The sequence below is a fragment of the Schistocerca piceifrons genome, chromosome 9 (assembly GCF_021461385.2).
Source record: "Schistocerca piceifrons isolate TAMUIC-IGC-003096 chromosome 9, iqSchPice1.1, whole genome shotgun sequence".
Lineage (NCBI taxonomy): Eukaryota > Metazoa > Arthropoda > Insecta > Orthoptera > Acrididae > Schistocerca > Schistocerca piceifrons.
The window spans coordinates 201,562,586-201,634,674 of record NC_060146.1 but is presented as its reverse complement, the minus strand read 5'-3'; the positions used below and the strand labels follow the sequence as shown (position 1 = coordinate 201,634,674).

Genomic DNA, 72,089 nt, shown 5'->3' with positions numbered 1-72,089 from the left:
CTAAGCCCTTACTGGCACAGAAATCCAAGAGTTGTTTCCCGTCCCTGTTGGCATCCATATCCTCTCCAAATTTACCCATAACCTTTTCATACCTTTCTGTTCGATTTCCAATCCTGGCATTAAAATCACCCATGAGCAGAACACTGTCCTTGTCCTTTACTCTAACAACTACATCACTGAGTGCCTCATAAAAGCTATCCATCTTATCTTGATTTGTCCCTTCACAATGCGAATATACTGACACAATCCTAATTTTCTTGCTAGACACTGTCAAATCTATCCACATCAGTCGTTCGTTTACATACCTTATTGCAACTACGCTGGGTTCCATTTCTTTCCTGATGTAAAGCCCGACACCCCATTGTGCTATTCCTGCTTTGACTCCTGACAGGTAGACCTTGTATTCTCCCACTTCCTCTTCTTTCTCACCCCTTACCCAAATGTCACTAACAGCTAAAACGTCCAGCCCCATCTTACTTGCAGCCTCTGCCAGCTCTGCCTTCTTCCCAGAGTAGCCCCCATTGATATTAATAGCGCCCCATCTCATTACCATTTGTTTGCCAAGTCGTCTCTTAGGAGTACCTGGTTTGTCAGTTAGAGGTGGGACTCCGTCACCTCCAAAGGTCCGAGGCATTTTGCTCTGATTGTGGCCAGCATCATATTTAAAGTACCAGGGAAGCAGGTTGCTAGCCTTACTTGCCCCGAGTCCCATTGTGTTTTACCCCTAACGGCTGAGGGACTAACCGGTGGATTTGGTAGTCTTTGCTGTATGAGCACAAAGGTCATCACGACTCAGAATATGTCAGAGATGCCCAGCCTTATTCCAAAGTAACTGGTATCCCGACTGTCGGGACCACTTACTTGGCCGCTCATACGTTGCCCGTGGTTCATGAACTAGGACATGACTACAGGAACCCACACCATATGAGTATGTTTATGAAAAAAAGTTTGTTCCTCAGAAGCTGGTTCATGCATAGGGCACTTGTATTTGTAACATGTAAACTCTGTTGGGAAGCCCTCCGCAACGAAAGTGGCGTGGCGCGATGTAAAATGTGGGCTTGGCGGTCGAACTGAGCGGCTCCTTTGTGTGAACGGCACGCAGTGTGTGGCTAGCCTTAGCACAGTACACCTCGATGGTGCTAAGAGAGGCAATTGGAAGCTGTATTAGAAGGGATTTGCCTCGGATGTGGATCTGGCTGTTATTTGGTATTCACGGAATAATGTTGAAAATCTGACGCCAAGAAGAGTCTTTAAAGACCGCTCGCACTTCATGATCCGTGAGTACAGTTAGCCACCATTTCGCCTGCCACTAATCTTCAGCACAGCTTCACAGTCTTCATACCTTCAATTACGCAATGTACATGGGCATGGAGCAGTTAATTTGTGTGTTTCTTCAATAACAGTCACATAAAACGTCACAATTCATGTTCGAAACCATAGCTTCAATCCTGATCACGAACTTCTGTAGGGTCCTCATCTAGGTGCTACTAAAACCTAGTATCCTGATTTAAATGAACAGTTCTTGTATTCACGTGTTTGGAAGTGATTTTTGTCTAACGTAAAAGGAGTAGCAAAAGTTATACTAAGAGTAATATTTGTATGCTTTATTAATGAACTACTCCAAGTGAAATTGTTAAGGTAGGAGATTTAAGTACAAAAATTCAAAGATTAATTAATAGGAAAGTGAAAACCTTAATTTTTTAAAAACTAAAACCACAAAAGTGAAGTTGGATAGGCTTTTGCTAAAGTATCCTTAGTTTATTATAAAATATCCTTAGTTTATTATAAAATGTAGTTTTGTAGGAGTACAGTGCAAGATTGTGTAAATATTGTTGCCAAGAATACCTGCTTCATAGGTGATTAAAGTTAAAGTACATATACATCATTAATGAACAAATATTCGGTGGTATTGTTAGAAGCGAAGTTATGCACATTTTCAAAGATAGTGCAGTTTCGGTACTAATCATGAATGGTTCCTTTTGAAGTTAATTAAGCCTAGTGTTTTATTTTAATACCTTGTAAAGTAATTTAAGTGAATGATTAGCTTTTAGAAATAGTTTTTAGTATTGCAATAATCAAAGATCCTTGGCTAGTGAAACTATACCAGTTTATGGGTCCCCGTCATACTCTCGACCTATTAAGAAGAAATTGAACTATTACCGTTACTAAGGAAAACTGCTATACGCAGAGGAGCTTAAACAGTGTATTTAAGATGTTATTCAATTTCATTTGTGTTACTTATGTCAGTCGAGATAGAAGCGCCCCCCCCCCCCTCCAATGTCCAAAATTAGTTCTGTACTTCATGCAGTGATGTTTGAGTGTTTTGATTAAGTAATGCTATTGAGTGTGGCCATCATTAGTATGAGCTCAGTGCAATTTTGCTCCACATAATTTACTGGTGTCTGTGTTGTAGGTAACTGCTGCTTCACACAGTACAGAGCGCTCTGTATCAGTTTGTATCCTGTTTGCTATTCCAAGGGAAATCTCAAAAAAAGTAACTTCAATAACTAACATCCAATTTTCTCGAATGTATATTTCCAAATTAATGTGCCTTAATTAGGCTGGCGACCATTCATTTTTTTCACTCATTTATGATTGTCACACTTTCGTTGCGGAGGGCTTCCCAACAGCGTTTACATGTTACAAATACAAGTGCCCTACGCATGAACCAGCTTCTAAGAAACAAACTTTTTTTCATAAACATATTCATATGGTGTGGGTTCCTGTAGTCATGTCCTAGTTCATGAACCACGGGCAACGTATGAGCGGCCAAGTAAGTAGTCCCGACAGTCGGGATACCAGTTACTTTGGAATAAGGCTGGGCATCTCTGACATATTCTGAGTCGTGGTCACCTTTGTGCTCATACGGCAAAGACTACCAAATCCACCGGTTAGTCCCTCAGCCGTTAGGGGTAAAACACAATGGGACTCGGGGCAAGTAAGGCTAGCAACCTGCTTCCCTGGTACTTTAAATATGATGCTGGCCACAATCACAGCAAAATGCCTCGGACCTTTGGAGGTGGCGGAGTCCCACCTCTAATTGACAAACCAGGTACTCCTAAGAGACGACTTGGCAAACAAATGGTAATGAGATGGGGCGCTATTAATATCAATGGGGACTACTCTGGGAAGAAGGTAGAGCTGGCAGAGGCTGCAAGTGCTTCTGTTAACTCACAAAATTGGAAATTATAGTCTAATGATATGAGATGAACATCAACAAAAGCAAATCGAGGATAATGGAATGTAGTCGAGTTAACTCGGGTGATGCTGATGGAATTAGATTAGGAAATGAGACACTTAGAGTAGTAAAGGAGTTTTGCTATTTGGGGAGCAAAATAACTGATGATGGTCGAAGTAGAGAGGATATAAAATGTAGACTGGCAATGGCAAGGAAAGCGGTTATGAAGAAGAGAAATTTGTTAACATCCAGTATAGATTTAAGTGTCAGGAAGTCGTTTCTGAAGGTATTTGTATGGAGTGTGGCCATGTATGGAAGTGAAACGTGGACGATAAATAGTTTGGACAAGAAGAGAATAGAAGCCTTCGAAGTGTGGTGCTACAGAAAATGCTGAAGATTAGATGGGTAGATCACATAACTAATGAGGAGGTATTGAATAGAATTGGGGAGAAGAGGAGTTTGTGGCAGAACTTGACAAGAAGAAGGGACTGGTTGGTAGGACATGTTCTGAGGCATCAAGGGATCACCAATTTAGTACTGGAGGGCAACGTGGAGGGTAAAAATCGTAGAGGGAGTCAAAGAGATGAATACACTATACAGATTCAGAAGGATGTAGGCTGCAGTAGGTACTGGGAGATGAAGCAGCTTGCAGAGGATAGATTAGCATGGAGAGGTGCATCAAACCAGTCTCAGGACTGAAAACAACAACAACAACAACAACAACAGTAGTTTCATACCCTTTTCCATTACACACACACACACACACACACACACACGGTCGAACTTTGGAATCCTGTCAGAGGGTGACATTAGCGTGTTTCACGGCACGTTAGTGTTATAAAATGTCATATAAATTAAATAATATGATCAGTGGTGCAAAAATGAGTGGGATTCAAACCATCACCATATACGTGTTCATTATACGAAGCTCGAATGCTAACCACTTGGCCATTATGAAGCACCTGCGCACACATACATCTGTTAAATAATAGATGTGCAAAACTTCTCTTGCGATTTTCTCGGAATTGCCAGAGTAGTGCACCTTGCAAGATGCGCATTATACCAGCCGCTGCCTACCTTTTATTTGATTTTGTGTGCTTGTAGCGCATTAGCAGAACTGAAATTCGCGCTCGTTTCAAATTATGGTGATCGCGACAGAAATAGTTATTGCTGCCTATTTAGCAGTCGCTGCGCTTACGATCGGGCAATAATCGACCGTGAGCGCGAACTGGCTTCTTACGAAGCGAGAAGATAAATTGTGTGGGTGTGGTTGCCGTATAAGTAGCCTTTCCCAGATCACAAGCAAGCACACTGGCATATGATATTAATTTTTGTGTCCCGGCTATTTTGTACATATCTTTGGCAGTGGCTCATATAAACATTCACGCTCACTAATTTACATTTGATATTAATAACTTTTATGTAATGAACAGAAATGCGACCTTAGGCCACCAAGAAAGTTAATCTTTGTCAGTAACTTTGAGCAATGCTCTAGTTTTCTCTCTCTGAACAAAAAATACTTTTAATTACGTACACTTTACTCTTGCAGATATAAATATTTATATTCAGCTCTCAAGGTTATTACGGCCGTGTAATATGAATTTATATTTACTGTTAGTTCAAAGGCGTCAAACCGCCATTGACTAAGGAATACTGCAAGCAAATGGCCAATCCGATAATCAGCTGATGTGATATGATGGGATGGGGAAGCGGAAAATGACTTTTTGGATAAATGAAAGGTAACACACAAATCTTAGAATCTATATTCCTCAGAACTGGATTTACATTCTCAGACGAGAGCACACAGGTAGCGTTTTTGCAGATTTCGTCACCAATGGCGGCGATTGAGACCTACTTCCATGAAATGAGACAAAAGAAAGTGTGCTTCATCAAACGAACAAGAAGAATGAAACTTCCTGGCAGATTAAAACTGTGTGCCCGACCGAGACTCGAACTCGGGACCTTTGCCTTTCGCGGGCTGTGCCTAAGCCATGTCTCCGCAATATCCTTTCTTTCAGGAGTGCTAGTTCTGCAAGTTTCGCAGGAGAGCTTCTGTAAAGTTTGGAAGGTAGGAGACGAGGTACTGGCAGAAGTAAAGCTGTGAGTACCGAGCGTGAGTCGTGCTTCGGTAGCTCAGATGGTAGAGCACTTGCCCGCGAAAGGCAAAGGTCCCGAGTTCGAGTCTCGGTCGGGCACACAGTTTTAATCTGCCAGGAAGTTTCATATCAGCGCACACTCCGCTGCAGAGTGAAAATCTCATTCTGGAAGAAGAATGAAAATAATAATTTTACACTGTCAGTGATTATATTTCAATTACATATAAACACACTGGTTCTTTTTAATGACGTAATGTTTTCACCACACTTACATTTCAATATTTGTTTGTCATTACTGTCTTTCACAGTCTCTCTAGCTTATTTTCAGTCTTTATTCCATCACCTGTGAAAAAAAAAGTTTGTGGCAGGGATGGCACAACATTATGTTGTTTTATTGGCCTACCAAAGGTGTACAAAGTTTAACACTTTCGTGAGCCGTGGGAAACATGCTTCCCACTACAATGAACTCGCTCCTAGTCCCGTAGGATTCACAGTTCAAACCTCTGTACGGTGCTACCACCTAGTGAACAGTATAGGGTACGAATCGGAAGTTAAGATTGCTACTACATTTCTACATTTATACTCCGCAAGCCACCAACGGTGTGTGGCGGAGGGACACTTTACGTGCCACTGTCATTACCTCCCTTTTCTGTTCCAGTCGCGTATGGTTCGTGGGAAGAACGACTGTCTGAAAGCCTCCATGCGCGCTCGAATCTCTCTAATTTTACATTCGTGATCTCCTCGGGAGGTATAAGTAGGGGGAAGTAATATATTCGATACCTCATCCAGAAACGCACCCTCTCGAAACCTGGCGAGCAAGCTACATCGCGATGCAGAACGCCTCTCTTGCAGAGTCTGCCACTTGAGTTTGCTAAACATCTTCGTAACGCTATCACGGTTACCAAATAACCCTGTGACGAAACGCGCAGCTCTTCTTTGGATCCTCTCTATCTCCTCCGTCAACCCGATCTGGTACGGATCACACACTGATGAGTAATACTCAAGTATAGGTCGAACGAGTGTTTTGTAAGTCACCTCCTTTGTTGATGGACTACATTTTCTAAGGACTCTCCCAATGAATCTCAACCTGGTACTCGCCTTACCAACAATTAATTTTATATGATCATTCCACTTCAAATCGTTCCGCACGCATACTCCCAGATATTTTACAGATGTAACTGCTACCAGTGTTTGTTCCGCTATCATATAATCATACAATAAAGGATCCTTCTTTCTATGTATTCGCAATACATTACATTTGTCTATGTTAAGGGTCAGTTGCCACTCCCTGCACCAAGTGCCTATCCGCTGCAGATCCTCCTGCATTTCGCTACAATTTTCTAATGCTGCAACTTCTCTGTATACTACAGCATCATCCGCGAAAAGCCGCATGGAACTTCCGACACTATCTACTAGGTCATTTATATATATATTGTGAAAAGAAATGGTCCCATAACACTCCCCTGTGGCACGCCAGAGCTTACTTTAACGTCTGTAGACGTCTCTCCATTGATAACAACATGCTGTGTTCTGTTTGCTAAAAACTCTTCAATCCAGCCACACAGCTGGTCTGATATTCCGTAGGCTCTTACTTTGTTTATCAGGCGACAGTGCGTAACTGTATCGAACGCCTTCCGGAAGTCAAGGAAAATAGCATCTACCTGGGAGCCTGTATCTAATATTTTCTGGGTCTCATGAACAAATAAAGCGAGTTGGGTCTCACACGATCGCTGTTTCGGGAATCCATGTTGATTCCTACAGAGTAGATTCTGGGTTTCCAAAAACGACATGATACTCGAGCAAAAACCATGTTCTAAAATTCTACAACAGATCGACGTCAGGGATATAGGTCTATAGTTTTGCGCATCTGCTCGACGACCCTTCTTGAAGACTGGGACTACCTGTGCTCTTTCCCAATCATTTTGAACCTTCCGTTCCTCTAGAGACGGTACGCGGCTGTTAGAAGGGGGGCAAGTTCTTTCGCGTACTCTGTGTAGAATCGAATTGGTATCCCGTCAGGTCCAGTGGACTTTCCTCTGTTGAGTGATTCCAGTTGCTTTTCTGTTCCTTGGACATTTATTTCGATGTCAGCCATTTTTTCGTTTGTGCGAGGATTTAGAGAAGGAACTGCAGTGCGGTCTTCCTCTGTGAAACAGCTTTGGAAGAAGGTGTTTAGTATTTCAGCTTTACGCGTGTCATCCTCTGTTTCAATGCCGTCATCATCCCGGAGTGTCTGGATATGCTGTTTCGAGCCACTTACTGATTTAACGTAAGACCAGAACTTCCTAGGATTTTCTGTCAAGTCGGTACATAGAATTTTACTTTCGAATTCAGTGAACGCTTCACGCATAGCCCTCCTTACGCTAACTTTGACATCGTTTAGCTTCTGTTTGTCTGAGAGGTTTTGGCTGCGTTTAAACTTGAAGCTCTCTTTGCTTTCGCAGTAGTTTCCTAACTTTGTTGTTGAACCACGGTGGGTTTTTCCCGTCCCTCAGTTTTACTCGGCACGTACCTGTTCAAATGGTTCAAATGGCTCTGAGCACTATGGGACTTAACAGCTGTGGTCATCAGTCCCCTAGAACTTAGAACTACTTAAACCTAACTAACCTAAGGACATCACACACATCCATGCCCGAGGCAGGATTCGAACCTGCGACCGTAGCAGTCGCATGGTTCCGGACTGCGAGCCTAGAACCGCGAGACCACCGCGGCCGGCGCACGTACCTGTCTAAAACGCATTTTACGATTGCATTGAACTTTTTCCATAAACACTCAACATTGTCAGTGTCGGAACAGAAATTTTCGTTTTGATCTGTTAGGTAGTCTGTAATCTGCCTTCTATTACTCTTGCTAAACAGATAAACCTTCCCGCCGTTTTTGCTGTACCTTCGCGCAGAGGCATTGTATAGCTGAGTGTTGCTCTGTAGAGGAGCCTTTCAGTGCTGTTTGCGTGACATTTTGTGATTTTTTTTTTTCCTCAAAGCTGTAGTATGAGGTAAATACTTTTGATTTACCCAAATTTATGAAGGAAAACGTAAAATTGGAACGAGGAGAATTCCAGTTTGAAACAAAAGGAGCCATTTCTGCAGTAAAATGGATGGATAACGGTCCAGTCACTTTCCTGTTCTCAATTCATGACCCATGAGAAACAGCCACAGTGAAAAGGAAAAACAAGGATGGTACTAGTGCAGAGATTTCTTGTCCTGAAGTTATGGCAGAATACGACAAAATAATAGGTGGTGTCGATAAGTTTGATCTATTACGAGAAAGGTATGCCATTGGCAGACGTTCTGTAAAATGGTGGCACATAATATTTGGTTTCCTGGTGGACGTTGCTGCAGTGAACAGTTTTATCCTGTGGAAAATAAGTAAAAGAGAAAGTGGACAGCATGATCAGCTCACATACAGGATCCATCTAACCAGACAGCTGATCGCTGGCTTCTCATCCCAGAAAAGGCGTGGACAAAAACCTGTCTTTCTGGCAAAAAGGGGTAAAGTACCTGAAGATTTTCGTCATATGGCTGTAGGGGAGCATCAACCCACTTTAGGAGAAACCTACTGGACGTGCCGTCATTGTAGTACCAAAGCTGCGGAAGAGAGCACTCGCTGTGTTTGTACATATTGTCAAATACCACTGAGCATAGACCCATGTTTCAGAAAATTTCATTGCAAGTAATTGTGAACTATCATTGTAACAAGAGAAGTGAATTTATCAAATAAATATGACATATATTGAAAAAGTTGTTTTTGTTATTTAATTCCAAGGAAGGGCAGTGGGAAGAATACTTCCCAACTTGTTGTGTGACCTCACTTTCACAGTTGGAGCAAATTTTATATTTTTTACGATAAATATACCTATCTGTTTACTATCTGCTCTCCATTGATTAACAAAAAACGGCTCAATAATTTTGCCCACGAAAGGGTTAAAGTAAATCTGTGATCCCAGCGCCACAGCCTCCGCCTGTCAACACTGACGCTCTCGAAGTCTGCGACCGAACTGGGCTGACCGGCGATGGGCGGCTGGTTACGTCAGCGTTGACAGGGGGCGCTGAGCTCTGTCTTCCTGGAGGTGTGGCACTGCCTGCTCTTTCCACTGGCGCGCCGGTCACCGCCTTCTCGATGTCGTTTCGCGGTGCTGCGCTGCTCGGTGTGCAGTCGGTGCTTTAGGACTGCACAGTTCTCGTAGCATAGAAGACAGCGCAAGGTGCGGCGGTGCGGTTCTTTCCGTCCCTTTACGACGGACCTGCACCTACCTGTGAACATTCTCAGCAGATCATCAGTAGGAAAGCCGAGTGAAACCTGCTGTACTTAGACATGAACCAGTCTGCAATTTAAGTCACTAATCTACGTTTCGGGAGAAAGTTTTCACACAAATGAGAGTTTGGAAATTTTGTCCTCAATTAATATATTCTGAAACTTAGGTGAACAAGTATCACTGCCAAGCCCGTGCTAGTCTTAACACAGTCACTCATAATCCCTTTCACTCACGTTAGCAAGTTTATGGTGTTGCATTTCCCGAAAAAGTAATAACTAAAAAAATACTGATTGTTTTAGATCGGTAATGCTCGCCAAATATTAAGTCTGTCGGTACCTAATACAGTTTTTAGCCACCGACCTACTCAATACGCCACACGGAATATATGTCTTTTCTTGTCACAAAATTCACTTAAAAATTCCAGAATTTCTACACACACACATCGGAATAATTATGCCGTCACTTTCCAACACTTTTGATGTATGAAACACTGCTAGATCCGGCAACTTATCGTTTCCATCGGAAGAGGCTTCGACTCTTCTCTAGAATACTCTGTCTTCTCTACCAGTAGAGAAAAGCGCGCGAAGAATATTGCTTTACCATTGATCAGTTTACTCAACAGCCAATAGCAAACCAACATTCTCCCGTGTCAGTCCGCGCTTTTCACCAATAACCAATTGCAAAATAGTAAACCTAACGTCTGCACTTTTTACCGACGTAATTATCTAATACGCTAAAGTTTTGCTTATGCATAAAGTTATTTACTATTGTTATTTATACCTGAATTAACTTTCCCTGTACCATAAACTTACTTTACAAATCTGTTCTACAGAAATCCCCCTTGTCCATATCCATACTTCTTCGAAATGTTCCCACACTAAATCCTACTACATAAGTCGTTAAACAATTATATTCATGTTAACCTTAAACCACACTCACGCATCATTCATACTGCTAAAACACATTTATAATATTTTACATACACAAAAAGACATAACACTTTACGAAAATACTAGAACAGTTTATGAAAAACATTCTATTACATTAGTGGACTCTAGTGGGCACAATAGAAACTAAATCAGTCCTCTATCCAATACTGTCCTCTATCGGCTGATACATAAGCTACGTGCGCATCCAGTCTCACGTCACCATCTGTCACTATCCAGCTCTGAGACACATCTCCCACTTCACCGCCTCCAAGGCAGGATCGTTATACGGCGCTACGCCTCAAACGGACTGCTCAGCCTTTGGCTCAGGTTCAATCCTCACTATTCTGCCGTGTCCAATTCTTGAATCACCATCTTTTACAGTTTTAGGATACCAAACAAAGTACACGTTTGGCGACATCGTCTATGACGGGTCGCCTAAATTTTGCACGCGCAAGCACCTGATTGCCTAACTTCGGTGCTAATTAACTGGGAAATAGCGCAACGCATCAAATTTTTTTCCTAACAAATATTTCTCAGTAGGACCTACCCTGCAACACCACTGTAAGCTATTCAGACTGTTCCTGACCACCGTGTACAGAAAATAACGGCTGTTCTATTCACTTCACTGGGCACAGCTGACGACACCCTTGTCTCTGATTGTCTCTCTCTCCTTTTTGGGTGGTAAAACGATTTCCTATGAAGTAGTTTAGCAATAGCTTGTTATAATGTGTACCTAAAATTACCTTGTCTTAGTGAGATGTTAATATGTGACCAAGGACATGACTTAGTAAGATGTAACAACTCTGTAGAAATCTAACTGCTCAATTTCTTGTTTTCAGGATGTTCTCGCTTGAGAGTGTACTGGATGGTCTTCCATTGTTTGATGAAGAGTAAGTATCGTAGCTGTGCGCAGTTAATATTTAGTTGCAGAAACATCCACCACCTTGGTTAGCAGAAACAGGCTAAGCAAAACTATTTTCCTACCTTTCTTAACATTCCTTGCAAAATTCGTAGTCATAGTTGCTATCACAGCCTTATGGCCACCGTCATTTTCCTCTACGTTAAGTTATTTGGCCATCTTTGGTCCGTATTTGTTTCCGCGAATCGGACTCATCAAAGTATGGCAAGGCGTCAAATCGGAGAAAAAGACTGTTCATAAGTTTCTGCATGTTGCCCATATTCAAGTAAACGCGCTCATTGGTGATCATATCTCGTAGATCTACATAAACAACATACGAGACAATCTGAGCAGCCCTCCTAGATTGTCTGCAGATGACGCTGTCATTTACCGTGTTTTAAAGTCATAAAATGGTCAAAAGTATGTGCGAAATGATTTATACAAAATATCTGTTTGGCGAGAAAAGTGGCAATTGACTCTAAATAATGAAAAGTATGACTACATCCACATGGGTACTAAAAGTGATGGGCTAAATTTAGGTCACACGATAAATCATACAAATATAATGGCTATAAATTCAACTATATACGAAGGTAATCCCAAAAGTAAGGTCTCCTATTTTTTTGTAAGTACATAGACCTGTTAATTTCTACAATGGTTTACATCACTTTACAGCTTGAACATTTAGCTATTTTTCGACCTAATCACCATTTCTGTCGATGCATTTTTATAGCGCTATGGCAGTTTTTGTAAGCCCATGTCATACCAACTCGCCGCCATGCTGTTAAAAAAAATTATGAGCCTCTTCTTTCACCTCATCATCGGAACTGAATTGCTTTCCGGTCAAATGTTCTTTTAACCTAGGGAACAGGTGAGAGTCACGGGGCGCCAAGTCAGGATTATAGAGTAGGTGGGTAATTATGTTCCAGTGAAACTGTTGCAGGAGAGCAACGGTTTGCCGATCGATGTGTGGGCGAGCGTTGTCATGGATATGTGTACGCCCTTGCTCGACATTCCTCTTCTCCGGTTCTGAGTTTTTTCAGAGTCTCACAGTACCTGTCAGCGTTAACTGTGGTCCCAGTGGCCATAAAGTCGACCAACAATACCCATTTCCGATCCCAAAAAACGGTTGTTATGACTTTACCGGCAGACTGTGTTTGTTTGAATTTTCGCGGCTTTGGCGAAGATGGATGCCGCCACTGGCGTGATTGTTGCGTGGTCTCAGGTGTAAAGTGGTATGCCCACGTTTCGTCACCCGTGACAACTGAGTCCAGAAAGTTGTCCTGCTCGGGTGCAAGGCGGTGAAGAAATGCGCGGGAAGCATCAACTCGTGGCCGCATGTGGTCCTCAGTCAGCATGCGTGGCATCCATCTTGCGCACACCTTCCCATAGTCCAATGTTTCCGTTAAAATTCTGTGAGCGGTGCTTCGGGAAACCTCAGGAACCAACGTGCAGAGATCATCCAGGGTGATCCGCCGATCTTCACGCATGCTTTGCTCAACCTTCAACACTGTCTCCTCAGAAATTGACGGTCTCCCGCTCCTTTGTTCGTCGTGAATTTCCGCCCGACCAGCTGCAAACTCTCTCCACCAATTTACGAGCCCGCATCTCGTGGTCGTGCGGTAGCGTTCTCGCTTCCCACGCCCGGGTTCCCGGGTTCGATTCCCGGCGGGGTCAGGGATTTTCTGTGCCTCGTGATGGCTGGGTGTTGTGTGATGTCCTTAGGTTAGTTAGGTTTAAGTAGTTCTAAGTTCTAGGGGACTGATGACCATAGATGTTAAGTCCCCTAGTGCTCAGAGCCATTTGACCCCATTTTTGGCCAATTTACGAACATTTTTGACATCCATGCACGACTCACCATACACTTCCGCCAATTGGCGATGGTTTTCGATCGGCGTAGCGCCCTTTGCGTTTAAAAGCCGAATAACTGCGCGCAGTTCGCACTTGGCGGTAACATCCAACGGGAGCTCCATTCTCAACGGCTGCCAAGCCAAGACTGAGCGCCTCAGCGCGGCGTGCGGATGTTTACACACAGCGCGTGAAGCACTCTTCATAACAGTGTGACCAACTGCCACACAGAGGAGACCTTACTTTTGGTAGTACCTTCGTACTTAGCTACTACAGTTACAAATAACCTAAACTGGAATGATCACGTAGATAACGTTGTGGGGAAAACAAACCAAAGATCTCAGTTTATTGGCAGAACACTTAGAAAGTGCAGTAGCACTACTTGTGGAAACGCTTTTCTGCCCTCTTGCACTATTGCTGAACGCTGTTTGATCCGAATTGGATGGGACTAGTGGAGCGCACAGGAAAAGTTCAAAGAAGTGCGACTCGTTTTGTATTACTGCGAAAGTGGGGGTGGAGGGGGGGGGGGGATACTGCCAGGCCATGGTATGAGGTGGCAATCGTTGAAACAAAGGCGTTTCTTCCCGTGAAAATTTCAATCATCAATTTTCTCTTCCGATTACGAAAACACTATGTTGGTATCCACCTACATTGGGAGAAATGATCATCGTGATAAAATATGAGAAATCCGAACTGTCACAGAAAGATTCAAGTGGTCGTTTTTCCCGCGCGTCTTTAGAGAGTGGAACGGTAGAGAAATAGCTTCTAGATGGTTCAATGAACCCTCTGCCAGGCACTTACAGAGTAATCGTGTAGATGTAGATGTTTGCTATGTTGCACTCACTGGTCCAAATAGTCCCAGACATTTTCTGCGGGATGAAGGTCGGATCATATAGTACGACAGTCGAAATGCGCTAGCGTGTTTGACTGGTGGTCAAACCAGGATCGTGTGTTCGTGCGCTGCCCTGTGAACATGGATTACTTTACCTTGGCAAATGGGAGTATCCGAAGCATATATGCTATCGATCAAAAGCATTTTGCAGAGACAATAAATTCGGAAAACAAATTCTTTAGGAGAAAATTGAAATGAAAGAACTTAATTATCAAATCGTTATAATGTGTAGTTTACACTTATCAGTCAGAACGTTATGACTACTTACCTCGTATCTACACTACTGGCCATTAAAATTGCTACACCAAGAAATGCAGATGATTCATTGGACAAATATATTATACTACGAGGGCAGTTCAATAAGTAATGCAACACATTTTTTTTCTGAAACAGGGGTTGTTTTATTCAGCATTGAAATACACCAGGTTATTCCCCAATCTTTTGGCTACACAACACTATTTTTCAACGTAATCTCCATTCAATGCTACGGCCTTACGCCACCTTGAAATGAGGGCCTGTATGCCTGCACGGTACCATTCCACTGGTCGATGTCGGAGCCAACGTCGTACTGCATCAATAACTTCTTCATCATCCGCGTAGTGCCTCCCACAGATTGCGTCCTTCATTGGGCCAAACATATGGAAATCCGACGGTGCGAGATCGGGGCTGTAGGGTGCATGAGGAAGAACAGTCTACTGAAGTTTTGTGAGCTCCTCTCGGGTGCGAAGAGTTCTGTGAGGGCTTGCGTTGTCATGAAGAAGGAGAAGTTCGTTCAGATTTTTGCGCCTACGAACACGCTGAAGTCGTTTTTTCAATTTCTGAAGAGTAGCACAATACACTTCAGAGTTGATCGTTTGACCATGGGGAAGGACATCGAACAGAATAACCCCTTCAGCGTCCCCGAAGACTGTAACCATGACTTTACCGGCTGAGGGTATGGCTTTAAACTTTTTCTTGGTAGGGGAGTGGGTGTGGCGCCACTCCATTGATTGCCGTTTTGTTTCTGGTTCGAAGTGATGAACCCATGTTTCATCGCCTGTAACAATCTTCGACAAGAAATTGTCACCCTCAGCCACATGACGAGCAAGCAATTCCGCACAGATGGTTCTCCTTTGCTCTTTATGGTGTTCGGTTAGACAACCAGGGACCCAGTGGGAACAAACCTTTGAGTATCCCAACTGGTGAACAATTGTGACAGCACTACCAACAGAGATGTCAAGTTGAGCACTGAGTTGTTTGATGGTGATCCGTCGATCATCTTGAACGAGTGTATTCGCATGCTCCGCCATTGCAGGAGTCACAGCTGTGCACGGCCGGCCCGCACGCGGGAGATCAGACAGTCTTGCTTGACCTTGCGGCGATGATGACACACGCTTTGCCCAACGACTCACCGTGCTTTTGTCCACTGCCAGATCACCGTAGACATTCTGCAAGCGCCTATGAATATCTGAGATGCCCTGGTTTTCCGCCAAAAGAAACTCAATCACTGCCCGTTGTTTGCAACGCACATCCGTTACAGACGCCATTTTAACAGCTCCGTACAGCGCTGCCACCTGTCGGAAGTCAATGAAACTATACGAGACGAAGCGGGAATGTTTGAAAATATTCCATAAGAAATTTCCGGTTTCTTCAACCAAAATTGGCCGAGAAAAAAAAGTGTTGCATTACTTATTGAACTGCCCTCGTACAACTGACATGTGATTACATTTTCAAGCAATTTGGGTGCATAGATCCTGAGAAATAAGTACCCAGAACAACCACCTCTGACCTGAATGACAGTCTTGATACGCCTGGGCATTGAGTCAAACAGACCTTGGATGACGTGTACAGGTTCAGCTGCCCATGCAGCTTCAACACGATACCACAGTTCATCGAGAGTAGTGAGTGGCGTTTTATGACGAGGCAGTTGCTCCGCCACCATTGGCCAGACGTTTTCAATTCGTGAGAGATCTGGAGAACGTGCTGGCCAGGGCAGCAGTCGAACATTTTCCGTAAAAAGAAAGGCCCGTACAGCACCTGCAACATGCAGTCCTGCATTACCCTGCTGCAATGTAGGGTTTCGCAGGGATCGAATGAAGAGTAGAGCCACGGGTCGTAACACATCTGAAATGTAACGTACACTGTTCGATGTGCCGTCAATGCGAACAAGAGGTGACCGAGACGTGTAACCAATGGCACCCCATACCATCACGCTGAGTGATACGCCAGTATAGCAATGACGAATACACGCTTCCAATGTGCGTACACCGCGATGTCGCCAAACACGGATGCGACCATCTTGATGCTGTAAACAGAACCTGGATTCATCTGAAAAAATGACGTTTTGCCATTCGTGCACCCAGGTTCGTCGTTGAGTACACCATCGTAGGCGCTCCTGTCTGTGATGCAGCGTCTAGGGTAACCGCAGCCACGGTCTCAGAGCTGATAGTTCATGCTGCTGCAAACGTCGTCGAACTGTTCGTGCAGATAGTTGTTGTCTTGCAAACGTCCCCATCTGTTGACTCAGGGATCGAGACGTGGCCGCACGATCCGCTACAGCCATGCGGATAAGATGACTGTCATGTCGACTGCTAGTGATACGAGGCCGTTGGGATCCAGCAGAGCGTTCCGTGTTACCCTGCTGAACCCAACGATTCCATATTCTGCTAACAGTCATTGGATCTCGACCAGCGCGAGCAGCAATGTCGCGATACGATAAACCGCAATCGCGATAGGCTACAATCTGACGTTTATCAAAGTCGGAAACGTGATGGTACGCATTTCTCCTCCTTACACGGGGCATCACAACAACGTTTCACCAGGCAACGCCGGTCAACTGCTGTTTGTGTATGAGAAATCGGTTGGAAACTTTCCTCACGACAGCGCGTTGTAGGTGTCGCCACCGGCGCCAACCTTGTGTGAATGCTCTGAAAAGCTGATCAGTTGAATATCACTGCATCTTCTTCCTGTCGGTTAAATTTCGCGTCTGTAGCACGTCACCTTTGTGGTGTAGCAGTTTTAATGGCCAGTAGTGAACATAAACCCGTTCAAGCGATAGCAGCAACACCTGGCGAGGAATGACTGCTGGTCAGACACACACACATGGTGCACGTGTGTAGAATGGGGAAGGCGCGCTCTCTATCTGAGTCCGACCGGGTGCAGATTGAGATGGTCAGGAGGCTCGGCACGAGCATTTTGGAAACTGCACAATATGTCCGGTGTTCAAAGAGTGCTGTGGTGAGTGCCTTCAACCCGTCACGAAGTGAAGGTGAAACCATGACCTTACGTCGTGGGGGGTCGGAAGCCCGTCCCTCATTACAGATGTCTGACGCCATCGGCCGGGCAGACTGGTAAAACAAGCCAGGCGGTGAACTGTAGTGAAACTAACATCAGAATTTAATGTTGGGCAGAGTGCAAGTGTGTGTGTGTGAACACACAGAGCACCAAATAATCCAAATGACGGGCCTCTGCATCCCGTGCACCAATGTTTTCCACGACATCGGCCACTTGAAATGGACACGTTACCACCGGCACTGGATGCTGCTGGCACAGTGGCAGAGCGTTGTACGGTCTCGTGAATCTCAATACCTTCTTTAGCACGCCAATGGGACGGCGCGAATATGTGGTCTTCCAGGAGAACTGCTCTTCGACACCTGTACTGCGAGACGGAGACGAGCTGGCAGTGACTACATTATGCTCTGCGAAACATTAATGTGGACATCCATGGGGTTCAGTGAAGCTCGTGCGATGCACCATGATGACCAAGGAGTATCATACACTGGTTGCAGACCACAAACCCGCCTTCATCACGATTATGTTTCCCAATGGCAGTGGCATTTTTCAAAATATAATGCGCCATGTCACAAGGCCAGGAGCGTGGTGGAGTGTCTGAGGAACACAGTGGTGAGATCCAACTGATATGCTGGACCCCCAACTCGCCAGATCTGAACCCGACCGAACACATCTGGGATGTGATTGAACGTGTCGTCAAATCTCATCGCCTCCCCCCCCCCCCACCCCCTCCCCCGGAATTTACAGGAATTGGGTGACTTGTATGTATGTCCACATGTGGTGTTTACTTCCTCCAGCGATGTAACAAGGCCCGACTGGTTCCACGCCATGACGCCTGTCTGCTGTTATCCATGCTAAAGGTCTTCATACTTGCTATTAGGTAGATGGTCATAATGTTCTGGCTGATCACTGCATTTCCTTAAACATATTATACAATTCTAATCTTTGCATCAATAATAAACACAAATGAACAAATTGCATAGGGTGTTAAGTGTTTTGCTGAAAGTAAACAGAAGCAATACAATAATGATGTCTTCAGCCAGGACATTCTTCGTTGCATAGACCTTTGCTTGTATTACTGCACCTGGATGGCATAGAACGCTCGAGTTTGACCAATCATCCGAGAGGAATCTTCTTCCATTGCTCACAAAATTCATTATAGAAGACTTCCTTGTTGGCCCACCCCAAAGAGCAGTAGCAGTAGCAGCAGCAGCAGCAACTTTATTCGTCCATAGATTTTTTTTCTTTTTGCAAGGATATAGGACATGTCAAAGGATTTACAAATTTAGATCAACTTAAAATAAGATAATTCGTATACACACATATTTACAGACTTCTAGTTAGAGACAATCATTAGATTTACTCCTGGTATACAATACTTATTTTACAAATAACTTACTAAATAATGTAATGCCACATTGTTCACTTACATCTCACTATCAGTGTCACTGCACACACTATACATACATTGTTTCATAACACTTCACACACACACACACACACACACACACACACACACACACACACACACACACACTTTAGTAGTTCTTAAATAATGATTTATTTGAAAAAACTAATTTACCCCTTTGTGTTTGAACCTCCAAGAATGCTGAAACACGTATTTTTTTAAATTTCTGATTGAGAAACTAAATGCCAATTTCGTGTAGTTCTAGCTTCAAAATTGCCTTAATAGCGACATATTTTCCAAAACCCTTCCATCCCCTGTTTCACACCTTATGAGTGTAACTTCGAACAATCCCTTCTTAAACGATATCCAAAAAGCTCTCCAAATTTTAAGTTCCTATCCTTAGCGGTTTGGGCTGGGCGATGATGAGACAGTAAATCAGTATGCCCCTATTTAACCTCCTTAGGGGGTTGAATTTCCAAAAACACTGAAATGCGTAATTTTTATTTCTAACAGAGAAGCCAAATTCATTTAGCTTCAAAAATACTTGCATCATGAAATATTTCAATATAAATTCGCATCCCCTTTTTCACCCCCATGGGGTTAAATTTCCAAAAACAATGACACACATTTTTTTATTTCTAACTTTGAAGCCAAATTCAAATTTTCATTGATTTATCTTTGAAAATGATTTCCTAATTAAATATTTTTATAAAACGTTTAGCCCCCCACTCTATTTCACCCCTTTAAAAATACGGTAGTAGTACTTTAATAATGATTCATTTGCAAAAAAACATCCAGGCTCTATTTCACCATCATTGTTGTTTAATATCCAAAACTGTTGAAACACGTGTTTCTTTATTTCCTCACCGAGAAACCAAATACAGATTTTCGTAGGTCTAGCTTCAAAATTGCGTTAATAGCGACGTGTTTCAAAAAACCTTTCATCCCCTATTGCACACCCATAGGTGTGGAATGTCGAAAAATCCTTTGTTAAACGATGCCTGTAGTATAAGACCAGCACCCTCTCCATATTTCTTTCCTTAGCTGTTTGGGTTGAGCGATGATGAATTACTCAGTCGGGACAATGTTTTTTGAAAACAGGGTGTTTCGTAATTCATGTTATTCACTTCTATAGGTTGTATAGGGGACTTATTGTTAGTAGATCATGTTTTACATAGGAACCCATGTCCGTAAACGTCATCCAATGACGCTGTAGAGCGTCAAAGTTATAAGTGGCGCCGCTGCCTGTAATTCTGTAATGATGTTACAAACCTTCTGAGATGATGGGGAAGGATAAGTGTGTCCACCTGAGGCAAAGATCTTTGCACCGGAGTACTGTCACTGTTGTTGCTAAGACTGTGGTGTAGGCAACTTTCAGGGGTGGTAGTATGGACTAGCGAAGATCAACAAGTGCTCATAGTTCCACAGGTATGCATTTTAGAGCCCATGTTCTGGACATTTTTGTCTGTTTTGGTCGATACTGCCACCTCTGAAAGTTGCCTGCCCTGCAATATTAAACAACAACAGTACCAGTACATGTATTCCATTGTCAGAGGTGTCAGAGCAGTTTTCGCTTACAACTTTCGACTCGTTCGTTTCCGGTAGAGAAAACCTTACCTCAAACTGATATATTTATCCTTCTCCATCATCCTAGAAAGTTTGTGACATCATAAAGGAATTACCGTGTATCTACAAGCATTTACAGGCGCCGGTGCCTATAACTTTGACCCTCTGTGGCATCGTCGGATGACGTTTCCGGACATGGGTTCCTACGTAAAGCTTGGACTACTAAGTCGCCTCTACAATATGTAGGTGTGTAATACTTATTGTCGAACGCCTTGCGTATAGATCAGCATGTTAAAAGTACAGAGCATACAATTAAGGAAAGGAATTTAATCAGTAAAATCGGTTTTTACATTGGTTGACCAGAAACTGGCCACATAAAGTGCATTCCGTGTCGTCCCCATCGGGTCCGTCACGGTGCATGTTGCTGGAGATGCAGACAGTAGATGACTGTTATTCTGAGCAGCACCACACTTGCAAAAAACTGATTCCACAGGAATGCCCCGCTTCTGCAGTTTGGTCTTGCATCTTGTGGTACTAGCGCGAAGCCTGTTGAGAGATTTCTCTGTTGTCCGATTCTTTGGGTGACCAGGAGGGAGCCCTTCTTTCGAAACCATCGATTTCTCCAAATGTTGATGTTTCACCAGCCACTTTGAGACCCGTGGTTGCTGTGGTGTTCCTGTAAGAGCATCAGCAATTGCCCAAAAGTTCTTTCTTGGTTTCAGTAGAGGATGTGCTGGCGGCCTGCCATACAAAGGGTGGACTTCGGTAGTTGTAGCCTTGCTTTTCTCGCAGCTAGCAGCTATACCGACACTAATTTCAGTAGGGGCTATGCCTACGGTGTAGGTCTTAAGAGGGGGGGAACCACATTAGGAGGCTGTTTGACACTAATTTTTTGGGATTGTTTTGGGTGGGAAGAATTAATTAGAATTTAATCAAATTTTGACATCATTCATTCGTATTTCGAACAGTTTTCGTGAATTTTTTTGAATAATTTCAGCCAAAAATAACAAAGTTACGCTGTGATGTCCGCTGAAGGTTGTGAGTATAGTTCTCCAATTGCGTGCAGTGTAGCCATTCCGATTTTCATCTGAAATCAAAAATGTTTTGATTTTAGATTAATAACTTATTTCCTAAGAATATGAACCTCATTGCAGGTGAAAATAATGAAAATTAAAAATTTTGCAGGCGTTGGAACAATTATATTTTCACGATTTCTTTCTCTAATTATGCAAAGAAAAATACCCTTAAAATCATGCTATCATCTCACAAGTTGGTTCATATAATTCGTAATTTTATAAAGAATCATACTGTCAATTTTCATAATGATCGGTTCTATACTCTTTGAGTTAGAGCCGTCCGCGGTGGTCTAGCGGTTCTAGGCGCTCAGTCCGGAACCGAGGCACTGCTACGGTCGCAGGTTCGAATCCTGCCTGGGGCATGGATGTGTGTGATGTCCTTAGGTTAGTTAGGTTTAAGTAGTTCTAAGTTCTAGGGGACTGATGACCACAGATGTTAAGTCCCATAGTGCTCAGAGCCATTTGAACCATTTTGAGTTAGACTGCTCGCAAATGTGGAGAGAGTCATTTCGAGATGAACGCGTTTGAAAAATAAATTCTCAGAAGCTAGAAATTCAAGGAAGTTAACAATAGTGTAAAAGGCTTACCAATTAATCTGCGATTCCAGCACCGTATAGTAATCCTTCTTCCTCACAGGCTCCGTTTTGCACTTGCAGTAGTGCCTTCCGAACTTTGCGACTTTCCTTCGATTCCAATGAACTACGTCGATTCTGGCGGCTCACGCGCTGGTTTTCGATTTGTTCGGCGTAATTGAGGCTTTGCGTGACTACTACAATTCCTGCCTCGTACATGACCATCACAAGGGGTTAATTTCCCTCACTGAATAAGCCCGCTGCTAAATATGGTGCCAATTCAACGACTTTTTAGTCAGTAGTGAAAGTGTTTAGGAGCTAATCGCCAAATAGTGGAATTAAAACTTTCATTCGCATTTTGTGTTTGGTCACCTAACCATCTCTCCAGTAATTCATTCCTTGATAATTCTTCGTATATTTGAAGAATTTCGAGCTTGTACCCGATGTGCACTCGGTTCTATGCTCATAAAATCTAAACGAATGCTAATTTCGCTTTGAAATTTTGACAGAGTATTCTTGGATAGTTAAGCTAACAATTTATGCAATAAAAAAAATCATATTTTTTTAACCTCCTGATGTGGTTTCCCGCCTTAAACAACCCGTGGTAATGCGGCAGCCCTCACTAAGGGCAACATATATGTTCCTAGCGTGGTTGGACCTGTACCAAGCTGAACATGCATATTCAGCACTGGACTAACACACTCTTTGCATGGATAGGGACTGCAACTGCTGTGTTCGGATGCAGGCTGAGTTGGCATCCCTTCGCTCCCAGCTTCAGGCAGCGTTGGCTTCGGTCAAACAGCTTGAGGCTGTTGCAATTGGGCATCACTGTGGGGGTCCGGATGGGGGTTTGTCGGGGACAGCCAGCTCGTCCCACGCATCCCCCGACCGGGCTACTGCCCATATTGAGGCTGATCCCTCACCTGTGGTAGAGTGGGAGGTCGTCTTGAGGTGTGGCAGGGGGCGAAAGACATTCCGGAGGGCTGAACGGAAGGCCTCTCCAGTTTGTCTGACGAACCGGTTTCAGGCGCTGTCTCAGGCTGATACTGATCTTCAGCCGGACATGGCTGCTTGTCCTGTTCCAGAGGTTGCCCCTCAGTCTGTAAGATCCGGGCGGTCGCAGAGGGTGGGCTTACTGGTAGTTGGGAGCTCCAACGTCAGGCGCATAATGGGGCTCCTTAGGGATATGGCAGCAAGAGAGGGGAAGAAAACCAATGTGCACTCCGTGTGCATACCGGGAGGAGTCATTCCAGATGTGGAAAGGGTCCTTCCGGATGCCATGAAGGGTATAGGGTGCACCCATCTGCAGGTGGTCGCTCATGTCGGCACCAATGATGTGTGTCGCTGTGAATCGGAGGAAATCCTCTCTGGCTTCTGGCGGCTATCTGATTTGGTGAAGACTGCCAGTCTCGCTAGCGGGATGAAAGCAGAGCTCACCATCTACAGCATCGTCGACAGGACTGACTGCGGACCTTTGGTACAGACCAGAGTGGAGGGTCTGAATCAGAGACTGAGACGGTTCTGCGACCGTGTGGGCTGCAGATTCCACGACTTGCGCCATAGGGTGGTGGGGTTTCGGGTTCCGCTGGATAGGTCAGGAGTCCACTACACGCAGCAAGCGGCTACACGGGTAGCAGGGGTTGTGTGGCGTGGACTGGGCGGTTTTTTAGGTTAGATGGCCTCGGGCAAGTACAGAAAGGGCAACAGCCTCAAAGGGTGCGGGGCAAAGTCAGGAAATGCGGGGACCAAGCAGCAATCAGTATTGTAATTGTAAACTGTCGAAGCTGCATTGGTAAAGTACCGGAACTTCAAGCGCTGATAGAAAGCACCGAAGCTGAAATCGTTATAGGTACAGAAAGCTGGCTGAAGCCAGAGATAAATTCTGCCGAAATTTTTACAAAGGCACAGGCGTTGTTTAGAAAGGATAGATTGCATGCAACCGGTGGTGGCGTGTTTGTCGCTGTTAGTAGTAGTTTATCCTGTAGTGAAGTAGAAGTGGATAGTTCCTGTGAATTATTATGGGTGGAGGTTACACTCAACAACCGAGCTAGGTTAATAGTTGGCTCCTTTTACCGACCTCCCAACTCAGCAGGATTAGTGGCAGAACAACTGCGAGAAAATTTGGAATACATTTCACATAAATTTTCTCGGCATGTTATAGTCTTAAGTGGAGATTTCAATTTACCAGATATAGACTGGGACACTCAGATGTTTAGGACGGGTGGTAGGGACAGAGCATCGAGTGACATTATACTGAGTGCACTATCCGAAAATTACTTCGAGCAATTAAACAGAGAACCGACTCGTGGAGATAACATCTTGGACCTACTGATAACAAACAGACCCGAACTTTTCGACTCTGTATGTGCAGAACAGGGAATCAGTGATCATAAGGCCGTTGCAGCATCCCTGAATATGGAAGTTAATAGGAATATAAAAAAGGGAGGAAGATTTATCTGTTTAGCAAGAGTAATAGAAGGCAGATTTCAGGCTACCTAACAGATCAAAACGAAAATTTCTGTTCCGACACTGACAATGTTGAGTGTTTATGGAAAAAGTTCAAGGCAATCGTAAAATGCGTTTTAGACAGGTACGTACCGAGTAAAACTGTGAGGGACGGGAAAAACCCACCGTCGTTCAACAACAAAGTTAGGAAACTACTACGAAAGCAAAGAGAGCTTCACTCCAAGTTTAAACGCAGCCAAAACCTCTCAGACAAACAGAAGCTAAACGATGTCAAAGTTAGCGTAAGGATGGCTATGCGTGAAGCGTTCACTGAATTCGAAAGTAAAATTCTATGTACCGACTTGACAGAAAATCCTAGGAAGTTCTGGTCTTACGTTAAATCAGTAAGTGGCTCGAAACAGCATATCCAGACACTCCGGGATGATGATGGCATTGAAACAGAGGATGACACGCGTAAAGCTGAAATGTTAAACACCTTTTTCCAAAGCTGTTTCACAGAGGAAGACCGCACTGCAGTTCCTTCTCTAAATCCTCGCACAAACGAAAAAATGGCTGACATCGAAATAAATGTCCAAGGAACAGAGACCCAACTCGCTTTATTTGTTCATGAGACCCAGAAAATTTTAGATGCAGGCTCCCAGGTAGATGCTATTTTCCTTGACTTCCGGAAGGCGTTCGATAAAGTTCCGCACTGTCGCCTGATAAACAAAGTAAGAGCCTACGGAATATTAGACCAGCTATGTGGCTGGATTGAAGAATTTTTAGCAAACAGAACACAGCATGTTGTTATCGATGGAGAGACGTCTACAGACGTTAAAGTAACCTCTGGCGTGCCACAAGGGAGTGTTATGGGACCATTGCTTTTCACAATATATGTAAATGACCTAGTAGATAGTGTCGGAAGTTCCATGCGGCTTTTCACGGATGATGCTGTAGTATACAGAGAAGTTGCAGCATTAGAAAATTGTAGCGAAATGCAGGAAGATCTGCAGTGGATAGGCACTTGGTGCAGGAAGTGGCAACTGACCCTTAACATAGACAAATGTAATATATTGCGAATACATAGAAAGGATCCTTTATTGTATGATTACATGATAGCGGAACAAACACTGGTAGCAGTTACTTCTGTAAAATACCTTGGAGTATGCGTGCGGAACGATTTGAAGTGGAATGATCATATAAAATTAATTGTTAGTAAGGCGGGTACCAGGTTGAGATTCATTGGGAGAGTCCTTAGAAAATGTAGTCAATCAACAAAGGAGGTGGCTTACAAAACACTCGTTCGACCTGTACTTGAGTATTGCTCATCAGTGTGGGATCCGTACCAGGCCGGGTTGACGGAGGAGATAGAGAGGATCCAAAGAAGAGCTGCACGTTTCGTCACAGGGTTATTTGGTAACCGTGATAGCGTTACGAAGATGTTTAGCAAACTCAAGTGGCAGACTCTGCAAGAGAGGCGCTCTGCATCGCGGTGTAGCTTGCTCGCCAGGTTTCGAGAGGGTGCGTTTCTGGATGAGGTATCGAATATATTGCTTCCCTCTACTTATACCTCCCGAGGAGATCACGAATGTAAAATTAGAGAGATTCAAGCGCGCACGGAGGCTTTCAGACAGTCGTTCTTCCCGCGAACCATACGCGACTGGAACAGAAAAGGGAGGTAATGACAGTTGCACGTAAAGTGCCCTCCGCCACACGCCGTTGGGTGGCTTGCGGAGTATAAATGAAAATGTAGATGTAGATATAGCTTCCCATATGGTAACTGTCAGTTTCCGCACTGCGTTGTTTCTGGCAGACACTTTCTGTTTAACGTTTAATCAGTTTGTTATATGTAAGCGTACGGTCTGGAGTCACTCTCAGATATTTCGGAGTTGGACTGTATCCAAGAGCAATTCCTTCGCCAAAGATTTGAAGGGTTTTAGCTGCTTGTTTGTTCCTGATGTGGAATATACACGTCTGAATTTTGGCAGGATTCGGTTTCAGGTGATTTTCATTATAATACGTACAGGGCGAATCACCTAAGACTTCCGCCGGAAATATTGCGGAAATGGAAGATGCTATAGATGGGCAGATTTCACAGTCATAGGCTCTTATTGTTAGCCAATCAACATACTGTTATAATGATTAGAAGGGGTATTTTTGTGTAAACATATATTTTCTAAATGGAACAATGCCTATTGACATTCATAAACTAAGAGTATGGTGAATTATGTCAGTGGTGTTTATGAGATCTCGTATTTTGAAAAGCTCCCACATTGAGACTTGTACAGTATCTGTGGAAGCAAAGTAAAACTCACGTGCATACACGAATTACGCGGATTCTGACTAGTAACGAGGCAACTGGCCATTGCAGGTTGTACTCAAAATGACCATCGGCAGCAACAACACGCACTTCCAATGTGGTATGGAATTACTGCTGCACACGTGATAGCATTTTAAGGGAGTCATCCCAACAGGCTGCAGCAATAAGTCACTGCATATCATCGGGTGTAGTTGGTATGCCCTTGTGGATAGCGTCTTTCAGCTTCCCCATAGAAAAGTGTAAAGGCGTCACATACAGGGTACGGGCCGACCAAGCTACAGGTCCTCTGCATCCAATCCAACGATTTAATTCCTGGAGACATGTTGTAGCACTTTGTGCTGTACGGGCTGGACAGCCATCATGTTGGTACCACAGTTCTTCCTAATGTACAGAGGAACATCTTCTAGAACCCGTGGAAGACGGTCTTTTAGGAGGTTGTGGTACTTGTGTGCAATCAGTGTTTCGTCTACGAAAAGCGGACCTATGAGCTGATGGTTCACTATGCCACACCACACGTTTACACTCTATGCATGCTGAAGTTCAACCTGATGAAGCCAATGGGGATTGTCAAGAGACCAGTGGTGCATGTTTCGGCAGTTTACTTTGCCATGATTCGTAAATGTGGTTTCATCAATAAGCAAGATACATGATAATCTGGATTTGCTAACAACCTTTCCCTATTGCGTATTATATATATTAAAAATTGCTGGTATATAGTGTATATGTCTCTAAACGTTTATTACAGTTAAGTCTAAAAATTTGAAATAAATCTGGAAAGTACATACCGAGACTTTTGGTAACAATGGTTTACTTTTATATATTAGATTACATATTTATATATTATATGTATTCAAAATATACAGATATTAACTAAAAACACGCATGTATTATAATTCAGCGTTGTGTAAAAATTTCAAAGTAATTGGTCAAGGCCCGCATCTCGTGGTCGTGCGGTAGCGTTCTCGCTTCCCACGCCCGGGTTCCCGGGTTCGATTCCCGGCGGGGTCAGGGATTTTCTGTGCCTCGTGATGGCTGGGTGTTGTGTGATGTCCTTAGGTTAGTTAGGTTTAAGTAGTTCTAAGTTCTAGGGGACTGATGACCATTGATGTTAAGTCCCATAGTGCTCAGAGCCATTTGAACCATTTTTTGAATTGGTCAAGAACTCTCGGAGAGTAGCGATTTTGAACAAACTAACATTTTCACTTTTATAACATTTCCCCTTTTATGACATACATACCAGATGGCGTTCCAGTAGCTACATAAAATGCTTACGTATTGAAATACAATGATGTGTCGAAATTTCAGTGCAATCCTTGAAAAAGTTTCGGAGATCTGAGATTTTGAAGAAACGAACATCTACATTTGTACTTATATAGAAAATGTAGATGTTCTTAACCGCGAATCTCCAAAAGTGTTTGTCCAATTACTTTGAAATTTTGAGACAATGTTCCAGTGGTATACAAGTGTGTTTTTATTTACCTATTTTCTAAATGTACGTAACACATGAATCCATATAAATTTAATAATAGGGATACATTGTTACAAAAGATCTCGAAACGTTACACATAAATATGTTGTACATCATATGTTAAAGAATTAGGTGACTAGAAATACACTCATATTAGAATTTAACTTTGTGTTCAAATTCTAAAACAGTTGGTAAGTTGGTTGCAATGATTGATTTACTAATGAAATTACATTGGGAAAAATGGCGTACGCTATTTACAAATATTGTGTACAATTAAAAAAAATAGTACACAGAGAGGGTTTGAACACATACCGCCATGGTGGTAGCTATGAAACAGCGCCTGTGCTACACTCTCTTGATCAAGATACAATTAACGTTACGAATATAGCAGGTACGCATAAAAATTCACCAACGATTTTTATGGCTAGAGGCCATAGCATGAAAGTTTGTTAGCAAAGTACTCAGGATATGTCCCTCTACAACGAATCTAAGATTCATCAAACTCCGTGATTAACAGGATTCATGGTCCCCTTGTTAGTAATATACAGAGTGGAGCAAAAATCTGGATACACCCCTAAAAAGTCGAACAGTGTGCGGAATCATAGCGGCGTCTGGTAAGGAGTTTCTGTAAGCAGGTGCGCAACTTAAAGGAGCTATGGCGACAGTGGTGACCATCTTGGAATCGGCCATCTTGGATTTGGGTTACATGTTTCAAATGGGAAGGGGGTCACGTGGCACATCATTTTCAGCTGTCTCTCTCTCAGGAATACGCATGTGAAATCTGTTTAAAGACTCCTTTATGATCCGTTGAAGTTTAGGACACCTTTAAGAATCAGTGTTACAGCTGTGGTCAATATGCCCTCAATTGCGTGGACACACAATCGGAGTTTTTTTGCCAGTCCTGCTGCACAAGTCGCAGTATCTGTGGTTCAACAGGACGTCTCCTCAATACTCTGGCAAAGATGGGCTTGATTGTTGATGTTTATCCCATACACGTTTGATTTCAAATGTCGTCACAGATAAAAGCCAAAAGGTGTAAGACCAGGGGACCATGGTGGCCATTGATAGGACTCCTCCTACCTATCCAGTGACCTCGAAACTGTTCATCCAGAAACTGTGTGACATCATAGCATAGTGGGGAGGTGTACCGTCTTGTTGGAAGAGGGTTGGGAAATCACCCTGCGGATTCAACGGCGTTAGTAACACATAATTACAGATTGTGTTAAGGTTCCATCAATGAACACCAGACACACATTCTTGTGTCCTAGATCCCACACCAAACCATCACTTTGTCACCACTAGCACCTTTACAGGGATCCACCCACCAGGGTTTGCATCTGACAAGTAACGATGATTCTGTTTCTTTACTTCTCCTTGCACATAAAAATTAGCTTTGTCACTGAACAACACCTGTTGTAAGAAGTCTGGATTCCTGTTACACTGATCCAGAGCCCATTCTGCAAACTGCGATCGCTGATCAGGGTCATCCTCTGAGAGATGATGTTGCAGCTATAAATTGTACAGGTTCCATTGGTGTGTGTACAACACATGCAGGATTGAACACTGATACAGTGGATATTGCTGAGACAATGCTACAATTGCTGTTGCAGTCTCCTCTTCAGTGACTGTTTTTTGGACGTCCATTGTATGGCTTGTCAGTCACAGAACATGTCACACACAATTTGTCCAATAACTTGGGTACTGTCATATCTGAAGCGTCATGTCTCTCAGGACGCCAGGCATTGAAGGCAGCAGCAATCATTCTAGTACTTCGTCCATCACCCATTAACACAGTTTCAATGCATTGCTTCCGTGTGTCATTGGGGATCGCCTGCAACGATAAACAGAACTAAGTACCTCCTTGCAATTTAAATCTTTAACAGGTCATAATTCCTACACAAATAAAAATATCTTAAAACAGATTTCATATTGTATTCCTGAGAAAGAAGCAGTTCAAAATAATGTGCCACGTGGCCCCATTCCCATCTGAAACACGTAATCCAAATCCTTATGGCGGAATTCTACACTAATGGCCATTAAAATTGCTACACCAAGAAGAAATGCAGATGATAAACGCGTATTCATTGGACAAATATATTATACTAGAACTGATATGTGATTAAATTTTTCACGCAATTTGCGTGCATAGATCCTGAGAAATCAGTACCCGGAACAACCACCTCTGGCCGTAATAACGGCATCGGTACGCTTGGGTCAGAGCTTGGATGGCGTGTACAGGTACAGCTGCCCATACAGGTCAACACGATACCACAGTTCATCAAGAGTAGTGACTGGCATATTTTGACGAGCTAATTGCTCGTCCACCATTGGCCAGACGTTTTCAATTGGTGAGATGTGCTGGCCAGGGGAGCAGGCGAACATTTTCTGTATCCAGAAAGGCCTGTACAGGACCTGCTGAAATGTAGGGTTTCGTAGGGATCGAATGAAGGGTAGAGCCACGTGTCACAACACATTTGAAATGTAACGTCCACTGTTCAAAGTGCCGTCAATGCGAACAAGAGGTGACCGACACATGTGACCAATGGCACCCCATACCATCACGCCGGGTGCTACGCCAGTATGGTGATGACGAATACACGCTTCCAATGGGGGTTCACCGCGATGTCACCAAACACGGATGCGACCATCATGATGCTGTAAACAGAACCTAGATTCATCCGAAAAAATGACGTTTTGCCATTCGTGCACGCAGGTTCGTCGTTGAGTACACCATCGCAGGCGCTCGTGTCGGTGGTGCACCGTCAAGGGTAACCGCAGCCATGGTCTCAGAGCTGATAGTCCGTGCTGCTGCAAACGTCATCGAACTGTTCGTGCAGATGGTTGTTGTTTTGCAAACGTCCCCATCTGTTGACTCAGGGATCGAGACGTGGCTGCACGATCCCTTACAGCCATGCGGATAAGATGCTTGTCATCTCGACTGCTAGTGATACGAGGCCGTTGGGATCCAGCACGGCGTTCCGTATTACCCTCCTGAACCCACCGATTCCATATTCTGCTAACAGTCATTGGATCTCGTCCAACGCGAGCAGCAATGTCGCGATACGATAAACCGCAATCGCGATAGGCTACAATCCGACCTTTATCAAAGTCGGAACAATGATGGTACGCTTTTCTCCTCCTTACACGAGGCATCACAACGACGTTTCACCAGGCAACGCTGGTCAACTGCTGTTTGTGTATGAGAAATCAGTCGGAAACTTTCCTCATGTCAGCACGTTGTAGGTGTCGCCACCGGCGCCAACCTTGTGCGAATGCTGTGAAAAGCTAGTCATTTGCATATCACAGCATCTTCTTCCCGTCAGTTAAATTTCGCGTCTGTAGCACGTCATCTTCGTGGTGTAGCAATTTTAATGGCCAGTGGTGTAGATGGTCAGCATAGCTACTGTAGGATGCGCTCCCACCAGCAGAAACCCCATGCCATACGCTATTATGACTCCACATACCGTTCGACTTTTACAGGGGTGCATCCAGAAATTAACCGCAGCGTGCAGATCAGTATTATAGTGTTATCAGTTGTATTTGTCGTTTACAGGGAGACAGCACTGAAGTATTCGAAAGGAGCACGAAGGAAAGGTGACGGCTTCCGCTACGAAGAGATGGTCATCGCGCTGGTCTTCCTCCGCTGCCTCAGGAAGCGGCTCCCCGACTTCGAGCTGACGTCCGACAACTGCTATGCGGGCAGGTTTGACGACATTGTCGTTACGTGGGGGGGAGACAGTCACAGGTACGCTTTGCTCGTGCAGTTGAAGCACAAAACGTCGACAGAATACGAAAAGATCAAAAAGAGCCATCTGTTACCGACGAGTGATAACAATAAATCCGATTTCAACATTTGGAAGTACCACAAATCTTTCAGAAGCATTAAAAAGAATCTAAACGGCGGTCAGTACGCCCTGGTGCTCCTAACTAACGTCCCACTGCACGATAATGCCTTGGGATTCTTTACGGAGCGGCGGACGACCTCCGTCTTGGGGGCGGATCTCCTTGAGGCCGGTGGCAGAGTTTATACGCTCGACACCAGAGCAGTTGCTGGGTGTGACCCCGATTTCATGGAACATTTTTTCATGTTCTGTAATCAAAAGGGCGTCAACGAAATAACGGACGACATATGCGCAGAGCTCGTACACCTACTGGGGCCTACGGACAGCTACGAGAGATTGTGTGAAGAACTGTGCAGGTGTGTCATGGAGTGGAAAGATACGTCAAGCAAAGAGCGAGAGAGCCTTAATGGTAGCTGGACCAAATGGCGAGAGATTGTTCGCCAGCACAGAGTGACCAAGATCAACGACTGCGATCACTTGACGACGAGACTGAAGTTCCGTAGTGTGGAAGGTGTTCGCCGGTATGTGGACAGTGCCAACCCCGCCTGTGTGAGACCTCTGTCAGCTGACACCATGGCTCTGACAGTCACTAAGGTCCACCAAGCAATACACCCGGAAACGCACATCATGGTGAACGTCAAACGATTCAGGGAGTCACAATTGGGTGTTCTTCGATGGTGGGGTCCCTCCTGCAGATGGCTGGTGAGTAAAGCTGTATTGATTGATTGATTGATTGATTGATGATTGATTGATTGATTGATTGGCTGACTGACTGACTGACTGACTGACTGATTGATTGACTGACTGATTGATTGACTGACTGATTGATTGACTGACTGATTGATTGATTGATTTTGATTGATTTTGATTGATTGATTTATTTTGATTGATTGATTGATTGATTTTGATTGATTGATTGATTTTGATTGATTGATTGATTTTGATTGATTTTGATTGATTTTGATTGATTCATCATGTCTCAAAATGCAGCACATAAAAACGGGATTTTTCCAGGGCTCATGCCTCGTGTTCTGTTGGTGATAGAACTGTAGTGTCAAGAGTTTTGGATAGCCCTTGGACTAGGGACCATTTGTGTACCCAATAGAAGGATAGTCTTAGTGTAACTAATTTACAATACTTACTGTAACTAACTTACAATACAGCATCAGTTTTTGAATATTAGCCGGTCGGTGTGGCCGAGCGGTTCTAGGTGCATGTCTGGAACCGCACGACCACTACGGTCGTAGGTTCTAATCCTGCCTCGGGCATGGATCTGTGTGATGTCATTAGGTTAGTTAGGTTTAAGTAGTTCTAAGTTCTGGGGGACTGATGACCTCACATGTTAAGTCCCATAGTGCTCAGAGCCATTTGAACCATTTTTTTAAAGTATTGCGCACTTCCTTCAGTTTTGGCAAATGGATCAAATCGTTTGAGTCTTTTTGCGTGAGATGTGGTCTGCGGTGCACCTTATGGCGCTTGTGATGGTACCATTTAGTTCATGAGCGGTTCCTGTAAAAACCCGAAAAAGCTTTCGAAAGGTTTAGGATCCGGTCAGTTGGGTGATTGAGGAAGAACAGTCCAAGTTTGCACAAACTTGTGTGATACCTTACATTGTCATGGAGGAGCAGTTTGTATTTTTGTGCCGACGAACATGCTGAAGTTCTTTTATCAATTTTTTGGGGCTGTATGTGGCCATCTGGCATGTTGGACAGCAGAAATGTTTACACAAATTTGTTGCAATGATGAGAGATGCCTCGCCCAACGACTCACCATGCTTTTGTTCACTGTCTGGTCTCCATAGACATTCTGCAGGTGCTACAACTGTGTGTGATGCTCTGGTTTTCCACCAAATGAAACACAATGACAGCTTTCTGCTTGGAACACACCCATGTTATGGACGCCATTTTGAACGCTATGTGTAGTCCTGCCACGTATCAGAAATTTGTGAAGCTATAGGGATGGGAACGGGAATACTCCACAATGTCCCACAACAAACTGTGCAATTTTTTTTTCAAGTGAAACTGGCTGAGAAAAAAAGTGTGTTGCATTAGTTATTGAACATCCCTCGTATAATTTCTCAGTGATTTGCTTATGACCATTCACGGTCGTTGTGGTAATCCATTGCCTCACAGTACGTCAATGTCTTCTCATTCACGAATTGCACACTCTTTGTGAATGGTGATCTTTGTGTCCATTGCCAGGACTGTCGCTTGGCATGGCTGTCTTGTGGCCTGAGGACTTGAACACGCTGTGTTAGTGATATCGGTAAGGAAATCGCGTATCCAGAATCGGCCACACAGGAGTGTGTTTGATGTCTTCATCAGCTCCATTTCTTCACACACTTCTTTCAGGGTCATATTCCATCTGTCATAGCATACACTTGTCCACTTCTGACACGTGAAATGTGCGAGGTCTACCAACAATTCCTTGTCCTTGTGATGATCCTTAGTCTGTAAGCAGCTGTAAGGACCTGCTCAACATTTACTCAGTTAGAATGCAGCATTGAAGATGTAGATTGCAATGCACCGTATGGGCAACTCAATTACCGGTGTTGCCTAACACGTTACTACTGCGCATCAACTGGAAGAAGCTGTGCCATTTCTCTGGCGTGTTGCGTATCCGGCACTATCGATAGCGACTTGTATTTCTGTTTCCGTCTGGCATTATCGATAGCGCCGGATACGCTACGCGCCAGAGAAATGGCACAGAAGCCATTCCAGGATTGCATATTTCCCATGGTGTTGTCCACATATAAGATACCCCGTCAGAGGGGAAGAGTGTGAAAGTTTCCATTATTGACAGCCTGTGCCCATGGAACATTGAATCAAAATATCTTTTGGCTGTCTAAATTTCCAATTGTTGTTTTATTTGAACAAACAGTTTCAGGGACATGTTACGTCATTTTCAGACCTTCTGATCAATGTGTAGGAAGATTTCAAACTCTGGTCCAGTCAAAATAGGGACCAACATTGAATGACTGGTAGTTGTAGATTTAGGACACAGTTTCCCTTCGTTTGTGATGGGAATCTTCCTACACGTCAGTCAGAGGGTCTGAAGATGGCGTAATATAGGCCTATCGCCAAAACTGGTTGCTCAATAAAATAACAATTGGAGATGTAGACGTTTGAAAGGTGTTTTGATTCAACATTCTGTGCTGAACAGCTGAGGTCCCACATACATCTATATAAAGACCGATATACAAAGTTTGCAGTGGTCACTGAGTGCTGTCACGATACCAAAAGTAGTAGTCCTTGGTCTGGCTAGATATTAGGTTGTGGCATCATCTGAACGAGCACCATCAATTTTCCATTGTTGTAGGTCCATAAAATTACTCACAGCAAAAGCTCAGCCCAGCATCACTAGTGAGTTGCACTTCCTGGGGTGTTCCAATACAGGAGAAAACCAAAAGAAAATGTTACTGTGTAGCTTACTAGTACTGAGCTTGAAGTGGTTTTACTATGGTGACGGTGTTATTTAGTACACTCGCTGCATATATTCTAATGATTTTTATGTCCATGTTATCTAGGTTCTCGTAGACGATGATCAAGAGGAAAGAAGACAATCCCTTAACTTGCTTAACCAGATGAGACGGCACCTAGAAGATGGCCGTCGTCTGATTGTTGTGTCAATGAGAGAAGAGACATCTTTCCAGGACTCATTCTGGTGTGGTGACGTCAGCGATGAGAGCTGGGACGATCTCCTGCTTACAAAAATCAGGCTCAATGGGGCTAAGCGTAAATGCCAGCTAGGTGAGCTTGTGTCGAATACAGCAGAGCTCCAGAACCTGTTGAAACACAGGTTATCCTGCTTGATCGCACTCGCAAGGAACTCAGGCTGTGTGAAGCTGGGCCAAACATTCGAGCCCCTATCAGAAAACTATGTGCCAAGGCAGTTGGTTACACAACAGTACGTGAAGGACGAATTCTTCTCATCCCTGGCTATGAGAGATGTATGTATTGCAGATAATAGTACCTGTCGGATACTTTTAGAGAAACTGGGCTACCTTATGAAGAATTACAAATTGTGCACCTTTGGGGAATTGGAGAAATACCTTGCTTTGCACATGTCAATGCCCATTTTGGCTAAAACTGAAAGTATTGATACTATCGCCCTTGAAAGGATATGCAGAAAATACAGAGGGCTACATATGTTTACAGTAAATCACACTGAACGTGGGTGGAATGTACAGTACTTCCTTGCTGGAAGTGGTAGGATCCGACACTATGTCAGAGAGCAGACAGTACAGCTCCTGGAAGCACTGGATGCTTTCAATAACAAGATAATTGTCGAAGGCAGACCTGGGATTGGCAAGTCAACAATGCTGTTGCATCTAGCTACAGAAGTGAAACAAAGTAACCCAAGCAGCTGGGTTGTACAGATAGATCTGAGAGAATGCTACGAAAAGTTTGAGAAGCATATGAGTGCTGAGGAAGTCAGGGAACTTTTCCTGCACAGTGTGATGTTCAATGAAGGGGAACTGGCTGAGCTGGAGTTCAACTTGCTCCAGCACTGTCTTCAGAATTACAAAAACATGGTGTGTCTGGTGGATAACTTCGAGGAAGTGGGTCCAGACTATGCAGAGGTGTTTCTTCAAGCTCTGAGGCTTGTATCACCCAACCGAGGCAAACTGGTGGTGACGACACGGCCGGCTGCTGCAAGTTTGTTGGAAGATCATCTGGGATCACTGGCGCACTTGCTCCCCGCTTTCAGTGATAGCCAACTCCAGAAATACCTTGATAGGTTTCGACCTAGAGCGCTCAGATGGAGATTCGACGGCTTAGCGACACCACTTAAGGATCTACTGAGAATCCCACTGTTTGCCGAAATGTACAGAGACCTGATGGAGGTCGGAACAGAGTCACATGACACTGTGGCCTTTTGTGAAGTCTTTTTCCACTACAAGTTTGGAAAACTGTATGTAGAAAACTTTGGGGACAAGCTGTCTGACCCTGGAAAGAGGAAGGAAGTGAAAATGTTATGGAGGTGCCATGAGGTCAAGCTCAAGCGTTTAGCAGGATTACTTCTGGTGCGAAACAAAGAAATCCTTCAGTCACTTATACAGTCATCTGGGGGTGACAGTATTGTAAAAGCTGGAATAGTGCATCAGTTGACCGGTGAGAAACTGCTGTTCGAGCATAGGACATTTGCGGAATATTTCCTCGCAAAGTGGTGTTTCTCAGATGCCAGCCGAAAGGCGTGTGCAGCAGTGTACAGTACCGCTCAGTCGGGGAGGAACTTGGAGTTTTTTGTGGAGGTGTTTGACCGCATGGCGAGTCGGGGACGACAACTGCTAAGTTTGTTGCTAGATGGTGATGAGAGAAGAGTGAGAGCGTTGCTGCAGGCAGGTGTGGGACTGGAAGAGAGGGACATTTGGGGGCGCAATGCACTTCACATTGCAGCTGCCCAAGGAGTCAAAGCATCACTGCTGCGACTCTTGTGCCAGAAGATAAAGGCAGCTCTGGCTGAGGAGGACGGACTCCTACACTGGACACCACTGCAGTATGCAGCTAACAGGTGCCACTGGGACACAATGGAAACCCTGCTACAGGCTGGTGCTGATCTGAACCAATTGGTCAACATTCAGGTACGTACCATCACTGTACAAAATAAAATGTTCAAAAAGAAAAAGTTTTACGTTACCTTCATGATATTTATTTATTTATTTATTTTTCAGGGTTTTCAGAAATGAATGTAACCAGCCACCTTTCGTAATGACAGAATTTTTATCATGCTATTACTGGTTTACATTTGCTTAGTAACTCATGATTTGATGGTAGATTTCTTAGAAATATTCCATAGTGGTAAGCCTTGCGCCAGTTGAGGCACAATGAGTACACAGCACAGGCAAACAATGTAGAACAGTTTTATTTAAAAGTACATAAATGAAAATTCACCTTCGTTGGAGAAAAATTAATCACTACAATGGTTTTGGAAAGTTCATGATTAGCAGTTAGAGTTTGTGCTGAATGTCATAAGTCATAATGATGAAACAGTCCAGATTAAATATTCACTTGGAAGTAGAACAAAATAACATAGTGAAGTGCGATGGCTGTACAAAGTTCCTAGTCATCACCAACACGGACATCAAGTGCTGGTGATGGTGAAGGCAGATACTGACAGCTCTTTCAATCGACAGTGGCTGGTGCAGCAGGATGTTGTATGTAATGAAGGTCCTGATCGACTCTGATTCAAGAACTGTGGGTACGGTCAATTTCTGGTCCTGAACTCAATGCAATATGCCTCAGAGCAGCTTTGCACCTCCTAAATGCCCAAGTTGTGTCAAGATACTAAAGGAATTATTTGTGAAAATGTGGCTCACAGAGGCAAATGGGTCTACAGGCCAACAACTTCTGGTGGTGCATTCACTGCCATCTGCTACCCCTGGGAGCATGCATGATTCAATGATTCAAGCTCTGTCATCTGCTGACTTAATCCCTTTGAGGTTAAGCTGCTGGTACGTCACTGGTGTGAGAACAGTTACTGGTCTGTTGGGCATACAGTCCTCCCTCCCCCCTCCTCCCCATCATGGAAGGACGAGAGGGTATGACACATGTCAGTATCTAAGGAACCTGGAGACTACATTGCCCACCCGTGGAACTGGTGAACCCTGTTGGCTGAGATAGATTTCTATTGGTGTTGGTGTCTGGACTGTGGATGGATTGTCCTTATCAGAAGCCAAAGGATATGGACCCTTTGGCTGCTGCAGTTGTGCTGTGTTGTACAAGGTCCCAGGACAGGGGATGTCCGACTCTGGAACAAAGGATCAATACAATCCACTGCTAGGAGGCATTGCTGTTTTCCATGAGCTCGCCTGGTTGACATACTGGTGACAAATGAAGCCATTATGTAGTTGTTTGTACTTTCACCTTAGCCTGTCCTAGGATGACAACTGCAGAGGCCCATTGGTAACGATTTTTGGAGGAACCAACTGCCAGACGTCATCTTCAACGGAATAATGGTGGCTTTGGGGCTGCAGATGGAGAGACAGAGTTCTCATAGGATGGAGGATGTAGAGTTTGGACCAGTGCTGCCATCCATGGGGTTTTTTGGCGAGACTGATGCTGTCCTAAGAGTTGGAACAGTAAGATGCGAAAAACAGAGTAAGTGTTTCATCTAAATCATTATGGCAGTTCAACTTTGTTAACTATGACTTGAATGTGTGAAAAAAATGTTCCACTAATCCATTAGATGCTGGATGAAAAGTGCTGTGTGCACTAGGGCGATGTCATTGGAAGAACAAAAACAGTAAATTTGAAACATGAGAACAGAGCTCCTTGTCAGTAACAATGATTTCTGGGAGACTTTCTCTGAGGAAGAACCATGCAAGAAGCTAGACTATCTCTGCTGAGGACACTGAAGACATCCAAAAAACATTGGGGAATCTGGTTCCTGCACCAAACAGATAAACCATGAATAACCAAAGAGGGGCCTTTAGAGTCTAAAGGGAGTCACGACCAGGGCACTGAAGCAACCGGGCAAGGGAAATATCTGCTCCTGCTTGCTTTAACATGTCTCGCATGTTGCCATCAAGTTGGCATTATTGGCATTGATCCCTTGCCAATACGCATTTTGATGGCCAGCCTCTACATGGGCACTATTCCCCAGTGACCCAGATGTATGGGACAGGATGCAGTGACAATGGGCAGAAAGGATCTCAATGTGAGTGTGTCCCTTTCCTCCTTGCAACAAGAGGACTGTATTCATGGGTGGAGAACTCATCACACCTATGCCAGAATGCTAAGACTTCCACACGATCCAATTGTTTCCAATCTGGCAGCCCTCCTCATTGCACCAGATGAAGTAACCTGGAGGCAATCTCAGCATTGGCATGTTGAGCTGTTGAGCAGTGTCTGATGTCATATGAGTAGCTAGACAAAAACAACGCCCATAGCTGAAGGTGATGCACCAATTTGGTCACAATATTGGAGTCTGCCATGAATAACAGTGAAAGAGGTTTATGGGCTGTCAAGAATGTGAAACATTGGACACGTGCTGTGGAATTTGTGGGTTGTGAACACAATAGCCAGGGCCTTGTTTACTGTTTGACTGGAATTATATTGAGCATGTGTCAGACTTTTGGATATGAATGCAATTCCACATATCTACTGCATGTGATAACACTGTGTTCAAACTGTAATCAGTAGCATCAACTACTGCAATTAGTGGTTTTGATGGCTCTTAGAGGCTTGTTGGCTGGAGCAGGGTTTGTTTGACATCTCAGAAGGCTTTATCACAGGTGGGTGTCCCATTCCACTTCACATTTTTGTATAACAACCAATGGAGCACTTCTGCTATGACACCAGCATGTTGCGCTAATTATTAAGTTGTCCAAGCACAGATCATAGTTACACAAAGACCTTTGAGACTGAAAGTTGCTTTAAGGCTTGAACATACTGTGGTATAGGTCATATTCCTGAAACCTGGTAATGTGACCAAGACAGGCCACCCGAGGGACAATAAAATGGCATTAATCTGCAACACTTAAGACTGACTTGTTGAAGAACAACAGAAAGGTCATCAAGGTTGACCACTAGCTCCTAGGAGCTTTTGCCAGTGATTAGAATGTCATAAAGTTACTTTGCTGTGCCAGATACATCCCATGTTAGCTGTTCCAAGTACAACTGAAAAATAATTGGAGAACTGGCAATGGCAAAAAGAAGCTGTTGTATTGGAATAGTCCAAACAGTGTGTTAATGACTAGAATTCTCTGTGATGCCTCATCCATTGGGTGCTGAAGGTAAGCATCCCACAAATCAATCTTGGCAAAAGTACTGCCACCTGCAAGTGGTGCCATTATGTCATCTACTTTTGGAAATGGGCAGGCATTAGTGACAGGCTGTGCGTTAAGTGTAGCCTTACGGTCACTGTAAATTCGAAGTGATCCATGTGGCTTTTCCATATGACTTATAGGAGTTGTGCAAACTGTTCATGACTGTGGTGAGAATGCCTTCCTTCTGGATGCACCGTAGTTTCGACTGTAGCTTATCCCTGAGAGTGAATGGAACATTCTGTACTTTGAAGAAGTGAGCCTCAAAATGAGTGATGCTGGTGGTAGGACTAGAAGAAACCATCTTGGAGGATAAGACACAGATCGTTGGAGCTGAATGGAACTCCACTGGGACTATGATGACTTCCACTATGAGAATCAAGAGATGATAAGACAAGGGAGTACAGCTTGGATATGTAAAATGTCTGGAGCATAGATATCAGGCACCACCTCAACTCCAGGGGAAGGGATTCCATGCGAGAGTGATCTACATTCATCTAGAAGGAAGAAGTTCACAAACCTCTTGTCGACCCCTGTTCATGAGTCTGGGTATTTTGACATTGGCCTCTCAATATATATATTCCTTTCTGTCATTTCTTGTTAACAATATTAGCTTATTCCCAAGAATAAGCAACTTTCACTCAGTTAATACTCGGCAGAAGTCAAACCTGCATTTGGATCGGACTTCCTTAACTCTTGTGCAAAATGGTGCGCAGTATACTGCTGCATCTATTTTCAACAAGCTACCACTAGAATCAAAAATCTTAGCAGTAATCCACACGCTTTCAAATCAAAACTGAAGAGTTTCCTCATGGGTCACGCCTTCTATTCTGTCGAAGAGTTCATTGAAAACTTAAGCTGATTGTTGTTGTATTGTTGATTGTATTTACTTAAACTCATGGACTGACTCTTTTTGGGTTCATTTCATGTACTGACATATTCCATCAGCTTGGAGATTTGCTCCTCAATTTGGTTCTACGGAACTTGACGTGTAAATAAAAATAAAAATAACAAACGAATTAAAGTACCCAGAAGACATGGTTGGATGTCAATGCAACTTTGTTCATGTACTCACTATTGATGGGTGCATAAATAATTAGAGTTGCAGTTCCCTCTGATAGATAGAACGGCCACCAGAATGCAATAGTGTTGTACACGTTTAATGTTGTTACCATTCCTGGTATGATATAGAAGGGTGTGAACAGGTTGAGACATAGTGATCTCTATGAAGAACATGGATATGCCACTTACTCATGTGAGACAGTGTTATCAGCACCTGTCAGAGTTTGAAAGGGGCCACTTTCTGGGTCTCCATTTGGCTGAGTAGTTGAATCATGCTATATCCACCTTTGGGCATTCTTATGTGACAGTGGGCTGTACTGCATGGGAGCTTGGGAACAGGTGTACTCGTCATCCAGGTTTCAATTGAATGAGTCTGACAACCATGAGGGACGATCACCGTATTGTGCTCAGAGCACTTTGTAACTCTTTCACACCTTTGCCTGCCATCTGAGAATAAGTAATGGACTCCTTGTAACATTGTGTGTCAGCCCCCCCCCCCCCCACCCTCCCCCCCTTAAGTTGGAAAATGGCACAGCTAGTCTAGGGAATTGTACTACTGGCTGCTGTTAACATGAAAACTCAAATGGCTGCTTGTAGACAGTGGCATGACTGGGAAGCATGGGCAGCTGATGTGACATTGTAGGCTTTCCTGGCATAATAAATCTTGAAAGTCTCATTGGGTTTGCCGCAGGATCCTAAAATCAACTCTATCGGTATTTCGGTGATTTGACTGGTTGCCATCTTCAGGAGAATGCTGCTGGGACTCATCAACAAAAGCAGCATTCTCCTGAAGATGGCAACCAGTTGGATTATCAAAATATCGAATTGAGTTGATTTTAGGATCCCACAGCAAACCCGAGGAGATTTTCACGGGCAGCTGATGTATGGCACCACATTGTGTTCAGCGATGAATCACAGTTCTGCATCACCCCAGATGACTGTCATCGGTGAGTATGGTGGTCCCAGTCTTCCAGTGTTTTAGACAGGCACAGCAGTGCTGCTCCTTGTATTGCGGTGTGGGGAGACTTTGAATATGACTGCAGGCCATGACCATTAGTGGCTATGGGAACGCTGATGTCACAAAAGTACGTCACTGACACAGTGTGTCCTCACATCTTAGCTCTCGTGCAAAAGTATTGTGGTTCCATTTTTCAACAGAGCAGTGCTCATTCATGTATAGCACATGTCTCTATAAGCTGTCTGCTTGATGTTGAGCTAATCATGTGGCCAGGAAGATCCCCAGATCTGCCCCCTACAGAACTGGCATGGGACCAGCTTGGACAATTACTCCATCCCAGTATTGGTATCCAGGATATTGAGAACCAGTTACAACAGTTGTAGGCCAGTTTGCCTCAGGAGAGGATAGAGCGGCTTTGACTCCCTCCCTATATGTAATTTGTGCAAGTGTCCAAGACAGAGGGGGTGCAACATCCTACTGATAATGAGGATCGTACCACCAAGTTCTTTGTAAAATTGACTCATTTGTGTAATTAATGAAATAATGTCAGATACTCTATCAACCAAGAATTTTCATTTCATTCCTCTTGCACTGGGTGCTTCATACTCTTTGTCATGTTGTGTATATCTAAATTTTTCAGCCTATGTTCTTTCTAATTACGTCATCAAAGAAAGACAGTCTCCAGTAATCTGCCTGATCTATAATATCATGACATGTTCAAGCAGCCTACTACATGCCCTGTGTCAGCACTATACTTGGTGCAGGAAAATGCTGCCACTGGGTACAAGCTACCAGTTCACTGTTACCTACCAATGACCTGCTACAGTTTCCACTCACATTAAAGTGATACCCTGCTAAAAGCCTGAATAAGCACATTTTAGAGTGCAGACAACTGTGAGATATGCAGGAAGAGAGTTAGTGAGGTTCCAGAAGTTACTGACAGGGATGTGGAGCCAAGCTGACCCTCATAAATCTACATCCATACTCTGAAAACCACTATGAAGTGCAAGGCAGAGGGCACATCCCACTGTACCAGTCATTATGGCTTCTCCCTGTTCGTCATCTATGGTGTGTGAGAAGAATGACTTTTTAAGTGCTTCTGTGTATGCAGTAATTAACTTATTCTTGTCCTCACATCCCTACTGAAGTGATATGTAGGGGGTTGTAGCATATTCATAGTCATCTTTTAAAGCTGGTTCTTGAAGCTTTTTAAGTAGGTTGTCTTGCATCTATCTTGAAGTGTCTGCCATTCACTTTCTTCAGAATCTCTGTGACACTATCCCACAGGTAAAACAAACCTGTGACCATTGATGCTGCCCTTCTCTGTATGTGTTCAATATCCCTTGTTAGTCCTATTTGGTTTGAGTCCCATACACTTGAGCAAAATTCTATGACGGGTTGCACAAGTGATTTGTAAGCAGTCTCCTTGGCAAGCTGGTTGCATTTCCCTATTATTCTGCCAATGAACTGAAATTTTCCACCTGCTTAACTATGCCTGAATTTATGTGGTGGTTCCATTTCATATCCCCAAAAAGTGTTACAACCAGGTATTTGTACATGATAACCATTTCCAAATGTGGCTTGATACTGTACTGTTTTTTTTCACAAAGCGAACAACTTTAAATTTTTGAATATTTAAAGCAAGTTGCAAATCTTTGCACCTTTTTGAAATCTTATCAAGATCTGACTAAACATCTGTGCAGCTTTTTTTTTTCAGACAGTACTTGATTACAGACAAATTAATCATCTGTGCAAAGTCTGAAGTTACTATTAGTATTGTCTGCAGGATGATTAATATACAATGTGAGTAGCAAGGGTCCTTACACACTTGCCCGGGCACACCTGAAGTTACTTCTAGATTTTTGTAATGATTCTCCACCAAAGATAACACTCTGTCCACCCCCACCAAGAAATCCCCAGTCCAGTCACATCACAAATTTTGCTCAGTATCCCATATGATAGTACTTTTCATAACAAGCACAGATGTGGTACTGAGCCAGATGCTTTTGAGAAATCGAGAAATACCACATCTATTTGACTGTCTTGATCCATGGCTTTTAGAATGTCATGTGAGAAAACATGTTATCGATATATTCAGAATCTAAGGTAGCTGGTATGGAACAGCTCATTCTCTTCAATGTACCTCATTACATTTGATCTCAGAATATGTTCTAAGATTCTACACCAACGTAAGTTAAGGAAATTGGATGGCATTTTTGTGGATCCCTTCTACAATCCAATTTTCTTCAAACTATTGTGTGTGTGGTTCTTTGATCAGGATATCTACAGTAGATTTTTGTCAAAGAGGGGCCACCTTAGTCACAAATTTGTTAATTCTAGACTTTGTTTTATTTCATCTATTTTGACATACAGATTTTGGAGTCACTATTATCTTTGTTCTTCCTTGAACAATGGAAACGGGTGTTGTTAATTCCTTTGACACATACTTAAAATGAAAAGATGTGTATCAGCCAATTTATTATCTATATTTAGTGGCACCATATTCAAATTGACAACCATGCTTGAGGAACTGAGCATACTGGTGACAGTGCCTTTATTCTCCACAGAACACTGCGTCACTCCTCCTCTTGAGGAACAACTACAGAGTCAATGGTCTTCTACAGAACTTGCTTGTGAGAAGCAGAGGTATACGGTCCTTTCAAGGTGAGTAGAAGTAATTATTATAACTAAGTTACTCGTAACTTATCCACACTTTCTCTGACTACCGTACCTGACAGGTGCTAAAAACTTCATTCCTTCTGCACCCATCTCCCTTCCTTATGGCTCCTATCCCTGTGAACCTTGCCATATGCACCCTCCTACCACCAACTGTACCAGCCCCGTAACTGGCAAAACATTTACTATCAAAGGGAGACCCACCTTTGAAATGACACGTCATACACCAGCTGCTATATAAACAGTGATCGGCCTTTTACATCAGCATGACTACCACTAAGTTAGCAGTTAGGATGAATGGGCATAGGCAATAGGTGTAAACTGGCAGAACACAATATCATGTTGTGGAGCATGCTCTATAGCATGACAATCGTGACGTCAGTGCCTGTTCTACCACATGCGCCATCTGGATTCTCCCCCAGCCACCAGTCTCGCACAACTCTGCAGGTGGGAACTAGTGCTGCACCACCCACCTGGCCTTAATTCACATTAATTTCTTCTGTCTCAGCACTTCTTCACAGTAACCACTCCTTTCTTCACACCGTTTCAGTTTCCTACGTCTTTGATTTTCTGACCTGTCTTCTTTTTCTCTGTCCCCCTCCCACTTCTGTTACATACAATGCACTTAGCTTTTACCCCTTATTGACACAATGTTTTAGCTGTAATCTCCATCTTGCATATTACCCTGTCTTCCACCTTTAAGCTCTCAGGTTTTCAAATCTCATCCAGTGCATTCTCCAACAATCAGTCTTTTCGTCCCGTATGGTAAGTCTCCCCTGACCTGCAGTTCTGGGTGACTTTTCCAAAATCTTCCCCTTTTTCTATACTTCTTCAGTCCTTTTCCTTCACCCTTCTTCCTTCCCCTTCATCCTTTCTGCTGGAAGAAAGCGCCACTGGCTCTGATAGCTTGCAGAAGTACAACGTTTTCTTATATATGTGTTCTCCTGTCACCACTTGGGGAGCAGATTATTTTTTTATCTACTCAGTTACATTTTTATGATGCCACAGCTGGTGCATACATTTATATGAAATAGGTAGTAGGGAAAGGGAAGGGATGGGTGGGATTTTTTATGGAAATCTGGCTTTGTAGCCATTCTCAAGTGCATGTTGAAATGGTAAAATATGTTTGACCTGTCTGTGACATGTCATCATCAAAAAAACATGTTCTGGTCTTCTAGACCAGTTGTTGTATTACAGGAGTACATAAAGTTGATGAAAATAAGTGATGAATGCAGGTCACAAGAATATATTAGCTGTTGAATATGTCGTACTGTATGTTAATAGTTTATCATTGTGCACAATGTCAACCATATTACGTATTTTGGAATATACTCACATCGTGTAATGTGACAGCTGGTTTTTAAGGGTGATGAGATGTCACAGACAGGTGAGACATACATTAACATTTCAAAATGAACTTGAGAATGGCTACAAAGCTGAAATCATAATTGTGTAAAATAAATGAACAATTAACAGTCAAATGGCAGAAATTTCTTTAAAAAGGTTCTATATGACTATGGTCTCCCACAAAGGAAAGATCATGGATGGATGGTAATTTGCAATCTCCAGCCACTCAGGGCGTTTCAGAAAATCAATGGTGAAAGTTGAATATTTGTATCAGGCTGGGACTGGAACACAGATTTACGGCTTCTCATGCATGGTTGCCTTAACTGCTTTGGCCATCAAAAGACATCTACAGCCACCACTGCAGTACCACATTGCCTTGAGCAGCTGAAAGTCACTAATTCCTGCCCATCCCTTCCCTTACTTTCTCCATTCTCCATTTTGCATAAATTCATTAAGGGCAGACGTAGACCAAACTGCATACTGATATTTAAACTTCAATATCTCCTATAACATTACAGTTATAAATTTAAAACTTGACACTATTGTGTAGTACATAATGAACTATAGTTTCTGCAGTTTTTGTTTGATCATGTTCATGGAATTTCATTTTATAAGGATTTGAATTTTTTATTACCAGTGTACATATAATGTACCTTTTCTCATAAACTACTCAAGCATTAAAGCTGAAACTTTATAGTATACTTCTTCATTAAATGCTATTAAAACGTGTGCAACAGATTTTTGTTTCAGCTCATAGTTACTTTCAAATTAATTTTTCAGTTTTGTGTTACCTGGGACTGCTCTATTTTTCTCAAGTTTTAAAGGATAAATTTTCTCAGAGAAAAAATAATGGAAAATTGGTGCTTAGGATTATTCAGTAAGTACTTCTTAACCATTATGCCAAATTTCAGGATGTTAGCTCTTATAGTTCCTGAGAAAAGGTACATTAAATCTAAAAAATCACTTTATGGGAAATCTCATTTAAAGTTTTTATTTCAATTTTTAAGAATATTGCCATACTTCTATGCACTAATGCTGTCCATATCCATAATCGTCACTCTCTTCCTTGTCTTGCTGGGGTATTCTCTCTCCTTGTTTCCTTTGCCTAGTCATCTTTTGGAGTTTTTCCTCTGTTGCCTGGGCATTGTCAAGTCGCACTTCATCGATGCTTCAGAGTATCTTCAATGTAAATTCACCTGGATGGAAGCCTAATCCATAACATTTCAGAATTATTATACATTAAACCAATAATTAACCTAATGAAATATTCTTGGGTTACTATCCAAGAGGCAGTGAAATTTGTATGCCTCATAATTCCATCAGATATGTCAGAGGATCAATTGATATAATTATGCATACATCCAGTGAGGTTACTCTATGCAGTATGCAGTGATACATCTCCTTCTCCTGGCACCTGGTCACATGGGTAAAGGGTAGCAGCAGATTTAAGGATTGCTGTGCCATGCTGGCTTGAGAAGTTAACAGACAGCAGTGGATGGGGCTACAGCTGTCATCTTGGTGCCATAATGTTCCTTCACTCAGTATACATCCAGCAGTGGTAACGTGTGTCTGTGTCTCTACTGCTTTGCTTTCTGTGATGTTTTAAAATGTGCACTAGAATAGGAATTCGTGCCACTTGTGAGATACATTCCATGATTAGGTTTTGCTAGCAAAAAACTGCTAACCAATTGAATTTTATCATGGGCTTTGTGATGTGTATAGAAAAGGATCAATGAGTGAAAGTTGAATGAGGCAATGGTCCACTGATTTTAAAAATGGCCATAACAATTTCATAATGAGGACTGCAGTGGTAGGCCTAGCCTTGTGTCTGAAAAACTGGTAATGAAAATCGATGAAAAAATTTGTGAAAATTTTTGTTTCATGATTACAGAACTTTTGCATCATTCTCCCCAAATTTCACCAAGTTTGGTGCATGAAATTACCATGGAGAAGCTTGATTACCATAAATTTTGTGCTTGGTGGGTTCCCAAAATCCTAATAGAGGACCAGAAAAAACAGACTGGCTGGAGCACTGGCATTCCTCAAAGATTACGAGAATAATGGTAACAAAGTTATCGATTGTTGAGATTTGAGTGAGCCATGTCAGTTGTGAAACAAAAAGGCAGTTAATGGAATGGGGACACACACATTCTCCCAAGAAACCAAAGTAGTATTTGGAAACACTGTTAGCAAGGAATATCGTAGCTACTGTGTCTTGGGGCTCTAAGGGAGTGAGTCTTGTTGATTTTCTTGAACATGGCACAGCTATTAACTGAGAGATCTGTTGTCAAATAACTGAAAAAACAAAACAAAACAAAACAAGTGTCAGGGAAAATTTAGCACAAAAGTTTCATTTTTTCACAGTAATGCACATCTGCGCATGGCCAATCATACCCAAGAGCTCCTGTGGGGTTTTGGATTGAAGGTGTATGATCATCTACCATACTGCCCAAATTTGATATTGAGTGATTACTACCTCTTTCCAGCAATCAAGACATGGCTCCCTGGCAGATTTATACAGAGGCAGCATTGAAAAACTTGTGCCACAGTATGATAAATGCCTCAATTTGGATGGCAATTATGTAGAAAAATGGCTTAAGAGTGTTCTTTTCAAATGTATGTAATAAAATTTGGTTTTCCCGTGTTGTTAATTTTTTTAATTTCAATACGTCTGTCATTTTTGGGATAGCTCTCATACATGCTCTCTGGTGGATTTATTTATGATGAACATGGGATGCTAGGCTCTTTTTGGACACAGATTTGGACTTCGTTATTCCCTGCCATTGACATTTGTCTTCAAAAAGACACGTTTATTTTCTTAATGTGGTACTGTCTCAGTTCTCCTTTTGATCACATGTAGTGTCTTCCTCGAGTGAACCATCAGCATGTGTGTGCACTGAGAGAGTGATCTGTATTTGAGTGGTTCCCAGTTGGACAAGTTTACAGTGTCCTTGAGCACTAACATTTGAGTTATTCAGTAAATCTCAATAGTAATTTAAGGTCTAAGAAGTATCCATATCCAGAAGTCCTTGTTTCTGCTGAGTGAAGAAGAGTCTGACTCTATTATACAGTGTTACTCATAAGTACCTCTGGGGTCTCAGAAGTCGGCTGCGCAAAAAAAAAAAAAAGCTACAAGGCATACACATAACAGTAGACAGAGCACCTCTTCAACTCATTAACTCACATTACAGGTGCTCACTGTAGGCATCATTTGTAATGCTGTAAACCTCAAACTGAGCTGAAGAACACACATGAACAATTCATTAGGTCTCTGTAACAGCAACTGGCACTGCATTATATTCAATGGTTTTCTACATGCAGGAGCAAACTAATTCATTGTGACAATACTGAATGGATGATTTGTCTACATGTTGTGACAGGGCTGGCCCATATGTCCACTGTGCAATTGTCATGGTGTGTATTATGAATCAAAGGATGAAAGTGCATCATGTCCTTGGATATGTGTCAGTTTTTTGATATGTTGTGTAGTTCTTATGCAGTTTTCTTCTGAAACCCTGGAGGTACTTACGAATTCCCCTGCATTCTGCAATTGATTTGTACTTAATAGGCATCAAATAACATATATGTTACAGAAGAAGCATACTTACCACACTGTGTCTTTGGCACCACATATGAGGTCTGTGCAAAAATTTCCAGAACATTCATAATTTCGTGCCAGTGGAGTGCTGGAGCAAAATGCAGTTGACATCCCTGCACATGCCTGTGTCTAATCTATTACTGCCGAAAGTATCACTGTTTTATGTCTGTTAGTTATTGTTCAGTGCTGTATTGAGGAGCATGTCATGTTGCACAGTTTGTGAATTTCGAGATGGCAGAGTTATAGGAGCATTAAATTTTGTGTGAAACTCAAGAAAACCTTTACAGAGACACACAAAATGATGCAAAAAGCCTATGGTGATGAATACTTAAGCTGTTCTTAGTATTATGAATTGTCCACATGGTTTTGAAAATTGCCTGACAAAAGATAAAGCTGGCCCTTGTTCAGGACACCCTTCGACATCTACTAGAGATTGGCAAAACTGTTCTTTTCAGAGATCGGATCAGAACTGTTCACTCCCTGAAATGAATTAGCTCTTTTTCATGACTCACCACTCATTCACAACAGAAAATAAATGGAAGGCACATTGCCCTTTAAACTTGGTTTATTCCAGTACTATACCTGTATTTTGATCTTATTTGATCCTATTTTGGAGTAACACAGATAATGAGTAAGAATTTTGTATTGTTTATTGAAATTTCCACAATATGACAAAGTTTTTGATTATTGATTTATTTTGCACTATCGTGGTTTTTTGGGTGATCGGAAAATGTTGTAACTTGAGATTTACATTAACAATATATTTGGCTATAATGTATTAAAATTTCATTAACCTCGTACAAATACATCGCAAGCCATATATTTTTAAGGTGAACATTTCCTTCCAAAGATGCCTAAAATCGCAAAATCCGTACTACAATAAGAAAAAAATATATAAATTTGACTGTAAGACCAAAGTGCTGCATATAGCCTTCCGCAGAATAAAACAAGGAAAAATTGGTGTATCACTTTTGCTATACGTTTATCGGTTCGCACGTAATTAAAGTGTAAATTCGAGTGACCATAATAAAAAATCCTACAGTAAGAGGAGCCATCAGGAATCTAATCTGATCAGTTTAAGCAAATAAAAATAAAATAAAAACAAATGATGTATACATAACATAATTATGTAATATACATAACTGTATTACTACGAAGAACAATATCCAGTAGAGACTGACTCCGATGCAGAGGTGCTGAGTCAAGCAGGTCGAGCCGCGAGCTGTATTACTACGCGAGCTAAGACCCCAGAGACAAGAGTGACACCTGAGTTGCTTTGCTCAACGCTCTGGCAGAGCCAAGAACGGTGGGGTGAGCGTTGAGCGGGCGAGTTCCAAGGGTGGGGGGAGCTGTGAACGGCCACCACTCACCCGCTCGGAGACAAATTGTCCGTTCTCTTGCGAGCAGGTTGTTGCAAGTAGTTCTTATGTTCTCCACTAGGAGGCTCTCTGTCCTGTTGCTTGCATCAACTGCCCAGAGGGCAGGACGTGCGACTGAAATGATCGCTGACGGAGTTCAGGTGCGCCAGACACTGCACGCGGCAGAGGAAGCACAGAGACGGCACGGCATGTGTGAAACACAAAATCCAATGGGGCACTGCACAATGCAGGCAGCCAAGGCAGAAGCAGGGTAGAGGCCGGCGCTGGCTGTGTTGTGTGGCGTGCAGTGTGCTCTGACCAGCAGAGGCCCCACTGGTCTGCTCCGACTCTCTCTCTCTCTCTCTCTCTCTCTCTCTCTCTCTCTCTCTGCTGTGGGAAACGTTTGGAGCTACCGTTCATTTTTTTCTGAATCACTGATTGTTCACTCCTTTGAAAGATTCAACATCTACCAATGATGCTAATGTCAGGAATGTCAATGAAATTGTGTACACCAATCTCTAACATCTACCAATGATGCTAATGTCAGGAATGTCAATGAAATTGTGTACACCAATCAAAAACTGACTGTCCAAGAGATTGAAGAAGAATGTAACATTTCAGCTGGATCATGCCATGAAATCCTGACTCAGTATCTTGGAATGCATAGTGTTGCTACAAAGTTTGTCCCGCGGCTTGTGAGTCAAGACCAGAAAGACCTTCACCTCACTATCTTTGAAGAGCTTTTGGATTGTACAAATGAGAATGACACTTTCCTTAAGAGAATCATAACTGGTGATGGAGATGTGGGTCTATGGTTATGATGTTGAGATCAAGATTCAGTCTTCACAATGGGTCAGGAGAAGTTCTCCAAGATAACAGAAAGCTCACCAGTCAGGTCAAATGTCAAAGCGATGCTGATAGTTTCCATTGACTTTGAATGATTATTTCATCATGAATTCATGCCACAGGGGCAAACTGTTAATCTATGGTACTGTCGGGATGTGTTGCAATGCCTGAGAGAAAATTTGACTAGGAAACAGGCCTGAAATGTGGCAAGACAATTGACAGCTCTTGCATCATGATAATGCACCTGGACATTCAGCCCTGCTTGTGCATGACTATTGCACAGAAAATTAAATCACTGTGCTGTCTCATTCTCTGTACTCTCCAGACCTGGCACTTTTGGACTTCTTTTTATTTGCAAAGTTGAAAATGCCACAAAAGGGTGAAGATTTGCACTGATAGATGGGACAAAAGAAAATTCACACATGGCACTTCATGTTATACACCAAGAAGCATACCAAGGCTGCTTCCAGAAGTGGAAATGGTGTTGGGGGCAGTGTATCAATTGATGAGATTATTTCAAAGGAGACCATCACAAATGCAGAAGATAAGCATAGAAAAATTTTTTTGACTAATTTCTGGAATTTTTTGAACAGATCTCGCCCGTGCAGTGTGGGGACAGGTATTATCATCTTTCTGACAGCATTCCTTAATGTTTTGACATTATGGCACTTTGCAGTTTTTGCAAAGTGTCTGTACAGCATTGCACACCAATTGCGGTTCCACAGTCAAGGAACCTGATAAGCAAAGAGCTCCTGCAGTTGAGCAAGAAGGCCATCATGACCTTACCATGACTTGTGTGAACAGCCTTGGGTTTGTCTGGTGGGGGAGATGTAGGATGTTTCCACTCTTGGCTCTGCCACTTTCCTTTGGGCTGCTGGACAGAATCATTCTGTTGGACACTAGCACTTGACCCCATACTACCAATCGGACAAAGGCCGTGCTTCAGTGATTTCATTGGGAAACGCTGCAACATCCTGCATACAGGATCTTTCACTGCGTGATTGTTACTTCTTTGGCAGTTTCAGTCAGATGAGGAAGTGTAAGATTGGGTACAGTTGTGAACTTGTCAGCAGTGAACAGTGTTTAATAAAACAAGAATTGATCATCTCATCTCCCAGTGGGATGAATTTCTTAATGTGTGTGGTAATAACCGATGAATGTAACCATTCCATTGCCCATTTGTGGAGGGTGTTCACTTTTCATTTTATTGCCCCTCCCAGCATGATCCTATGCAAAAGTGACCCAGTGCAGCTACAACATGAGGCTACTTCATACCGCCCTCCTTACAAAAGCATCAGGATAAGGCCAACACTGCGTCTTGGCTGTTAACCTAATAGAGTTTCATCAGAATGAGTCTCCCACTTTGTAGCCAAGTCTGCACTTAGCACTGTGTGCCAGACTGGGTGTCAGACAGACAATGCTCCTTTCTTCTAGGAGCGCTAGTCCAGCAGGATACGAAGGAGTATGTATGTGAGGTTTGGAAAGTGGAAGATAGCTAATTTCAAATGTGATACAAAGAGGAAGAGTGGGTGGGGGTTTACATGAATATCTTAGATAGTAGGGTTCATTTATGAGTTACATGTGGGAGTAAGGTGCACTGATCATGGCATGCAACTCACCTGGCCACCTCATTCATTCACAGCTTCCATCAAGAAGGAGAAGCTTTAGGAATGTGGAATGAGTCAAGGTGTACATTGCTGTGGTTTTTGTTGTGGTCTTCAGTCTGAATACTGCTTAGGTGCAGTTCTCCATGCTACTCTACCCTGCACAAGACTCTTCATATCCAAGTAATTACTGCAGCTGACTTTCATTTGAATCTGTTTATTGTATTCATCCCTCTAAAATTCTAAACCCCTTCCCCCCCTCCCCTCCCCCCCCCCCCCCACACACACACATATATACAAAAACACTTTTCTTCAGTACTAATCTCACAATTTCTTGTGTCTCAGAATGTGTCCTGTCAACTGATCTCTTCTTTTAGTCAAGTTGTTCCACACATTTCTTTTCTACCCAGTTCTGTACAATACCTCCTCATTAGTTATGTGAACTCTCATCTGCAGCGTTCTTCTGTAGCCTCATTTCAAAAGCTTCTATACTCTTCTGGTCTTCTGAACTGTTTATCACCCACATTTCACTTCTGTACAGATTACACACCAGACAGATGCCTTCAGAAAATGCTTCCTAACACTTATATTTATATTGAGTGTTAACAATTTTCTCTTCTTGAGAAATTATTTTCTTGCCATTGCCAGCCTACATTTTATATCTTCTTTACTTCAGCCATCATCAGCTATTTTACTGCACAAATAGCAAAACTCTTCTACTACTTTCAGTGTCTTGCTTTGTAATCTAATTCCCTCAGCGTCACCTGATTTAGTTCTCACACATTCCATATCCTTGTTTTGCTTTTGTTTATATTCATCTTATATAAGGTGAAGAAAAAATTCCACCATTGGAGGTCAGAATATAATTACTCATCTAGTTTCAAGGCAAAAGTTTTTCTAGAAAAATCAGATTGAGTGCATGTATGAAAATAAGAAGCTGGAATCACTGTCACATCATGTAGCTCATCGGACTGTGTGGACGAACAAATATCATCTCACACTGCAGTACCAGTTGTTGAGGCTCAAAGAGTAGACTGTTGGGATATCAAACGCACATCCACCCTGGAGCTATGGTTCGAATCCTTGTCAGGTTCCTTTTTTTTATTTTTTAGACATCCATTCCCTGGTTCTCATCATTTATAAGCTAGACATTATTTTGTCACATGACAATAGCCTATCACAGGACAGTGGGATCCATTAAACTGCATGCACACATCAACGAACCGCACAGTGCACAACTGTAACTGGTGCTGTCAGGTTCATGTAGGGTGGCTTCCAGATGAGGTACACAAATGATGCATACAATGACAAGCTTTTAGAGCTGGATGCGTCCACTAACAAAACTGGTGCTGCTGCTCATGGGTACGCTGCATGGTACCCTCAAATGTGGCATCCCAATAAGAATGTTTTTCGTCACCTGTAGCAATGCCTTCGGGAAACTGGTAATTCTCATCCACAAGTCATGGACAGAGGTCATACAAGGTCTAGACATCCTCTACAAACAGAGAGAATGATTCCTGAAACCATTCACCAGTCTTGTTGGCAAGGTACCATGGTATTACAAGATATGTCCAGTCATCTCAAAGACTGGTTGTTGAAGTATTCCACAATGAAAAACTGCATCCATATCATTACATATTAACTCAACACCAATGACCATAAGTCCACATTCAATGAGTATAGTTTTGTGAATGGCTTTTGCACCAAGTGGAAGATAACAAACCTTTTATAAATAACATGATATGGACTGACAAATCTAGCTTCACTCATTGGCATAAATCTTTGAGCTGGAATCATGGAAGGACTGCTTTTGGGCCCTTACCTATTGTTAGACAAATTGGATGCACCACTGTATCATACGGTTCTTTGCAATACTTTTCCTGACACATTAGAAAACAATCCACTTGCTGTTTGGTGACAGTAATGGTTTCATCATGATGGTGCACTGGCACACTTTGAAATGAATATGCATAACTATTTAAATGAAGGATTTTCAGGGAAATGAACCAGTCATGGGGGTCCAATGTTCAGGCCTCTACATTGCTGGGACCTTAATCCACTACATTTTTATTTGTGGGACATTTACCAGAACAAGTTTATAGCACTCCACCCATGGATGTTCATGGCCTAATGGCTTGCGTGCATGCCGCAGTGGTGATTTAGGTGTGTTGCATAGGGTCCAACAAAGTGTGTTCCATGAGTTGTAAAGTGTTTGTAAATACAAGTGTTAATGCCTCTACATTGCCAGGACCTTAATCCACTACAATTTTATTTGTGGGGACATTTACCGGAACAAGTTTATAGTACTCCACCCGTGGATTTTCATGGCCTAATGGCTTGCGTGCATGCCGCACTGGTGATGGTGGATTTAGGTGTGTTGCATAGGGTCCAACAAAGTGTGTTCCATGAGTTGTAAAGTGTTTGTAAATACAAGTGGGTCCCTTTGAATATCTTCTCTAAGGTGAACATTGCTAGTATGTGTATATACTGGCTCTGTGAAGACGAGCCTGGATGCCAAACATACAGAATGGAACTACTGTGCATTGTGTTTTTTGTACCTCACTGGATACAGGTGATGTTACTGTATCCACTATTATTTTCTGTTGGCTTTATTTGCATCATGGATGAAACAAAGTAGTCATTTACATCTTTAACAATTTCGTGTTATGTCTTAACGTTTAAATAAAGGCAACAGTAACAGAAATAAATACACAACGTACCACATTGTGGATGTGTAAATTTGAATATAGTTTGATGCTTTAACTGAAAAAAAAAGTTTGGTACAAATATGACTAAAACATCAGAGTCTGCATATCCATTCCCCATGGCATTGCCCTATCCAATAAGTTAATGGGACAGATCCGACACAATGCAGAATTCATGCTACCTGTTCTTGGCCATGTTGCACACAGTTACAGCACTGGCGAACTCTGTTTTTTAAACTGCATATCTATTATACTTGTTCGCAAGGCTAGGTTTTGCTAGATACACGTTTGTCATGAGCTGAGATCAGGAATCAAATGTTAACATAAAGGGTGGCATTTGTTCTTCATCCTCTATATTCCTTTCAAGATACTGTCTATTCTGTTCTATTATTAATCCAGGTCTTTTGTGTATCTGACAGAATTACAATGTCACTTGCAAACCTCAAAGTTTTTATGTCTTCTCCCTGAACTTTAATTCCTTCTCAAATTTTTCCTCTGTTTCCTTTACTGCTTCCTCAATGTACAAATTGAATAACATCGAGAATGGATTACAACCCAGTCTCACTCACTTCTCAACCACTGTTTCCTCTCCATGACCCTCAAATCTTATAATTGCTGTCTGAATTCTGTGCAAGTTGTAAATGACCTTTTACTCCCTATATTTTACCCCTGCTCCATTGAAAATTTCAAAGAGAGTATTCCAGCTAACATTGTCAAAAGCTTTCTCTATGTCTATGAATGCTATAAATGTAGGTTTGCCTTTTGTTAACCTACCTTCTAAGAGAAGTTGGGTGTACCTAAATTTCTCTCGAATCCAAGCTGTCCTTCCATGAGGTCAGCTTCTATCAGATTTACCATTCTTCTGTAAATAATTCATATCAATATTTTGCAGCCATGCCTCATTGCACTGATAGTTCAGTAATATTCACACTTGCAGCACCTGACTTGTTTGGAATTGTAATTATTAGACTCTTTTTGAGGTCTGAGGGTAATTTGCCCGTCTACATGTCTTGCACACTAAGTAAAATAGTTTTCTCAGTAATTCTGAGGGAATGTGGTTTACTCCAGGACCCTTGTTTCAGCTTAGGACTTTCAGCTCTCTGTCAAATTCTTCTTGCAGTATTATATCCTCCATCTCAACTCCATCTACTTTCTCTTCCTGTTCTATAATATTGCCTTAAAGCTCATTTCCTCCGTACAGCACTTCTATATAGTTCTTCCACCTTTCAGCTTTCCCTTCTTTGTTTAGTACTGGCCCCACCTGAGACTTTATGTTTGTACAGCTTCTTTTCTTTCTTCCAAACATCTTTCATTTCCCTGTAGGAGGCATCCATCTTTCCCCTAGTTATATGTGCCTTTATACCCTTGCATGTTCCTCCATCCATTCCTACTTAGCCATTTTGCACTTTCTACCAATATCGTTTTCTACACGTCTGTATTCCCTTTTTTCGTGTTTAACTTCCTGAATTTTTATGTTTTCCTCTCATCAATAAAATTCATTATCTCCTGTGGTATCCAAGGGTTTCTGCTAGGCCTTGTCATTTTACCTATGTGATCCTCTTCCACCTTTTTTATTTCCTCTCCCAAAGCTATCCATTTGTCTTCTAATGTATTCCTTTCCCTTACATCAGTCAATTGGTGCCTGTAACTCCCAACAAGCTCTGCTTCTTTCAACTTATCCAGATCCTATCTCCTTAATTTCATACCTTTATGCAATTTCTTTAGTTTTAATCAACAAGTTCACAACCAATAAATTGTGGTCAGAGTCCACAACTGCCCCTGGAAATGTCTTACAGTTTAGAAATCTTCCAATGTCTCCAGTTCTCTTCCAAATAAGCAACACACTTTCATGATTTGTAAACAAAGTGTTGGCAGTGGTTAAATTATGCTTTGTGCAAAAGTCTACCAGGTGTACCCCTGAGCACATATTCTGCTACTATTTTTCCTTCTCTTCCTTTTCCTAGTATCAATTTCTAATCTTCCACTGCAATAAAGTTTTTCTTCCTTAACTATCTGAATAATTTCTTTTATCTCATTATTATTGTTTCAATTCTGTCATCTGCTGTGTTTATTGGCTTATAAAATTATATTATTGTGTTTGTATTTGTCTTTTTACCTATCTTGGCTATGATGATGCATTCACTAAGCTGTTCATAGAGCTTATATGCATCCTTATTTTCTTATTCATTATTAGACCTACTGTTGCATTACTTGTATTTGATTTTGTATCTATAATCCTGCACTCACTTGACCAGAAGTCTTATTCCTCCTCCTGCCACCAGACTTCATGAGTTCCCAGAAGATCTAACTTCAACCAATCCTTTCCCCATTTTTAAGTTTTCTGGCCTATGTGTCCAATCAAGGTATCTAACATTCCATACACTGACCCATAAAACACAAGTTTTATTTCTTCCTGATGACAAGATTCTCCTGAGCAGACCCTGCCCAGAAATCCAAATAGTGGACTGTTTTGCGTCTAGCCATGCGGTTCTATGCGCTACAGTCTGAAGCCAAGCGACCGCTCTTGTCGCAGGTTCGAATCCTGCCTCGGGCATGGATGTGTGTGATGTCCTTAGGTTAGTTAGGTTTAATTAGTTCTAATTTCTAGGCTTCTGATGACCTCAGAAGTTAAGTCGCATAGTGCTCAGAGCCATTTGGACCATTTTGTTTTGCGTCCAGAATGTTTTACCCAAGAAAATTACATCATTATTTAACTATATGATAGACCATGTTAGCTGGTGTTATACCTGAAGGCCAGATCAGTCGATCATGCAGGCTGTTTCCCCTGCAACTACTGAACATGCTGCCGCTCATCTTCAGGAACCACATGATTGTCTGGCCTCTCCATAGATACTCCTCTAGTGGTTGCATCTATGGTATGGCTATTTATGTCATTGACGTATGCAGTCCTCCATCCCACCTTGATATTGTCCACGTTTCACTAACATGCCATGAAGACATCACAGAAACTTAATCTGAATACTGTATTAACAGTCAACTATCACTGTGCTCCTATGCCATCTACACATAATCAGTTAAATTAGGAAGAAAACTGCTACTTAAAAAGCTACCTCTCAGTTTTATTATATATCTGCTATTAGAAACTTAATATTTACTTGATTACATAGGTGTATTCCATGCCATCAGGAGTCTCCCCTAGAATCAACAGTGACATGATGTGGTGCTAGATAGCAGTTCTGTTCAGGAGAACAAGTGTGAAGAGAGACCAAAGAGTGAGCTGAGCAGTCATTCAGGATGGATGTTACCAATTGGAATACCGCTCTTACATAAGGATTGCAATTCACCATAGAAGGAATGTGTGACGATGCCACAAAGAACTTGTGGGAGCAGTAAGAAATGATGCTCTACTGTGCTGAATAGTTGCTTGGTGGATAGATCCATTCAGGTCTGGCACACATTTGAAACAACATTTTCTTTTTTTTTCCATGCTATGTCTTTATGGCAGAGTGTGTGTGTGTGTGTGTGTGTGTGTGTGTGTGTGTGTGTGTGTGTGTGTGTGTGTGTGTGTGTGTGTGTGTGTGTTCATTTCCCTACATTTAATTTTTACGTATGAAGTAACCTTCCATTTGCGTATTTCAGAATTTTTTATTTCATTAATATTTTTGAGACAAAAAAACAATTTCCACGACTTTTGTAATGACCCTCGTATTTACAGTGTTTTGACATCCTACGGATTCAGAATGTCTCCATTACGTCCATTTATCTGGCAGACTGTTGAACGTTCCTTCTTATTCTGTCCAGTAATCATCCCCTGACCTGGGATTCTGGCTGACTTTTCCATAACTCGCCCCATTTCCTTAACATCACTGATCCTTTTTCCTTCATTCTACTTACTTTGCCTTCGATCAGGAGTAGGAGCCACTAGCTCTGACAGCCTCTGCATCCCTGTATCTTTTATTAGTGTTTTCTCCAGCTGCAGCTTAGTGGGTAGTTTTTTTTTATCTGTCCATATTATGAGGGACATTCAATAAGTAATGCAACACATTTCATTTCTGAAAGCAGGTTAGTTTTACTCAGTATTCCAGTACATCATATTATTTGTCACTCATTTGGCCACAAAACCCTACTTTGCAAAATAATCTCCGTTCAAAGGAACAGCTTTATGCCACCTTACTAGGCATGCCTGTATGACCGCATGGTACCATTCTATTGGTTGATGTCAGAGCCAAAGTCTTGTGGTGCCAATAAGCTCCCCATCATCCACACAATGCTTCCTATAGAGTGCATCCTTCATTGGGACAAACAGATGCTTTTTATTGTCTAATCTTAGCTGGCAAGGAATCCAGTACACCAACTGGTGGGTGAATGTGTCAGAATTTCCAGCAGAAAAAAAGCAGTTGAGCAGTTGATCTGTCAGTCACCTAAAATGAGTGTGTCTGCACATTACAACATTGCAGGAGTCACAGCTGTGTGTGTGTCCAGCTGGCACACAGGAGATCTGCAAGTTTCACCATGCTTTTGTTCACAATCAGATCTCTGTAGATATTCTGCAAGTACCTACAAATATCTGCAATGCTCCGTTTTTCTGTGAAAGGAAGCTCATTGACATCTCTCTGCTAGGAATGCTCCTCCATTATTGATGACATTTTGAAAACTACATATAGTGCTGCCACATATCACATTAGATTAGATTAGTTTTTCGTTCCATAGATCCGTAGTGAGGAGATCCTCATGGATGTGGAACGTGTCACTTATTTTTAAGCTGAAACAACAATACAAATAGTATGAGTATATACAATTCATCATTTGTTTCTATTAAAAAATTCGTCAATGTAGTAGTAGGAGTTGGCCACTAGTAAGTCTTTCAGGCTTCTTTTAAACTGATCTTTATTTGTAACTAAATTTTTTATGTTTGCTGGAAAATTATTGAAGATGAGTGTTCCTGAGTAGTGGACCCCTTTTTGAATTGAAGTAAGTGCCTTTTAAGTCCTTGTGCAGATCATTTTTGTTCCTGGTATTGTATGTATGAACTGAGCTGTTTGTTGGAAAAAGAGATATATTATTTAGGACAAATTTCATTAAGGAGTAAATATACTGAGAGGCAGTAGTTAGTATACCTAGTTCTTTGAAGAGGTTTCTAGAGGACGTCCGTGAATTTACTCCACAAATAATATGTATTACATGCTTTTGGACTCTGAAAACTTTTGTTTGACTTGAAGAGTTACCCCAAAATATTATACCATATGACATTATGGAATGAAAGTAGGCAAAGTATGCAAGCTTTTTCATTTTCATGTCGCCTATGTCTGCTAACACTCGAATTGCAAATACAGATTTGTTAAGGTGTTTCTGCAGTTCTGTGGTGTGCTCCTCCCAACTGAATTTATCATCATCTTCATGAAACTGTTGGGGCTGAAGTGGGAATATTCAACTATGCCCCACAACAAATTATAAATTGTATCAACCAAGATTCTTTGAGAAAAAAGGTGTTGCATTACTTATTGAATGCCTCTAGTATTTTCAAACATTGGTCATCTTTGTTGACAGACTATTTGAAGTGGGATCCTCGGGAATGCCAAAGTGATATTCTGTGACAAAGGCCTCTGACAGTGTGGGAAAAATAACCTGCGGTGCTCGATGGGAGTGCAGATCGGCCGTGAGGCGTTCAAAGATGGAAAGATGGTCCGTGCAGTTGCGGTAACTGTTTCCCAGTTGGCGCAGTGGCTACCACACCTGCCTAGTAAGCAGGAGATCCTGGGTTCGAATCACAGTCCGGTACACATTTTCGTTCATGCCACTGATTCTGCTTAATGTTCTGCTGCAGGTGATAGGAGTGCTCCCCCCTTCAATTTACATATAGTGTTTCACAGCTACTGGATTGGCACAGTGTCTGTTCTTTCGAAGGAACAGACACTGTCCATTCAAATATATAACCTGTCTAGTTTTCACAAGATACCATAAAAAATGGTTTATTGATGAACTGGAGAAATAAGTGATTTTATCAAATGTACAGTAAGATAAGCTGTCCTCGACAAATACCGTACTGCTTTACTAGGCATCATCCTATTGAATGTGGAATGTTGTTGTCTTACTCCAATTCTGAACTGACTTATCCTGCCACTTATGGAGGAATCTGCAGTTTAATGTGGACTCCAAATTATGATGCAGCTTTCACATTAACAAACTGTTGGCACGCGTGTCAAGAGAAATAAGTGACAAAAAATTCTGTAATTGAAACTCGGATACTTAGATTTTCTGTCTGACAATATCCACTTACCCACTGAGTCACAACCATCAAACAGTGACCGAAAAACTTGCTAGGTTTGTTGTCAGTAAACTCTATCAACACACAAGTTTACAGAGGTGATTCATAAACTCAAATCGGAATCCCTGGAGAGAAGACAACATTCAGATAACATTGTTGAGAAAATTTAGAGAACAGGTATTTGCAGCTGACAGTAGAATGATTCTATTGCTGCCAACATACATTTCAGGTAAGGACTATGAAGACAAGATAAGGGAAATTATAGCTCATACGAAGGTTTATAGATGGTCGTTTTTCCCTTGTTCCACTTGCTAGTGGAATAGGAAAGGAAATTACCATCAGTGATGCAGACTACCCTCTGCCATATGCCGTATGTTGGCTTGCAGAGTCTGTAATTAGATGTAGAGTATCAAAAATATTACAAAACATATTTCTTTTTCAGGTGCTGAATACTCTGGGAGATCTACAGTAAACCAGAAAGGAGGAGTGTGAATGTGGATGAACAGGAGGCTAGGATTTTAAAGATTACAAGAACTAGTATACAACCAGGACAGAGCTTCACATTGCAATACAGACTGGTTGTGAAGAGAAAGTCAAAAGCTCACAATGTGGAGTGCAGACTTATATGCACAAGGTGAGAGCGGGGCAACTGCACTACATTGTGCAGTGTACTTGAATGGGATAAATTGTATAGAGCTTCTTATTGGTGCAGGTATAGATATTGGAGTGCAGGATGGCAAGTGGGAGACAGCTCTGCATTATGCAGTGAAAGTGGAAGCCTCAGATGTTGTGAAGCTACTTACTGAGGCTGGTTTGTTTCTAGAGGACAGTTATACAGATACAGTTGCACTATGCTGCAGTAGGAAAAGTGCTCAGCTACTGCTAAGTGTGGACGACTTGCACCTCAGTGCAACTCTACTAAATGCTGCAGCAAAAGCAGATGATAGTGACATCATCATACTTACTTAAGTTGGTGCAAATCTTAAGACATATGATGATGATGATGATGGAATGTCAGCTTTGCACTATGCTGCATTGCAGGGCTGTGTAAAATGTGTTCGGTTGATTGCTAGTTCTGATGCATATGCGGATGTGCAGGATAATTTTTGTGAGATGCCCCTCCATTACATGGTAAATAAGAAAAGTTGATTATCAGTGCTGGTTCACATCTGCAGGTACATGACATACGTGGTAAAGACAGCTTTACGATATGCTGCATGTCAGGATAGAGTAGAATATGCTTCAGTGTCTGTTAGTGATGACACAGATGTGAACATGTGGGACAAAGTCAGTGTGACTCCTCTCCACTATGCAACAGAAGAAACTTCCTCACTATTGAGTTACTTAACGAGTCCAGTGAACTTCTACACACCTGTAACAAGGATGGAATAATGGCCTTGCCCTCTGCTGTAACCTGTGTCTGGCCACCCTGATTTATGTTTTCTGCAATCTCCCTAAATCGCTGAAAATGAGTGCCAGGATGGTTCCTTTGACAGGGCATGGCCAACTTCTTTCCCCATCTGTCCCTAAAACGATGGGACTGATACCCTCACTCTTTGGTCCGTTCCCCCAAACTGACCAACCAACCAACCTATGCTACAGCTTGGGACAGTGCAGAAGATGCTCAAATTGTTGTTAGTGATTTCATATACATAAATGTGCCAGACAAGGAAAGTGCAAAACTGTTGAACTATGCAGCGTGTGCACGTAATGCAGAGTGTGCTTCACTCGCTGCCCTTGCTGATGTAGATATGCATGTGCAGGACAGAGGTGACCTCACAGCTCTCACTATGCAGAATGGATTTATTCAAGACAAAAAGATCACAATGGCAGTGCACTAAGCAGCAGAGTCAGACAACCAAATTCCTTTCAGGAAGGCCAAACTAAGGGAGGGTGCGGCAGAATGTGATGAGCTGCTGCTCACACTGGGTGCACTTTCAGACACCCGAGACAAGTGGGGAACACTGGGCTTCACAATGTTGTGTCTGCTGGCTGCTGGGAATGTGGCCGAGGACAGAAATGGTGAGGCAGCACTGCTCTTTGGTGTATTAGCACACAGCTCAGTGTGCTTCACTCTGCTGCTACATTCTGTTGCCACAGGTTCAATGTCTTGAAAATAGAAGAGGGTAATAGTCCCAAAAAAATGAATAAATAATTATGAAAGTAGTTTGCAAAGCAGTTCATGACTCTTATTTTTTCTCATTACTGCCACTGGTATTTTCTTTAGTTTCCAAGCACTATTTACTGTTTTAGCGTTCAAACAATGGAAACTCCAGGTCAAAATATCAACAATATAAGGAAAACATAGGTTGTTACTCACCATAAATATAGCTCATTGAGTTGCATACAGGCACAACAAAAAGACATTTACACATTAGCTTTTGGCCAAAGCCTCCACTGGGAAAGGAAACACGCACATGTTATTCACACAAACCAGCACATTTCACTCATGCAGGACTGTCATCTCTGGTTGCTCAGAGTGGAATTCAGCTGTCACATAGAACAGAAGCAGAAATCTGGATGGGATTGGGAAGAGAAAGGGATACAAGGGATTGGGTGGGTGGAAAGAAGAGCCCTGTCTGCCGGAGTGTGAAGGGACTAGACTGCCAACTGGCACAGTGTCACAAGACTGTGGGGCAGGATGTGGAGGGCGGGGGGGGGGGGGGACAGAGTGAAAAAGGAGAGGAGCAGAGCAGGGAGAGATAGATGGGTGCATTGACAGAGAGTGACAAGCAAAGAGGGTGAGGAGATGTCAGTAGCAAGGAGGCAATAGAACAGATCAGGTGGAAATTGTTAGATGGAGGGTGTGGGGACAGTAAGTTACTATAGATTGAGGCCAGGATAACTTAGGGAGCAGACAATGTGTTGCAAGTATAACTCCCATCTGTGCAGTTCAGGAAAGACTTATGTTATCCTTATAGCACATACTCCACTCCCAAAATTACCCTAGCCTCAGCCTATGGTAACCTACTGTGCCCACAACCTCCACCCAGCAGTTCCCGCTCCCTCTGTCATATCACTCCCCCCTCCCCCCTCACCCTCTTTGCGGGCTGCACTCTGTCAAGTCCCCACCTATCTTACCCCTTCCCCACTCTTCTCCTTTTCAGCTCTCCCCCCCCCCCCCCCCTCCTCCTCCTCTAGTCTCCCTACAATGAATCCGTTGGCAGTCTAATCTCTGCTCTTCTCTCCCCCAACCCATATCCTTCTATCCCTTTGCCTCCCCCTTCCCTGCCTCCACACATAGACAGTAATAAGTCAACATGTGTGGGGTTCTTTGGGTTCCATCTGAATAAGTTAAATTGAGTTGACACATAGATAAACTAATAAAAATGCTCAAACATACATGTTATCCTCTTAAAAAGCATCTCTCATTGTATTGGACTGCAGGTAGGCTACCATAAAAACTGGTTTCCTAAGAAAGTAATCTGTGGAAGCAGATTAAATGCACCTAACCCTGAGTTGCAAATGGAATCAGAATATTATGTAAAACTTAAAGAAGACCCAACTTGGCATCAAGGCATGTAGATGATGCAAGGGATAAATCAAACTACAAACTATGCTGTAAAATTTTAATTAAAGTCATCAGATCATCAAACTGTATGTACTTTTTAAGGAAAACTGAGTTCATCTAGCAACAAGATAAGAACTCATCAGGTTACCCTACTTTCCAAGGCTGTTGCATGCAGCGACTGTTATATTGTAAATAATAGATTTCAGCTAGAAACTAGCCATTCTCAATGTACTATCATTTTTGATCAATGCTTGTAACGTCTGTTGGTCGGGCTTCATCCACAGTTCATTGAATACTAATTAGTATTCAATGAACTGTGGATCAAGGCCGACCAACAGGCATTACATGTATTGATCAAAAATGATAGTGCATTGAGAATGAGAATGGCTAGTTTGTAGTTGAAAGCTAGATCTGCCAATAAAATTTCAAAAGGACGACTGATAGCTGAAATCTATTATTTACAAGCCAAGATAAGAACTACTTGCCACATAGGAAGAAATAAGACATGAGAAATGAACCAAGACAATGAAGACACTTCTTTAATGGTAGATAATAAACTGATCAAAGAAAGCGCCAAAATTGCAGGAACTTTTAATAACATTTTACTGTCTGGAGCAGACAGTAGTGGATAATTCATGTTGGAACACTTCCTTAGCATATAACTTACAGTTCCTAAGAAAAGGCTTCCAAAGCAAGTTTCATAAAATTCAACTTCAGACTACATCTCAAAAAGATCTGTTTGAAGTTATCAGTTCTCTTAAAAAATAAATAAATTCAGAGTGGAAAATCCACGATGGAATGTAACAGTATTAGAGAAGGAAAATTGCTACTCACCATATAGCAGAAATGCTGAGTCACGATAGGCACAACAAGAAGATTCACACTATTATAGCTTTTGGTCATTAAGGCCTTTGTCAGCAATACACACACATACACATATGCGCGTGCACACACACACACACACACACACACACACACACTCATGCAAATGCAACTTGCACACTCATCTTGTGTGTGTGTGTGTGTGTGTGTGTGTGTGTGTGTGTGTGTGTGTGTGTGTGTGTTGATGACAAAGGCCTTAATAGCTGAAAGCTACAATTGTGTGAATCTTTTTGTTGTGCCTATCGTGACTCAGCATCTCTGCTATATGGTGTGTAGCAACTTTCCATCTCTAATATTGTTAAATTCCAATTGGTTATAATGAAATCAGTAGTAAAATAATGAAATGTTGTTCAGCTAAACTTAGTAATGTATTGTGTTACTTATGTAATGAATCTTTTCACAGTGTTACTTTCCCAGAGAGACTTAAACACACCACTGTCAGGTGACTTCACAGATAAGTAGACAGAATCCTCTGTATCCTTTTCCCTGATAGTGGGATTTGCCTCCCTCAAGGGTGACCCATGTCTGGTGTTTTAGCACCAATTCAGCTGAAGTGTTTATGCTCTGACCTCTGCCTTTCTCTATTAAACACTTTTCATTGGACCAAAGGAAAGACTAGACCCACCACATTTCCGCATTTGTTTCTTCAAGTTCTCAGTGAATTTCCTAGTTCAACAGTAATCTATACTGATATCTCTTAGGTTGTGCCTTTGCAAATTCTAGGTGTAGCATTTTTACAACAGAATTAGTGGCCATTATCCAAGCCTTCCATTACACCTGCACTCACAGCTATGAAAATGTCCTAATCTGTAGTGAATCCAAATAGCCTGCAGGGCATAAGCCAATTCTGTCCTTAGAATTCATTAGTTTCAAACATACATGATCTTTTCTCTTGCTCCCACAATACTGGGAGCTTGATTTCATTTCTCTGGACCCCAAGTCATGTTGGGATCCTGGGAAACAATCTTGCAGACTGGTTACCAACTACTGGAGGCTTGGAACAAGGAAAGGCTTCCTGTGGCCACCAGGAACAGCCCATGTACCATAAAGGGGTCTATAGCCATGTGGCGATAATTGTATGAAAGTAAATATAATTTGATACAGACATGTGAAATGCCATTTTGTTAAATGAAAAAGATTGTATACACCAATAATATTGCTAAACTTTTAGAAATAAAAATAGAATTTTACTTGTATCTGATATCATTTTTGTACTAAATTTTAAGTAATTGTAATTCATGCACACAGTAAATAAAATGGGTGATATTTTTATGAAAACATTGTTTCAGTATTTGTTAAGTAACACTTCTGTTTGTTAACAACTAGCTTACAGTATTCAAGTAAAAATAAAAAGTTGCTTCTAGCTATAAAAAATGGAAAAACATAGTATCCTATGACTATAATAGTTGAAATCGGCAAACTCGTACAAATACATGGGTGGAACACTTTTAGGGATATAAAATGGAATGATCACAAAGGTTCAGTCATGGGTAAAGCAGGTGGTAGGCTTCAGTTTATTGGTGGAATGCTGGGGAATCACAATCAATCTACAAAGAAGATTGCTTGGAAATCACTTGTGCAACTGGTTCTAGAATATTGTTTAAGTGTGTGGGATTCATATCAGATAGGACTAACTGGGGATATTGAATGTATACAGAGAAGGGCAGCACGAATGGTCACAGCTCTGTATAATATGTGGGAGAGTGTCACAGAGTTACTGAAGGAACTGAACTGGAAGACTCTTGAAGATAGACGTAAACCATCCCAAGAAAGTCTATTAACTAAGTGTCAAGAACCAGCTTCAAATTATTACTCTAGTAATATACAACAACACCCTACATATTGCTCACATAGGTATTGTGAGGATAAGATTAGAATAATTACTACATGCACAGAGGTATTAAAACAATCTTCTTTCCGCACTCCGTACATGACTGGAACAGGAAGAAACCCTAAAAAGTGGTACAGCGGGTCATACTGTCTGAAATGCACCTCGTAGTGGTTTGCAAAGTATAGATGTAGATGCATATGTAGATTCAAATCACTCATTTTATGTTAGCAAGAATTTTAAGCTATGCACTCACTCACCAGAAAGTATGAAACAATGTAGAAATGTTTTGTACTTGTAAGTGCTCAGATATCTTATAATCTTCAAAGGCAGATTTTTTGAGTTTTTATTTTAAAGAAATACATCATATCCTTTATGGAAATCAATGACTGTGCACTGAAATTCAAATTCTAAAAGTATGAAAGAAAAGTCAGAGTGTCAATTCATAACACCCCTTTTTACTTTTTTGGTAACTGTTTATTTGGGAGAGAAAAAGAATCATAACATGACATATAGTATGATGAAGCTACTTTCCATTTCTTTCTTTCTTGGGGACTTTGTCCCGCTTCAACACAGGGTTGGCTGAGTTATTATTGCTTTGGCAGTGTTAGTTGCAAAGGGTGGCTGCCGCCACCCCGAACCCCTGAGGACGGAAGTAGTGTGTCCCAGCTGTCTGCATCTAGTGTAAGCCACAGAATAGTGCAGACGTTTTCAAATGTCTGTGAGTCATGCAGCTGAGGCGGAACATGGGGACCAGCTTAGTATTCACCTAGCAGAATGTGGAAAATCGCCTAAAAACCACATCCAGGCTGGCTGGCATACCGGCCCTCATCATTAATCCAGTGGGAGGATTCGATCCGGGGCTGGCGCACCTACCAGAGTCCAGGAAGCAGCACATTAGCGCTCTCGGCTACCTTGGTGGGTTGAAGCTAAGTTCCATTAATACTGCTCAAAAGAACAGATAAACACGTTGTAACAGAACCGTATTTGCCTGTGCTAATATGACTCCAGTCACTGCACCTCTGTCAGTCTAGCTGAAAAGTGATTGTTGAAAGAAGACTATTTTAAATGATGTTATCCACACCACTCTAAAACTACACTCTGATACTGAACAACCTATGCACAGGTAAATGGCTAGCTACATACTACTCTCTGTTAGTGTCCTGTAATGAGAGTCTTCAGGTATGGTAACCTAACACTGAAATGACACAAAAGTTCACATGTGGCAAATAAACAAATAACTGATTCTTGCTGTGGAGCAAATGAATGCACTTAAGCACAGTGGCTAGTGTCTACCAGCGTTCCAAACTGTAATTGCAGCATGCTCTCTGGCCAGATAAATGGTTTGCTGAGATGATGCTACCAATGACACACTAATGCATCCACCTTTTGTATCATTTCATTTCCTGAAACCCTTTACATAAAACATAGTTCAGACTCCCTATGAAGGAAAGTCTTCACAGCAGCAAGACGAAAACCTTGTATCTAGCAATGTCAAAGACAAAATTATGAGGACAAACTTGGCATGAGAGTAGAGAAAGATGAGTTGTTTGTGAGTGGTGGCACAAATAAAAAGATATGAAACCATAATGGCATTGCCTGAGTTATCATTGAAGAGAGATAGAGAAAAGTGCCTCAAGGAACAATAAAATGTAGTACTATTGGCTGAAGAACTTAATTTATCAATTGGACATTTCATCTATCTGCTAAAGTCAAGCACATCATGTGTAGAGTATTCAGTGATACCCTAAATTTGATAGTGTGGAAAAATCATTGTCCACCTGTGGAAGAATCCTTGAGCTTATTTTCAGCACAATCATGGTCTTGCAGGAAAGGAAGCCACCCTCAAAGGAATCAGGACAGGTTAAGGAGATTTCAGTTGTGTGAAAAATAGGCTTTCTGGTTTCACACGCAGTACCTAACAGAAGAAAAAAAACATGGAGGTGGAATCAGATTCTGTCTTTGTAGATTTCCAAACGGCATCTGACATTGCACCATACTGTTTATGAATTATACGATCATACTGAGTATGCTCATAAATATGTGACAGGCTCACAGAAATTTCTATTGATAGCACCTATAATGCTATAAATTATGATGAGAGTTCAAAAAACATCAAAGTAACATCAGATGGCCTCCAATGAAGCATAGTAATTCCACCAATGTTCACAATAAATGTAAACACTAGGTATCAGACAACAAAGAGAGAGAATTTGATATTATTAAAACTTCTGAAAATCATTATAAGGATGATGATAAGCAGCCATATGAAATGGGTGAACACTTCAAATAAGACCTAGGAGAGGCAAATGCCAGAAAGTGCTGGCAGGGAGAAGTAACTGCATGACTGTGTTGCATGAACAGGGTACACTGGGGGGTGTCTGTAGAAGCTAATGAAAGAGAGTGGTTTATGTGAATGTCTTGGCATGGGAGGGAGAAAGATGAGTTGAAGTTTGTGAGTGGAGGCACAAATAAAAGAACAGGAAACCATGACGGCAATGCCTGGGTTATGATTGAAGAGAGACAGAGAAAAGTGCCTCAAGAAACAATAAGATGTAGTACTTTTGGCTAAAGTTGAGCTGCGGCAAGCATTAGATGTGTGTTTGTTTGATCTGAATGGTTGTGACATCACATATCTAGACTGCCCTTGCACAGACA

The 72,089-nt window shown here is 42.2% G+C and overlaps 1 protein-coding gene across 1 annotated transcript; it reads left to right on the top strand.

Moving 5' to 3' along the window:
• The first annotated feature begins 31,659 nt into the window (after positions 1-31,659).
• LOC124717345 lies at positions 31,660-65,858 on the top strand. Its single transcript, XM_047244175.1, has 4 exons — positions 31,660-32,765; positions 35,590-37,647; positions 45,418-45,514; positions 63,653-65,858. Exons 1-4 carry the CDS (start codon positions 31,839-31,841, stop codon positions 63,700-63,702), a joined length of 3,132 nt encoding a protein of 1,043 aa, XP_047100131.1. The 5' UTR covers positions 31,660-31,838; the 3' UTR covers positions 63,703-65,858.
• The last annotated feature ends 6,231 nt before the right edge of the window (positions 65,859-72,089 follow it).

Excerpts from the sequence above, each read along its gene's own strand:
- LOC124717345 (XM_047244175.1), top strand. The coding sequence starts at position 31,839 with ATGGTCATCGCGCTGGTCTTCCTCCGCTGCCTCAGGAAGCGGCTCCCC. Across the intron at positions 32,766-35,589 it reads GTCCCTCCTGCAGATGGCTG|GTTCTCGTAGACGATGATCA; the intron begins GTGAGTAAAGCT and ends CATGTTATCTAG. Across the intron at positions 45,515-63,652 it reads AGGTATACGGTCCTTTCAAG|GTGCTGAATACTCTGGGAGA; the intron begins GTGAGTAGAAGT and ends TTTCTTTTTCAG.